Here is a 72089-nt window from a genome sequence, read left to right as displayed (position 1 = left end):
CTGGATCTTAATAAAAAACAGGAAATAAAATCCTTCATATTAAATCAATTCTTTAAAAAATAAGCATGTGAATGTCATATTTAAGATTAAAGGTATTTCTCTTTCCAGGAAAGGATCATAATAAGGTGGGCATGTGGCTATTTCAAAAACTGCACACATTTGGTAAAGAGCTTATAGAAAACAGTGTCAAATCCCATATTGAACCCAGCTGCTGGTACTTACTTTTTGATGTAAGGCTTACTTCCTGCAGATATACATCAAATTAAATTCTTCACTAAGCTCACAATGGTGTTTTCCCTTTAAGCAGAAAGGCAATACTTACCTGAATGAAATAATATATCTCTTTAATGGGTTTCTACAGTGAAGACACATTCTCCATTTAAAAATGTATGGTGACAGTAGGAACAGAGAGCAACTTGCCATCTATTAAACCAGTTTATTTTCTCTAAAATAGCTTTAATGAAGCCAGTTGGGATTTGTTACACCAATGATATATCTGGTGTCCTAAGAGCAATTTTGATAGGACTATTCCTCTACTGGGCCAATTTCCCAGAGTTCATACCACTGGTGATTTTAAGATTGCTCCTCTGAAGGGAAGCATGGAGTATTGTAATGACAGATGCACCTCAAAAATAAGGGTAAGGGACAAGAATAATGAGGCAAAGGAAATGGGCACATTAACACAGGTTACAGAGTTTTCCAGGCTTTGTTTGGAGGGCTTAAAACATGCAGTGTTTTCGACTGCAGGAAAGAATTCCCACTAGATACAAACCAGAAAGATTTTGCTTCTAATTTTGATTCAGTAACATCTGCAAGTATCTGCCTGAAGTGATAATACACTGTCTCCTATCAAGAAAACAAAGGATTGAGGAATGATGGAGCAGTCAACAAAGAGGTGCAATGTGTTATATGTTAAACTTCCTTACATTCTGTCAGCCTCCTTTGCCTTTTGGATATATTTATTGGTAGATAAAGGATTCTTAGTAGATGCCAAGAAAAAGTCGTAGGATTATTCAAATGCAAGTTAAAATACAGAGCAGAACTCACCAATCGTTGCATTAGTCACTGTACACTCTGTGGCCCTTAATCTAGACAAGAGCTCATTTCAGGGTCCAGATATTAATCTAAAATGGCCCAGTGGTGATTGGGAGGAAGCATGTAAGCAGTGTAACAAGGGGCAGGAATAAGCTCAACCACTCTAAGCTTCTTTTCCAAAATTCCAAGCAGATCACTAAAGGCTAAGGCTGCAGAAGGCACTGGACAAAGGTCCCTATAACACCATTTTAAAACATCATTGATTTGCAGAAAAGCAGCTTTGCAAGACAAAATGGAGAGACAAAACTGAAAACATCACATAACTAAAACACGTCACTGAGAATATCCCTATTTCACACCCAAAGTGTCTCCACAGTATTTGAGTCCCAAAGTTGAACTTGAAATCTCCAAATCTCACCAAAACAACCCAGTCTTCCCAGCTGAGGATAGACTCAAAACCACTCTCATTTGGAGACTGCCCCAGCTGTGCTGACAACCTTTGCTGGACAAAACTCAGGGGAGCAAAAAAGCCAGCCAGGTCTTTTACATGTTAGTTAACTTCACCGTTTCTAGAACTAACTTTTCCCGTAGTGCTGGCTTCCACTGGCAGTGAAAACAAATGCCAGCTGGGCACAGATCTGCATATGGAGCCAGGCAGATTTACAAGGGCCTGGGGGCTTTTTGTGGATGAGTGGTTCTTAGTATAACCCAGCATCTCTCCCTCCCTTCCCTGCACGAATTGCTTTGCTCAGACTACTGTATGCAGTTGTGTTTCTATAAAACACACAGCCACAGAGGAGGTTGAAATCTGGCAAAACTGAACATTGGCTTCACTGCACAATTTTCTTGGGTTGGTTTGATTGATAGAAGAGACTTCTCCCAGCCCTATGGGTGTTTGGCTGCTTTTCCTAGAGGATTTCTGATAAGACTTCTCCAGCCACTACTTATCTGCTACAGCCAGCCATTTTCCATCCTCACAGCTACTTTCTCTTGTATATTTACTTTCAGCAGACTGTCATGACTTCTACTATGCCAAAATACCTACTTTTTTAAAAAATTCTCTCTCTCTGTATATATGTATGGACTAATGCTAAAGCACCAGCCATTGCCTTCTCAAGGTGGTACACGCACAGCCAGCTCCCCACCTTCAGCCTAACTCACAGTGCTTTCTTCCAACCAAGACCCACTTGCTTGAGCTAATCCCATTTCATGTTTCCCAGATAGGCTGCTTGCCATGCACATGCCTGGGCAAAGGCAAAACTTAAGGCTTCTTGTTGCTCACAGGGGTGTAGGCAAAACTGAAGCCAGAGCCCCACAGGGCAGTATTAGGCAGAAGCATGATTAACGCAATAGTGCCAAGAAAAGCAAGCCCTGCGGAGCATCTGTGGTGATATTCACCCAGAAATAAGAAAAAGAAAAAAGCATCATTTAGAAAAGGATTGGGGAAAACTGAGCACAAAGAAAAGTCGGAGTCCTTCCTAAGCCACAGACACAATTCAAAATAGTGGAGGAGATGTAAAAATGTTTTAAAGCTTGACTGTACCAGAGTAGTACCCAGCAGCTCTGGCAAGTCTTACTCCTGTTGCCTTTTAGAGTCACTCATTTCCACCCTGCGCTTGCAGCTTTTGTGCCTATGACTGTTTCCTGAGCAAGAGAAACTTTAAACACATTATGAAGGTCTTCAGTACAACAAGACACTCATACCAATGGACCACACAGAAACCCAGTGGCAAACACCCCTTCCAGTACAACTCACAGCACAGCACGGGCATTGCGGAGTCCACGCACAAGAGGTTTCTTGGCAGGGACAGGACAGTTACAAATTGCTCAGATTGTTTCTCCATCACCACATTTAAGGGGGCAGACTGAAAAACTACATAACCGGCTGAAAAATCCCTTATAGCCTATTCTCCAGCATGTATGGGTAAGTCAGTTACTTATTTCAACTGATTTCAAACACAACGCAAATGCAAGGAGATCATTTTATTCAGAGACATGGTTTCCACAAGGAAAAGTAGGATTGTGTGCCACCAACATTACCTGGTACAGCTCCATGAGCTTGTGCAGAGCCACGAGCCCAGGAGAGCCGCATCCACCCACACACCAGGATTTGCTTGTGGGGCACCACATGTGAAGCTTCTCAGATCTGGAGTGGAACCGTGTGTGGAACTCTGCTTGTGCATCACAGGGCTTTACAGAAATGTTTTCCTTTGGCTCCAATGTATTCAATATGAGCTTGACATCCTGAAATTTCATGCTGCAATGAATCTAGACATACAGGGTAGAGCTTTTGACAGAAGAGCTGAGCCCAGAGTCACGCAAAGCTGGAACAGTCATGTAACGTGCAGATGCAAGATGCAGTGTTGGCTCTATACAACAAAGTACACAAAACAGGTATTATTTCTTCACCGCCCACCAGGCAGCACTCTGTATGTGGTGGTGCTTAGGCAACTTCAAAAGGCTTGGAACCACAGAAGAAATGATGAACCAAACACACACCCTGTTGGCCAAACACCCTCACCAATGCTACCACTGAACTGCTAATGAAGCCAAAAGGACATGGCCCTTTTAAAACACTGCAACTTTACAAATTGTTACCTGATCCTTATGAATTTGAAACAAATCCCACTCTATAAAAGAAAGCCAAATGAAGAAAATACAAAAAATTCTTCAACAGAATGCAGCCAGGCCAAACCAAGGGCATTTCCTATTAGTCACCTCATGCAGCTGTTCCTGGGTACCCCAGCACCTCCATGGCCTGGGGAACCTCCTCCTTGGGCACAGCAGGAGCAGCAAGAACTGAGGTTTGGCCATAACTGTCTCACTCTTCTTTCCCACAAGCCCATATAAAAGTAAAATAACAACAAAAAGACAAACATCCTTCCACATCCTTAATGATGATATGAAAGGGAAGACATAATGGTCTTCATAAAATAGTGAGCAACAAAAAAAAAAAAAAAACAAAAAAACAAAAAAAAAAAAGTCAGATGAACTGAACTTTTTTTTAATGTTCCAATACTTAATTATTAATTTGAATTGCTAACCCAAGTTATTTCAGAGCCATACAAGAATTTTCAAACATCAGCTGTTTTGAAGCAAAGTAAAACTCATGCAAAACTTTACCTCCTTTAAAAAAAAAAAGGGGACTTCATTAAGCAACACACTAAAGACATTTATTTTGGATCAGATTATCTTTCTAGGAAGAACATTCCATTAAATTATTTCAAGCCAATGCTGTTTTAAACCACAAAAACACTACTCCCTTATCAATCCTAGAAACCTGCTGTTACATGGGAAAGAATAGAAAATATGGAGAATTTTCATCTCTTTTATTAGAAAGGATCCCCCACTTAGCTGACCAGAAAATTGGATCAGTAATTTACAAGAAAAAAGTACTCACACCTGTATTAATGCTTCAACACATAGCTCTTAGTGTGCTTTCCAAATGCAGCAAAAGCAAACTCCAGGCCATGAATAATTTTTCTTTTTTCACCCATCCCCAAGAAACTAATAGGGAGAAAAGAGCACTGTTTTTAAGGCCCAAGACTCTTCCCATTTCCAGGATGTTTCACTAAAAAATTAATATGCTAAGCCAAATTTCCTTGTACCGTGACTGAAACCTGTTCTCAAAATATGAAGCATCTTCTTAGAATCTATTTTTTCTCTCTTATTGCAAGAGACCAGGTATGCCAGCTATTACTGATTAAAGGAGCTTTTAACCTGAGGGAAGAAGAGGAAACAATCCTGACTGATTTCTTGGATGGTGCAAATAGCCAAATGGTCTACTTTATCTGGAGAAACCTTTGAAATATATACATTTCTTTAAAAATCATCCTTCAAATGAACGTACTGAAAAGAATAATGCAGAGCATGTGAAAGGACAGATGAATTAGCACATTGACTTAAATTTGGCCTCTGGTTTTCTCTAAGAGGAATAAATCCCTTTATATGAGCCAGTTTTCACCGTAATCACAGAATTGTAACCCAGACTGGCCCCGAGATATTCTACACTGTGGTATTAGAAATACCTTGCATTACTTGCTATCATAGCAACATACAGAGTACTTGGCCTTCCTGCAAACTGAATTCAAGATAGTAACTTACTCAGACAATCCCACACCAGTGACTTCTGTTGTTTATTTTTTAATTAAAAAGTAGATTGAATTTTCAATGCTTTCTTTTACAGAGAAGAAGAAAAAGAGAGACTGCAGATAAGAGAGTGCAGCATAATTACAAAGTGTGGTAACTGCATTTGTAAAACATTTCAGGATCACTAAATGGAAAGCACTTTATTTTTTATAGTGAGTCATAGCATGAAACAATGGACTCTATTAAATGTAGAAAACACGTTTTCCTAGTCTGTTGTTCTCCCATTATCTTTATTTCCACAACTAATTCAGGTGAAAGCTATTAAGTGACCTATTTTCATCAGGATTTTACATCTTTTGGCAGGTGAGCAAACATAAGAAACATCTTTTTCTTACAAAAACCATGGGTTATCCCTAACTTCATTTTTACGTGTTTAAACTTCAGCAACAGTTCTACTTAAGGATGTCTATGATTTATCATGTTGCATCAAGAATCACAGCTATCCTCACAAATAGGCAGATAATGACAATATTTTTCTACGGTTACAGCTCCTGCAGAATCCCATTCAGAGAGACACTGGTGAACACACTGCGGGATGGAGCCACTCACTGCCTCAGACCACGTCCTTCTGACAGTCAATATTACATGGACAAGACAATATTTAAATTTCTGCTTGCCTCTCTAAATGTCTTCAAGCATTGGCACCCAAGAGGAGCTCTGCTGGATGCACACACTTGCAAAGGAAGGGAGCTTTGACAGCCCGATTCCAGGATCTGGGTGTACTTGCCCACTAGATGGTGCAATGGAATAAAAATAAGCGCCGGAAACTCCACTGCCTGATGTTTACTATCCTGGAAAAATCTGTTCCAAGGATTCTTGGTTCTCATTCTAGCTGATAAACATCACAAGTATTACATAACCATGCAGTTTTTTATACTGCCAATACTGAGTTATTTTGAAAATTCTGTCATTAAAATACATTAAATACTAATATTCCTTGTGTCATTCACAATAATAGTGTGAATAATAAAATAATATGTGTGAAATGTATATTTGCTTTGCAAAGTATCTCAGCAAGCATTTTATTGCATTGACAGTTACTACAAGAGGAAAATGGAGTCTTCAGCATCTGAAAGGTGAGGATGCATTTTATTTAACTGTTCTCTGACACTGCTAAATATGCTTTCCCTATGCATGCATACATTGGCTGGAAGCACAGGACTTGCATGAGTAACCACCTTAAAGCCGCACCCCTGACAACAAGCAAACTGAAAAGGAGTAGAAATCAGAAGGGGATAAACCTGGAGCTCAGATATGGCACTGTCATGCACTGTGAACTTGTCTCTCCCCACTCCAGTCTATTTAATTCACTGGTGTCATTTCTCAGACAAAGTACACTCATTAAACAGTTCTGAAATTACACTTTTCTTAATTCTGCACACGTGGCAAAGTCAGTGACTGGCTTCCCAGACGTGGCACCAGAGGGAAACATGCTCTGGCTTCAGGCTCGCTATCAGCACAATTCCCGGCAGCACCAGCTGTCTTTGCAGGAGCGTGGGAGCCGCTGCACACTGGACTGCCACACCACTTTACTTTCCCCAGTCTGATATCAAATTTCACATGCAAATCAAAGTAGTATCTTTCTGAACTGCAGCAGAAAGTCCAGAAAACACAAATTTCTGAAGTTGACAGCTGTAGCTTTTAATTAAAAACATCTTCCTCAATAACAGTCAGCACATGGCCATGAAAACCTTTCCACCTGTAGCTGCTTAGAGTTTACACTGTCATTGGTTCTGGTTGCACAAATTTCTTTAGAAGCTTCTTTTCAGGTTATTCTCTCATATCCACAAGCTTTTCTGAAAGAATACCTGGCAAGTATTACCCCGTCCTGATTTACTTCTGCTCTCCAGAAGCTGGAATTCATAAACTAGGGCAATAATGATCATTCTCAAAAGGTGACCTGGCTTTAAAGCCTGCTTTCCTTCCAGCTCGCTTTATCTCAGCTGCCTCATCCAAAATCCCACTTGTCACTAGAGGGCACTTCAAACCAAGCTGTCATTTCATATCAGGATAGTCTATAAACGTGGAAGGCTGTACCCAGCCTACAAGACAGTTGCTCTGGCTCCATGCAAGCCTACACAGCATATCTAACTTTTCTTATGTTAGACAAACACGAGCTTTAACAAAAAACTTTCCTATGTTTGGAGAGTAAAACTGAGTCCAGACCATGTCTTTCTGCCAAGTCTAAACCAAAGTTGTAGGGAGGATAAAATGGCTTGTTTTGTTTGACACAATTTGCACCAAAAAAAACCCCAAACCTTTACAGTCATTGCTGCTTAACCTACGCTAAGCAGTGCTTTGTCTATTTACTTTTAGCGTCTAAATTTCAGAGATTAAAAAACATGAATCAGATCTGAAAACAGTTTGAAATAAACCTTACTGAAAGGAAAGTCTAGAACCAGCCAAGTGCTACTGATCTGGTCATGTTAGGTAACCGATACCCTGATTTACCACAAGCTACTCACCAAAAACTGCCTTACTTCCTGACAACTCTTGGTCAACCAGTTTGGCCGCATAGATTTGATGTCATATTTGCCAAACCCTTTAAAAGCTTGGAGTACAAGTGCATAAATGCCCCACCCAAGGGGTGTCCCAGCCAAAAGCTAAAACTCCAGGAGAGCAAAGATAACTTTCAAAGTCAGAATAACATTTGACTTCTTGTTGCTACATAAACAACCAGTTAATTAAACAGACAGCAGGGTGGGTAGATAACCTGCCAGCCCTGCAGAAATGGGAGTGACCAGTTCCCCATGGTTTAGCAGCATGAATGGTAGGACCCATTAGGCTGGAAATGGAAAGAAGGCTGCTCTTACTTCTTGAGGGGGAGGAGAGGGAAAAAATATCTGGTTTTCTCTTGAAATTGATTTTCTAAGAAGAAGAAAGCACCTTAAGATGCTCAAATATGCACTTCAGTAGTAAGGAAAACTGTAAAATACACTGAAGTAAACTGTTGGTCTGAACACAGCTGTAAGGATGCCAGCTAGTATCACTGCTCCCTGACTGTTGATTTTGTAGGGGACACACTACATTATACAGTGCCTTCACATAGAACTGGGAAATGTTCAGCCAGTCATTGCTGCTTTTCAACACTGCAAATTTTGACAGAACTCATTTATGAGAAAAGAGGCAGAAAAGGAAACCACTGAAATTGCAGTGACAATTACTCTAAAGTTAATTATGAAGCACTCGGACCCATGTAAAGTGAGTTATACTCAGAATTATGTGCCTTTCTTTAGTAGAACATACTTGTTTCTTAACAGTGTATCACCGAAGTGTCACTGCTGATCAAAATGTCAGTAGGTGGCAAAACTCACAGGAAACCTGAGAGTATGTTCTGTGTTTTCTCCCTTAATCCAGAGAATCCTGTCCCCTAGAAGGGAAAACAACAAGCTGCTAGATTTTTAAAATATGCAAAACACATATGGTAGTTTTATCTCTAGAAATATTTTATACATTCTGTAAATCTGCTTTAAATAGGTATTAATGCTTACCAAATCAATTTGATTTCATTTTAAAGGCTCAAGCAACATAAACCACTTAAAATTCTTATCATACCACATTTTTAACATGTAAATAACTTCTTAAAATCCAATTTGTGTTTCTATATATGCTTTGTAGATGTACTGTTCATCCTCAAAAAATTTCAAAATTAGACTGGTCATTTTTATTCATTGGCCTCCAATGCCAGCAAAACTGGACTGAGCAAATAAATATGGAGATGTCCCAAGGGCTGGAGCATCTCTGCCATGGAGACAGACTGAGAGTTGGGGGTGTTCAGCCTGGAAAAGAGAGGGTTCCAGGGAGACCTTGGAGCCCCTTCCAGAGCCCTAAAGGGGCTCCAAGAGCACTGGAGAGGGACTTTGGAGAAGAATGTGGAGTGATGGGAAAAAGGGGAATGGCTTCAAACTGACAGAGCAGAGGTTTAGATTAGATGTTAGGATGAAATTCTTTTCTGTGAGGGTGGTGTGGGACTGAACAGGCTGCCCAGAGAAGCTGTGGCTGCCCTATCCCTGGAAGCGTCCAAGCCCAGGTGGGACACAGCTTGGAGCTACCTGGAATAGTGGAATGTACCCATGGCAGAGGTGTTGAAACTAGATGGTCTGTAAGATCCCTTCCAAACCAAACCGTTCTATGACTCTAAGAATAATCAACCCTGCAGAAGAATGGTCAATTGAAAATAGAAATCAAATCAAACTTTCAATGTCTTAGGTTTGTTTAGCTTGTCATTTGAAGAAAATCCACTCATTCAGTTGCCAACATATAACTTGATTGGCACTATGGGAATATTTGTTTTCTAAGACCACCTATCTTCTACAGCTATGTGATTTCATAAGGCTCAGGTTTAGTTGTTGTTTTCAAGGCAATTAAAACTTCAGTATCTGCAAAAATTTTAAAATGTGCATTGCAATAATTGAAGGCCTGGAAACAACTTACAAAAACTATACCCTAAGTTCCTTTAGGATATTCTAAATGATTGTTCAGTATCAAACTTACAGGGCCTATGCTTCCTAATACTACTTGGTTACACACAGGAGTAGATCTATATTAAAATTAGCTTCTACAAAACCTGCTGCTGCCTACACACCTTTCCTCAAATTCAAAACCAGTTTGATTCTATGCTTTCTGACAGTACCCCTCTAAGAGCTGCCTGATGAAAAGTAGGAAACAGTGAACAATCCCAGGCAAGGAGACAGCAGTCTGCTGCTCTGATAAGGCTTCATTACAATATGTAGCGGCATTTGGCAGCAGAAAATCTAATTCCAGTTCCAAATTAAGTCATTTTAACCAAAAGCCAAAAAAAAACCCTGAAAACATAGCACTCAGGGGAAGTTGTGAAATATTTTCAGTATAATATCAAAGAAATAAAATGTAACTTTGTGCAAAAGTTTGCCAGTTTGCAAACTGAAGGCTGTTGAAGTGACAACTAGAGCTGTGAATGGAGGCGAGTGCTCTCATGTCAGTGATAAAAGTTCAGCACTGGAAGTGAGCTAAGAGTGGCTGCAGTGGCTGCCAGGACTAGTATGTGCACAGAGGGTGTGGCTTCAGCTTCATCATACACAACTTCCACTGAAGATACTGAAACAGCACTGCACAGTCCTTGAGAGACTGGGCCAGCCTTGCAGAAATCCTTAAAACAATAAAAATACCTTGGGCCAACAAAAACATCACTGCATACATTTAAAACTTCAGAACACATCGGCTTCTTAGGCAAAGGCCATGAGCCAATTGTTAAGAATGGAGGAAACTGTAGTTTAAGAAAATACCAAATCCAACTCTACAAAATCAATTGCAAGTAACAGCATTTGGGCCTTCACTTGTCTTCATGAACAGGCATGTAATGAAGGGTTTTGGGGAGTGCCAGTTCCCCTCCTTCTTCTCTTTATTTCTGCAATGGTGTGCCTATGGTATTCCCAATTCCATCCTATGAGCCCAACCAGTGCAGTGAGAGTTAACTACTGCATGTTTTCAAATCATAGGTAGGGTGATTGCAAAATTACCTAATTATGGTTTTCTGTAATACAGAAGTATTCTGTATGTGCTTCTGAAGAACTAGTAAGATATATATATACACACACACACATATACACACACTTCTTTAAAATATGTATTAGCTGCCTCCTGAGCTGCAAATTTGCTTCTGAGAGTGAGAAGAAAGAAACACATTTGGAAGGTCCAATGCAGCTCACTTAACTGATTTTTGCTTTAGGCTGCACCTAAAGGCACAGGCTTGCCTAAACCGACACTCAAGTGAGTCTCATTCCTAGGAGCTCTGCAGCATTGGATATATGTTTCCATATAAGAGCAATTGTTTTGATGAAGACTTACAGAGAAATTCTGAAATCAACCTGAAAAAGACCCTAAGATTATTACCATCTCATGCTTATCCTTATCTTCATCCTGCCGAGAATTGGTTTTACAACAACCGAGTTTCTCCATTTTTCATAAAGTCAGGAAAATATTGCATTGGACACCACATAAAGAATTAATCAGACAAAGTGTGCATCAAAGATGGCCAGGTATCGCTAATCTGGTGGTCACTGAGCTACCTAAGTGCATAGTGAAAATTCCTGTAATTCATCTGTAAATACAATACCTTGCATTTCCTACTTAAAGTCTTACCCATTTCTAATATTTCAGCATTTGCAGTCATCCACAAATTTTCCTGTCCCACCACAAGAGGAAACTCACTGCAGCTTTTTCTGAACAACACAATATTCAAGTCTTTCAGGTTTTGCATCTATGTTAGTACTTAAAAAAAAAAATTAATAAACCAGCCAGATAGGGCTTTATTGAGGAACCCTAACCATGATTCTGCCACACACATCGATCACAGATTACCATGATTTTCCTGCAAAAGCTTTAGATCACACCCTAATCACTTCAAAGGAACTGGTTCTTTGAAGCTAACCATTTCTTATCTCAACAAAAAGAGAACAGAGATGAAAAATCTAAAATTTTGATCCAAATTTGAACCAGACCTTACTTGCAGTTCAAAACTGTCTAGCAAACTACTATCTTCAATTTCTGTTACTGGTTCTGGCTAACTCTATGAGAAAGAATATCAGGACAGACTACAGAAAATTACCTAATTATTTTTGAAGATCAAAAATATTGGCGCATTTCAAATAGGTATCCCAAATGTTTGTTCCCATACCTTTATATCAGGTATTCACCTGTCATTAGAGGAAAAAATATCCCAGTAGATGAACACTTCGCAAAAGATTAATCCTTTAAGCAAAGCCAAAACCACACCATGAGTGGCTTTGCAGATACATTTGTGATCTCATCATGGCTATTTAAGCTGAACCTGTAAATTACCAAGTCCTTAAATTTCGGAAGGAAATCAAGGAACAATAAAAATTGATTTAATCATATAAATAGTGGGAGTAGTAAAGGCTTCATGCGATATTTGACCTTCTGATAAACTGTGCTGCTAAATGATTCCTAGTTTCAGAGCAGTAATAGCATGGTTTGGTAACTAAGAGTTTGCTTCTATAATGTTTCCATGGGTAAAATATTTCACTCACTGCAGTCCAAAGTCAAACCTTTGGGAGAGGATTCAATAAGACTTAAAGGGATCAGCCCCATGCATGTTCTTTCAAACCTGCATCCATCCAAAGGATACAATGATTCCTCTGATGTGACCCAAGTATTCAAACTGATAAATCCCATTGACTTTATTCCTTTAAAATTTAACTAAATCCCTATGGTTAGTAGCTTTTTTACAACACTCCTCTCTTATATGTAGTGGTGGAGTATAGAGGTGTTTCACAGTCTCTTGCAAGACTGCTTCTATTATCTGTCTACTACAGGCTCTGTATCATCTTCTTGACATCAGAAAGAAAAATGCTGGCATTTTCTTGACAGGGGGCAGGGATTAGTGTAGGGGAAAAAAAAGAATAAAACTGAAAGAAAAAAAACCACTATCAAATACAAGTAAAGAAGCAACAGGACAGGAGAAATTGGGAATTCTATAATACCTGCCCAGAGGAAACAGGGCATAGGACTTGAGGATTTCTTTTCTCCTTCAGATTTATGGGAACAGTAGTTTGTATTTCACAGGAGGCCCAAAGCATTCCTTTCAAGTATAAAACAGCCCTTCCAAAAGGGAATAGTTTTCGAACAAAATGTGGTCCTACTATTGAGTGGAACACAACGGGTGACCTCTTAAACGAGCTGGACCCAGACTAGTTCTCCCATGCCCACAAATCCTTTCATAATCCTGCTGTGGAACAGAACTACTACAAATGTACATACTGCAACCTCAAGTCAGGATGAATTTCAGGACAGAAAATCTCCCACTAGCCAGAACAAGCAGCATTGAAGCCAAACTTCTTCCTTGTTCTCAAATTATTTTGTAATCGATCTATTTCAGCATTTTTTGCACATAGATTCTATGCCACCACTTTCTCCAGCTGCCTTTGAGAGCCAAACCTTAGTAGATTTCAACAGGGACTCTCAAAAGAAAATGTATTTGTCCCTGATAGAAGCAGCAGATGCATCTTAAAAATATCCCCTAAAGATTTCAAAATACTTTATTCTCTTCTAAAGGTCAATAAAAGGAAACTGGGGACAATAGGGTCTTCAGCCTCTTAAAACTTCCTTCTAGAACTTGACCAGATCTGCCAGTTTGATACTTTATTTATTTGAGGGGTTTTTAAACACTTTGAAACATGTCATTAGTGAAAGTCCTAGAAGATGTGCAAAGAAAATGAGTTAATATAGGAAAAAAATGAAACCTGTACAGTTAACCTTCAATCAAACACTGAAAAAGCTCAGCTTCATTATGTCAATTGAGGGATTACAGCATTGACATGTGCACACATCAAATTTTATTCCCCAAGTTGAATGACTAATATTGAATCTTACATATGTTGTGAAGAAAAAGTTATGCTATGCTTTGATGTCTCTCTTTGTTATAATAAATCCCTGAATTCATTTAGATGACCTTGATTTCTTTAATCATAAAAAGAAGGCAAAGTTCCAGCCTGTTCTTCTCGTTTAGCCTCAGTACATCACAGTTTAACATGATGTCATTTCAGTTTAGAATTCTCAGAATACCAAAAAAATTTCATTTACTAATTCAAGAATGCCCTGACCAGTCATTTTATGGTAGGATTCAATTAGGCAATGCTCCACAGGAAGACCAGCTTAAGGACTATTTTACAGTAGCATTTTCTTCCCTCTTCAAGACATCTCTCCCATGTGGATGCACAGTTTTAAGAACTGGCAGGAAGCCAACTCCTTTTCTCTTCCCTTCAGAATAAAGCTGACATGTCAAACATTAATGAAGCTTTCAGCACAGTTCAGGTAATTAAGGATAAAGCACAAGCCTGACAAAGAGAGGAAGGGAAGCTCAGCATTGACATCCTGCCTATGTGTGGGAGCAGAGAGCTGTGGATGTTTGCCACAGTAGGAGAAACACACCAAGAGCTCCACCAGATCTGTTAAGTGTTATGAGCTCAGCCATGTGGAGCCAACTCAACCTGAAGAAGCATCCCCTTATGGCACTTCTGCCCAAGTGAACAAGTGTTGCAATGCTTCTTGACTGTCTCTAAGCTTTAAATGCTGCTCCCTCTCTTCCCCTTGCTCACCAGAGCCACTTGTCCATACAGAACCTCCCAGTGAGTTGACATAGCACATGGGGGGTTTTGTTTGGTTGTTTTCTTGATGGGGGGGTCAGGTGTCTCACATGGAGACAAGGGGCCAGGTGTCTCACATGGAGACAATTTGAAGAATGAGGTGTTCACATTGCAAATCCTGATCCTGGTAAGAAGTTACATCTTTAGGACAAGCAAGTCTAAGTACTCTTTTACACCATACCATGGTGCCTGACCACCTTCATACTTAAAATCAAAAGCCTCCCCAAAACTCTGCTGTTTTTCTAGTCAGCCTGTTTACAGTTATTGGTGAAGCCTGAAGATAAGAGTAGGAGAGTGAGAGCAGGCTACTCATAGAAGGATTTCCCTGCCATGTTTGGGGCTGAGATTGTGCCCACCAGCAGGGTCTGTTCCATCCTGCTGCCCTCCCAGATCTACATGCAGTAGTGCCACTGTCTCAGGGAGACCAAGTCTTATAGCTACTTACTAATTACACATATGATTAAACACTTAAAACGAAACATCCAAACCAGCACTTAGTTCAAGATCCATGAACATTTCTACATCTGTAGCCAGATGGCAATCTGAAAACTAGGAGAGCTGCTCCTACTGAAGTTAATCCAGCCCCAAAGCAATACTGCACCACAGTTACCAGGAGTTACAACTGGAGCTACTAAGGCACTTTAAAAATGAGCCTTTGGTTTTTCACACTCATTCTTTCATGTTTGTGAATCACTCTGGAGTTGACTGCAGATATCTGACCTTAGGAAGGGCACTTGAGAGCATTTACGATGTGTTAAATAACACTGTACAGACCTGCCAAGCCATAGACTTTCTGTGCTGTGCTAGCAGGAAACTCCACGGCAAATAGTAAAGTCCTAGCACTATTTCTTCCTCTCATTCAGCACTTACCTGCCTGCCTGCATTTGGTATCAAGAGGCTTTTGGAACAGAAACCAACCACCATGACAAGAGCAAAGCAGAAACTGCTGCCATTCAGCATTTCAAGCCCATTTTACTTAGCTTTTATTTTTTCATTTTAAAACAAGTTCACACAAAGGCTTTTTGCTTTTAAAGAGAAAATAAATACACAGAAAGGCTGTTTGAAGGTCACAGGAAAATACCCCACAGAAAAAAACTGTGGACAGTACATATTTACTCAAACAAGTCTGTAGCTATATAAGGTCTTTCAGCTTGGGATTTCAAAGTACTGGTTCCCATGGTGAGCATTGCACTCTGCAGTGTTTCTTCAACAGCAATGCCCTTTGAGCTGCCCAGTTTATAGCATGAAATACCTTAAGTTTAAAATGTCCTTCTATCTGCTTCAAAATTTTTTTGAAACAGAGGCACACAAGCTGTATCTACTGCTGGAAGTAATAACATTCCAGCACAGAGCCCTCTAAATTTTGACTTCCATTACAATCACTATGACAAATATTTTCCTCTGTTGTAGTAAAATATTTAAAGATAGCTTGTCTTTAAAATCAGGGATACATATAAAATAATTCTTCAGATAAACTCAATCCCTCTACCCCACTCTAGTTTTACACCACAAAAAGTCCCATCTGACTTGAATTGTCTGCTGGGCTGAAATAAACTCCAGAAGCCCAAGAACAGGTCTAAATCACAAGATCTGGACTGGACATTAAGCAGAGCCAAAGTTTAGGGTGTCCATTACAGGACCCCAAACCATCAGGCACTAACCTAAATTTCAGAAAAAAAAAAAAAAAAAAATTGAGGTTGTACTGGCGAATTACTGAAAATACACAGGTACTGTAAGACATCTCAATTCCTCTATCCCCTTCACACATGAACAGCCATGGCAATGTGCCATTTAATTTTCCTCTCACTTTTTTTGCTGCTGTCAATAATACAAACCTTTAACACTTGCCCACTTTGCAGGGTACCCTACATTGCTCTGCACCTTTGGCAAGCGTGGGCGGTTTATTTCGCTCGACATTTGTCACACATCGCCCAAAGGCTGCTTCCCACCAGGACATTCCTTCCGAATGAAATACTGTCTTATGCCTCCCATCACAAACTGCAGAGCACAACTGCAGGGCAGAGATGCTGTCACCTCAAGCTGCAGCTGGTGCAAGGCCAGGAGCTGTTCCACAGGCTGTGGCACAGGGATGGCCTGCATTAACCAGAGCCTGGAGGATGCCTACATGTTACCAACTCAGAAGGGTTTAAATTTCAGATGAACTATTAGAGTCAAATTTAATTATGGCCTTCCCTTCCTCTGATTGTGTATTTGGGCAGCTACATCTAGGGCTTAGGTTCACTCGCTGAGACTTCCTTCATGGATATGGCCATGTGACAAATTAATCTCTTTTTTTTCTACCACTCCCCATTTTTCCTTTTTGAATATACAATCTTTCTTTAAAAAAAAATTTAAAAATCTACTAGACCTGCCAGGGCACATCCTGGCCACTTAAAGTCCTCTAACATGCAGATCAGTAATAAAACCGCAGTATAAGACCCAACAGCAGAGTGATTTATGTGCAAATCTAAATGGATTCACACGGAAAAAGCAAAAATGCTAAGGTACCATATGGATAATAGAAGTTGCACAGATTATTATGTAAAATCTGAATAAGCAAGTATCAGCAGCTCAGCAACAGCAATAAAAGAAGATGCAAAAAAATCCCAGCGGTCATGTTATGTGCTCTGATGTACTAAAAGTGGGTTAACTTTCCCAAACTGGGAAAAGGCCACAATTAACCTTCTAAAATAAATTTTAGAAGTTTAAATATAGACAAGCATCATAGGAGAGTTGGTTGAGGATTTTTCTTACTTTTGTTTCTGTAAAGAATGATTGGCAGCATTATTTCTCATGTGATTTTAGTGGACTTTTGATTAATACCTTCAGAAAAATAATGCAGGGATACAGTAGATTTATGCTTCCAAGCTTAACAATTTTGTTTGGAGAATTGTACTCTAAGCTTTTTTGAGAGGCAAAAGGGCCAATATATGCCAGAGAACCTGCGCTATTTGTTAACTGAAAATAAACGTCCACATAATGAATCTGTAAATTAAACACAGGAGAAAAAAAAATCCCCAGCAGTTACTGAGTTTTAGATGAAGATGTCTGTAACCCCTCTGGGCTGGAGCATACCAGGAGTGCTCAGGTATAAAATAGAGCTGTATCAATCACATAAGCTGTTTGTAGTTCCAGGTACACTTTCAGCCCTCGATGCCCTTGTATTGTGGGGTGGGGGATGACGTGATAACAATAACACACAGGTGAAAAATCTCACCAAACCATCAAACCTACTGACTGACTCCACAGCTACAAGACTGAATCTTTTATTGCCTCAAGATAAAAGAACTTTATTTAGACTCAGAAAACTGTTTGCAACTGTTTGTCAACTTTCAGACCCTGGAAAACTCCCACTCTGGAATTCTCTCTCTCTCCACTGAGTTTCATAACTTCAGGCAAAACAATTTTAAATGAACAAGCAGCACATCACATTCTAATCCTCTTACTGTGAATTGCATCTACACAGAGAACACCCCTGAAGTCACTGACAGTTAAACTAAGCAAGCTTAGCAGAGATAAATACTCATTCACTGTAAATTGCAAATGTAATAGTAACATAATAATTTCCAATACCATTTTTAAGACAATGCCAGGAGTACTCTCAAGACCGTCTGGTTTTCCAACTGAGCTGGCACAAAATACTCATTTCAGCTTCACGACTATAGACATAGAGTTACTGACAGTGGTTTAGGCAAAGCTGGCTTCACAAGTGAGCATATCTTCCCTTAACACAATAAAACTGAAAATAGAGGCAGGAATTCTCTTTGTTTTGCTTACCCAGCAATGTCCAGTTAGTTTTGGGAATTTAGTCCCTTACAGTTATGGACAAATACACATTACATTTATGCTTCCCAAAATCCTGAAGTAATTTATTATGTTCTCTCAACAGAAATCTGAGTCTGGAAAGCCAAACTGGCTCCTAAAGGCCCAACAGACTGAAGGCAGAGGAGTCTATGTTAAGGCTTGAAGCAGTTAGAAAAATAAATTTTAAAATTCCTTTTTCATAATATCTTTCATATTGCCCACATAAGCAGCCTAACACAGATATTCTTCATAATTAGAAAGCAACCCAAATAAACCACTTAGAGGAAATGAGGAATTGTTGCTAATCAAAGCACATGGCCTGCTTTGACTAAAGTCTGAACTTCTTTGAGATTACATCAATCCCCACTACAAGATACAATTTTTAAACAGGAACAAAATACTTAAGACATTATATTTTATTAGGAAACATTTTATCCCACACATTTGTTTTCTTTTCTTCTCAAATGTTGAGACGGCCAGATACACTGTCTGCAGTACCAGGGTCTCCTGGCAGAACTTTAATACATAAGAATAATAATCACCCCAGGCTCAATTACAAATGCATTTTAAAAAAATAAATTCCACAGTCATGATTTATCCTTACCCAGACATACACACCTCAAAAGACTCAATTAAACTAATGAAAAATGCCCTGCACATTTTCAAGTTGCCATGTCAGAAGTTTGGTTTTATTTTCTGGAGTTTGTTTAAGGTCACCAAATGGTCAGATCAGTTTATCACCAAGACATCCCAAAAGTACATAGGCATAGAATTGCATAGTTAATTCTCTCTTCTCATGTATGTCAGCTTTATTTATGACATACAAGGTATGTATGGTACAAAACACACACAAACCTTACCCATAAAATATTTGCTGCTTTTTGAGAGAAACAGAATATTGCTATCAAGTTCCTTTGAGTCTCAAACACAGTTTGTTATTCAAATAGCCTGATAGTATTAACTATCATTGACCTATAAAACTTATTACATCCCATTTAATGAAAGATGTCTAGTTACTTAATTTCTGTGTTTCCTACACACACTTAAAACTTTCAAACAATATAAACTAGTACAAGGCTTCTGATTTCAGTGAAGGTATGTTAGGTAGCTTCATCTTCATAGCAATTTTCATTAAGTGATATTAACAATAATTATTCCCAAATAAAAACAAATATTTATTCAATAAGCAACTGAACAGGCCTAAATACATATTTAAAGCAGAAAATGAGAATATTTCTATTTAAAACTAAATTTTATACCAAGAGATTTGTAAGAGCGTTTTGTTTTCTAGCGGAAGAAAGTAAAGAGAATAAAGCCCCTCTGAAAAATTCTGTATTACTCACATGCTCTTTGAAACACACAGGAAATACCCATTATTGAGTAAAACTTACTTTGTAGCCGATAATGCCTTAAACAAAGATGCAGATGCACTCGAGCACTCATAAAGACTAACTTCTCCTAAGTAAAAGCAACCTTCAGGGAGTGAGGGAAAAGAAACCTTTGATCCCTTTGAAATACAGATTATCACTTAGATTTTCAGCTGCTGCAAATCTAGGTAGCACAAGTGATTTCAATTCCCATTGACTTTAAAGAGTTCATTTTGAATTACACCAGCTGAAGACATTCCTGTAGATATATTTACTTATGGAGACCTAATGCAGCAAATCATTTAGGGAACGATGGGCCTGTCTGAGAGGACTGCACAGCTGTAAGTCAGAAGCCTCTCAACCACTACAGGAAAGGCCAGGAACTCCAGTCATTTATGCAGTTCAGTTCCTGGTCACGTTTGCTTTGCACATATCAGCTTGCTTAAAATCAATGCTTTGTTGCACTGTAAGAATTGTTCCATTTCTCCAGAGAACTACGTAGCAAAAAAAGGCATGGAAATTTTAAGTACATCTCATCCCCCATACTGAAGGCTAAGGACGCACTGTAGACACCACAACAGAATGTTCTAGGAGATACAGAGCCTCTGTATTGCTTCTGGGAAGTTGCCTGGTCCAGTTTCATGCACCTTGCCAAAATTCATTGCTAGGAATGCAGCTGCCCTAGGCTTCCTATGATAGAAGTGACTCTAAAAGTGTTTGGTTTGCTCCATCAAATGGCCCTGCTATCCCTTACTCTGAAAATAATTTTCTTGTTTTCTTAAGTGAAGCTCAAAACACCTAGATGATTTTTATGTTTATATGAAACCCTACAAATAAAACTAACACAAAAGATGCTTTGTTACTTTTCAATAAACAAGACATCTGAGGCTGAGTGATCCGTTCTGCCTGCAATTATCCTGATATAAATGAAGAAGTTGGGGTATTTGTATGACATGACTAAATGTTAGCCTTGATCTGATCAGATGTAACTGAAAACAGAATTTGGCCTACAGCTACAGTGTTCAAGTTTAAAACCTAGCTTTATCCTCCCAGGCAGTCTGCACTGCACAGACAAATGCAGTAACATGTAGATTTGGCAAACAATGTACTGCTGGAGAGGGAAACGTCCCAGAGCAGCCCGCAATAACAAGTTGTCACTGTTCAGGCTAATAAGAACAAGCACTTAACAAAGTTGACATGGAGAACTAGACTGATCTTTACATGGTAGCAGGTGACAGCAACGACAGAGACATTTACGGAATTTGGAACAGTACATGGAACAAGGGGACCGCTGTTCCTGCCACTGTGAGAGTGCCTTAGGCTGTACACAGAAGCATCAGGCTTTAATCTCCTCCATATTGCTCAGAACTGAGACCATAACCAGTATTAGATAAAGAGGTATTTTCAAATTTATTTATATTCTGGATGGCAGAGAAACACATGCCATCATTCGAAGCCTTAGAAATCAGATGTACTGGGGGTTTTGTGCATGTGTCACCAAGCATTAAAGAAAAGTATCTCTCATTAATTTGCTAAAAGCTATGCTAGGCAGTTATAAAACAACTTTATAATCATCTGTTTGTGGTGACTGCTCCTTTTCTCTTTGATGTTGCATCCCAGATAGTACCCGACAGCACAATACCTAGTGGGATCATCACTCTGCTGCATACCTAGAGTTCATCTGCTTGCTCTTCTCTCACAACCAGCAAGCCAAGTCTTAGTTTCACCCATTTCTTATGCATGCTTTCCATGAATTTCACTGATCTTATACAGCAGAACAGAAGAGTCAGAAAATCTTTCTTACCACAGAAGACCTGAAAAGACCATCACTCCTTAATGTCTGAATGAGAAGTTGAAAAAGGATAAGGATGAGAATGAGGGATGGGGGAGGAATGTTTTGTTCATGGTTAGACAAGCACAAATGGAATGGCTAGAGGTTATAAATGTTTGCATTTTTTACAGGGTGCTTAAAGGCATTTTGAAGAGAAATGCAGACAAAAAACACATGCTTTGAGGAGCTCAAAATCCAAACATTCAATTTTGGGCAACTGTTCAGGATACTGTTGGACTGTCCTTTGCATTTTGCTGGAATAAAAAGATTCTTCTTAACAACTGCTAGTATGTCCAAAAATTAGGAGTTGTCCTCTTGTGTTGCCCCTCTGACCTGAGCTAGTGAGTGCAGCAGAGTTGGATATAGATGTTGTACAATGCTCTCCCTCAGTGTCTGAGGAAGCCACACAGAAATCTGGAAATCTCAGAGTTCCCTCTGAAAGGCTGACCCTGTAAGCCAGCCTGAGGGGCCTAGTTAGTGCAGAATGCTTCTCTTGCACCAATACAGTATGGGATACCTGTCCTCTCAGGTCTGCTTCTGATTTACTGATTCATACAACAGCAAATGATCTTCATCTAAAAAGACTAGTGTGGTGGGCTTCTGCTAAGTCTGAGAAACTGAATCTCTCTCCAGAGTGATGTCACTGCCAATTACATTCTCTGGGACATACATTAAAAAGTTCCTGAATTCATGCCAACAGGCATTTCCTGTTTCTCAACCCTGGTATTCACATTTCTTCTTGGAGCAAATGTTAAGTGTAGAGGGTGCCTTTAGCTTAAGAACATAAGAAAGGCTGTAACGGTTCAAAGAAAATGTCACATCTATCTCTGTTGGGGCTGTCCCTGCAGGTCAGGAATGCATGTCTAGAGAACATAAGAGACAATAAGCCCATATCATGATTTTTTCCATGTATAAATTTTACAAGCTTCTAAGAGTCAGTGGTTCAGGGGCCACCAGAGCTGGAGGATGCCTTTAGACCACTTAGACAGCAATGGATTGATCTCTGAACACAATAAGTTTAGTATTAACTCAACAGGCTTAGTACTAGGGTTAGGAACAGGTATGTATGTACATGACTGTATGCATATTAATTAACATTATTATACATTTATTATACATTTAACATGTATAATATTAATTAACATTTTCTCCCTAATCTGTGGGCTGCAAACACCATCTGCAGAGGCTGTATTTCACTCCTTGATGCAAGTAAACAACAGACAGTTACACAGCCCATCTTGACATTGTTACTTTGAGGTTGTTCATAATCTTTCTTGCTCAAGAGTTCACAGACCTGTAGCAGAAGGGTTTTCATCACCACATGCTCTTAATGGGCAACTCAAGCACCTGAGAAAACAGAGCCTACTTGGCAGTTCTAATGAGCCATCACTCTCAGATATTCTCATGGCTCAGTGATGTGGTATTGAGCACACTCACTGTGCACACCCAGAGGAAGCACAAAGTACCAACAGAGCATTTGGGTCACAAGAGAGCTTACAAAACTGAGGGATAGCACTAGCTGCTCTCCAGATGTGTTTCCTTTACTGTGTACACCATCTGTATAGATTCCCATAAGTATTTCTACTGTCAGTTTAAGGGGAGTAAAGGCCATGTTTGTCTTGGATTAATTTTACGTTTGGAACAAGGAGACAAAATTGCAATTTCCTACTTTCACTCTATTTCCCTGTGTCACAATCCCATGCCCACTTACCAAGTCTGACAACACTTAGCACGGTTCCTTTCTCCTGACACTTCAGCAAGGGAACTTTTCAGAAGAAAACCTGACACAGGTACCTCCAGAGTGGAAGCATTAATGCTGTTCACTTAAACACTATCCAGGTGATGTCTTCTGCACAAGTGCCTGAAAGTCACTCACAGCTGGCTGTAGCAAACTTTGATAGATCTTAGTATCCTTTCAGACATTTGTGATGCCTTCATTAGCACTTGCTGCCTGCAGAGAGAAAACCATCTGGCACTGGTAGATACAGAAGACAAAACAGATGACAATGCCAAATCTTTAGAATGTCTCTATTTCTGCCATTAGTTTAGATGATCTCTGAGTAAATACAAGCCTGGAAAATATATACTAACTGTAACTTTAGCCAATTATGTTGTAAGAGAACAGAGATAACCTTTTTTACTTGCCAACTTCACCCGAGTGTTGAAAGTATTTAGATGAATTTAACATTCTTGAATTATTTGGGCTCCTTATTCTTATAAATATTTATACTCAGCATGAATCTAAGAGAGTGTCTCCATCTAAAAATAGCATTCTGATTTGCAGCTTTGCAAACATGAGATGTGAAGTCAGAGCATCACAAACTAAATACAGCAAGTGTGTGTAATTATCCTCATTAAAACACTTTGAGTGGAAAATTTTCATTACCCTGGGATATAAGAGAAAGCAGGGCAGACATCTCCTGGATCCTGGTTGCAACAAACTTTTATGAAGCCCATGCAATCCCATATTTCTAGTAATTTGCTCAGGTTTTCAGGGACTTGCTTCCAGCCCTGAAGCTAGGACCTGTCTATGCAGAGCTGAGGCAGATGCATGGCCACTTCCTGAGTAAATCCCTGGAAAATTACTCCATGGGTTTCTAGGATGCTAGTGGAGAAACTCTGGTCTGGACTTCCAAGTGTAAGAGTTGGAATTTGAAAAATCCTATGCTAAAGCTCTAAGCAGGACATTTAAAGCCCTGGTGTTCCAATACTTCATTGTTTTAAAAGCAATTTGCTTGACTACAAGCTGAGTATTTGTTGTTTCCACTCAATGGATTCTGCCTACAAGTGGGATCTGGAAGCAGAAGTATAAATGAAAACTTCACCATTCCATAATTGCCATCTGTCTGATATTTGCAGATGCCTTCAGGAGAATGGACATTTTATTCTCATTCTCCTACTGTCCAGTTTAGTTTTAAGCCTAAACCCTCAGCACATATTTTCTTTCCGGCCCATTTAGGCTTTTTCCTCTTCCCCTCCAAACACCTTCACAATGTTTCCCCGTGAACCCAGGATGTTTCTGCCCTACTGAACGAGAGGGACCACAATCCTTTTCACTTCTTCTCTGAATGAAAGCACAGCAGGAGGAACTCCTCTGGTAATGTTTATGCAGCTGTGAAACCCTTCTAGAGGAAGTAGCAGAATTGCTAACACCTGAGTCATTTTATCACCATACCCTAAGTACTGCAGAATCTATGTCCTCCACTACCAGAGTAGAGCTGATCCTGCATTGTAAAGAACTCCAAACTCATACTCCCTTGTTTGAAGAATGTAAAATAAAATAAATTTTTTTTTAAAAATAGGAGTTGTGCATCAATTCTTCTTACTAGGCGATAAATGCTTTGTTAAGCTTCTGATTCTTGTCCTTTTCCAATCCGTGTTGCATGGAAATGTGCTGTTTATCTCTCCTCTTGATAAGGTGACTGTGCAGTAGATTGACACTCTGGAGTACACATACTTAAGGAATGTCTCAGGATAATTAAGTGACTGCAGTTTAACAGCTTTAATCCTACAGCACACTTCCCCTTTAAGTACTTAGTTATAAACCTATTCTTCTTGGTAAACTACTCCATTTTCAGGATGTCAGACCAGTGTTTAATACTTTTACTCATTTCACTGGCACGTGTCTGTATCCACAGGAAACAAGGCATATACAGTGGAAGCAACCATAGTCCTAATACATGTTTACTGTAGTGCTTCTGCTGTACCATAACGCTTTGGCATGGAGCAGAAGTAGAGATAAAAGATGGCAGATAAGGAATCCAATCCACATGGCTCTACAATGCCTCTTCCCTAACATTTTCTCATGTTCTCACCCATTCTCCACACATGCATGACAGTAATCCAGAGGAGGGTGCACTTACTGACTAGTCAACCTTTGAAAGTGTTACTGGTCCTGTTACTGGATTGCTAGCACTGCAGTGGCACATTTTAATGATCTCTACATTAAATCTTTTTAATTCATTTCATGTTGCTGTGAATGCAAAAAGTTTATATTATGTCTGGGGTTTTTTTCAGGTTGAATCTTCAGAGTAAGAAACATCACCCCATTCTGCACTTGCTGAACCAATTCAGGCTCCAAACAGTTAAGCTCTTATAGAAAAAAAAAAAAAAAAAAGGGCATTTTTGCTTCTGGGCTTACTCACTATAGTTGAAACTGAAAACAGAAAGGCCAGAATACCACAATAAAGGCTGCTCTTACCGTATTTTTGAACTGACTAGAAGAGACAGGAAGATCAAGAAATCCTGTGAGAGATAATAAAAGACAAGCACTCGAAAACTGAATTGTGATGTGGCCACCAGAAATACCACTCCGAGAAACAAAAATACTTGCAAGTGTATCCCTAGAGGAGGCACTGCCAAGCCCTGGCTCAGCAGCTTTGCTGTTTTTTTAAGACAGATTATGCAAGAATCTTCTGTGAGCACATGGAAGGGAAAAGCAGCAGTGGATTTTGTCAAGCGTCAAGCTATCATGAAAATCTACGAATTACCATATTAGATTAGGCTATGCCTCCTATCAAATTCCTCTTAGTAGTCATTAGCCCCAGATGCTCCAGAAGAAACAGACAGTTCTAGCATATCATATCACCCAGGAGACCTTCCAGCCCTGTTTCTCATAGTCAATGTTTGGATAAAGCGCTGAAGCATCAGATGAGGACTGCCTCTCTCTGTGCTCCAAAGAGCTCCGAGGAAATGCATGTAATTTGGCCCCTAACTGGTAGGTCTCTGGATCTTTTCAGAGTAGTTCAGGGTTAGCTCTAGTCCAAAGAACATTTCATTCGTAAATGTTTTCAATAAAGCAGTGGAAGCCACCCACACCCTGCTGGGCAAGTATGGGTTTGTGTTTCTGAGATCTTGAACGATTTCAGAAAAAAATTATGTACACCAGAGTCCTTTTAAATGTCATATCAGGCAGTAAGTGACATTTGGCATGGTGAACTAATTAAGTTTTTAATAAAAAGGAGTTATCCAACTAGATTCTTTCTATGAACACACAACAGTAGCCCCAGCTCAAATGTTTATGCAGGATAAGTACACAGCCCAATTTTTTCCCTATTACCTTTTAAGAGGCAGCAAGGCAGCCTCAGGCAGGCCTCTGTCTCCTTGGGAACATCACTAGGGAGCTGTACCACTTCAGACTCCTCAATAGGAAAGCATTTCAAAACCAACCACACACTTTAATTACTGGCAATTAGAAATTCCTGGGTTTGTGTATTTACAGCTGAAAAATGTTAATGTGTGCCAGTTGTGTCAGAAAGTTTGATTAAGCTCTTTAAACTGAATTTGAAAAACTTAAAACACTCCAAAAACTCTGATCAGAGTATCTTGGGGGGCTTTCCAAAGTGACATGTAGAAATCAGAACTGCTTTAATAGTCTCCTCACTGGTCCCAGTGGACCACAGCTTGCCTTCCAAAGACACACACCCAACATACTTGGCAGGAGAGATTTCTATCTGGCAGTTTCACAAAGACTAAGCAGCATCTTAATCATATCTAGGATCATCAGTCTGAACGGCAAACTGGAGTTACAACTGAGGTTCCAAAGACTATATGTGAGTGGGGTTTCATACGAGCAGCTATGAAATGAGATAAAGGTGAGTAAAATCCATGCATTCCACTGTAGGGGTTAGCTGCTTTTTCAGCATACAGCAGAGCTGTGTTTGTAGTTTTCTTAGAAACTTAAAAGATTGCAATAAACAGCAACAATAAGAGAGTGATGTTAGACCAAGTTCACAGGTTAACTACAAAGAGAACAAAAGGTACTTTCTCCTGGCCTAACAGAGATGATATTTCCATAGACACATAAGGCTGACGATGAATTCCTGCTACAGAGCTCTCCATGTGTCATAAAATATGAGCAGTAAAATAAAGTCAAAGAATTGAAAAGACAAAAGCCTCTATGCATCATTAATGAATGATGAGGGTAGAAAGGCAGAAGATAACCCTCCATGCATATAATGATGTCTTTGACCGGTGCTGCTTCTCTATGCCTGCACGTTTAATAAGATGTGTTAGAATTAAAAATTTAAAAATCAAGTCCATGTGCTCCATAAAATATGAGGAAAGAAGCAACTCCAGCCTAAGTTAAGATCTTAGCATTGTACATCCTATTTAAGAAGGAGATGTGTTGATTTATGCAAATACTCATAAATGAAGCATGACAGTATTCTAATTCTGATAACAAACCAAGTCATACAGTCAGTAATCTCATGTCTCATCAAAGGAAGAATTTTGATACCTAGCAAAGAGTTGAAAGTCCACAGGAAACCATCTGTTATTGTATCAAGTAACCTTTCTTCAGCTGCTTTATACCCAAAGTTGCTACAGACCCCAGGCTGACCAGTGGGGTTCTGTATTTTTTCCTGAATAACATGCATTAGTGAGAGGACACTAGGAGTTCATGTTTTTCTCGTGACACTGTCCATTGCAAAAGAACTGAACACACTATTTAATGAGAGCAAACCTACATTCTCCAGACCTCTCAGTAGGACAGGTACTTTCTAGTGGAGAAATGAAAGTTCTACATGACAACCTTTTTTTTTTTTTCACATCTTTAGGAAGTGTCCTTATGCTGGGCTCTCTATTACACTGGAATGTAACCTAATGCTATCCAATCCAACATGCTTTTACCTGAAGTCAAAGCTGTATTTCAAACTTTTTCCAGGATTATTGACATAACAGGATTAATAAGTGTTGAACTCAATAATCTTAAAGGTTTTTTCCAACACAAATGAGTCCATGCTTCTATGATCCATTATGTTCCCAAAGGCATCCTCAGCCAAACATACACAAAAGAGTTTTCCAGTTATAAATATTTAAGGAGCTTCTGAAAACTAAGCCTTAAAAGGGAGATGTCAAAGACCTGGAGGGGTGGCAGTGATGATGGGGTGGAGCTGAAGTCCTGGAGAAGAGGCACATCATATAACAGGCAACAGAGGAAGATCATGTAACAGCTTTTAAAAAGAAAGACCCACAGGCCATCATGATATCTCCATACCTTTTTTTCTACATACCATTTTTTTCTACAAACACCATTAACAACTCTCCTTGCTCCCCACAAACTTTGTTTGAAGTTAAAAGTAAGGAAAATGTGCTTTAACGAACCATTAGTGTCTCTCAATATCTTCCAGGCTAAGTCTACTCAATTTATGAGGCAAGAGATTTTCTTTTCTCCTTTTTTTTTTCTTTCTTTTTCCATGCTGTCAGCTGTGCAAATGCAACCTGGAATCAGAAGTCTGATGCTCAGGGCTCAAATACCATCACCAATAATAAAAACCAGTAACAGATTTACCTGAGAGTGATGCTGTTAATATGCCAGACAGAGCAGAAAACCAGCTCACTTTCCCACAACTACACTGTCTCTTAATTGCTAGCAATAATAAAAGCTCAGTTCTGTTAAGTAAGCAGATATGTCAGACATATGGGGAGCAGGTCTAGGGGGCAAGTGCCATTGTTTTATAGTCATTTCCCTCACTGTAATGGCATTTAAGAAGAAGTTATTTGCAGCATGTAAAGTAGAAGATGTGCATGTGGGCATTGTGTGAGAGACAGATGGACTAAGAAAAGCATCTGGCTTCTATACAATAGAAATATTAAACCTTAAAGCAAGCAAAGATCTTTAAAGTAAGGAACCCTATCTTGTTCCCAGCAAAGTGAAGGACCAACATTCTACAAGGGCTACAAGAGGAAGAATCCACCATCAAAACTTCCAGGGGTAAAACACTAGCTATTTGTTTTTTATTGCACTTGAAAAGTTCTTGGTCAAAACACATAGGTTGTAAAGAACTCATAACTTTAAGGTTCTTAGGCAATTTTCCTTAGGATCTAGAGATTCCAGTCTGCAGCATAATGAGAAGAAAATTAGTGTTATATTCTATGCAACAAGATTGTAAATGATTCATTCTCATGACTCTCAACTGTCAGAAGAGACCTGCAGGGGCTGGGAGAGAGAGAAGTATCCTGAGTTATGTGATAAAAAGTTTCTGCCCATGCTTCAGGAGAGTACATTACACATCTTCTAAATATACGTTGCTGCACAGCTCTCCCAATGAGAAGCAAGTAACAGACTTCACATTTATGATATGCCTGTAGGTGGGAAACAACTTTTCCACACAGACCTGCCTATTCTCACTTTTATTATAGCAGTGTCCTAACCCTGGATAAATTGACTTGGCCAGCTCAAACTTTTTGTTTGGTGGAAGGGAAAAGCAGAATGAATGCAGTAAACTTTAAATCCAAGTCTTGGTGTCATGGGAGACAAAAAGGCAAACTTCTAATAAAAGGATCTTGGAGAATGGTGAGCAAGAGCTGTACTGAAATCATATTTTTAAATTATTTTTATCCAGTTGAATGACAGAGCTTGTCATTTCTATGTAGTATAAATGACTGAATACTTCATATGAGCAATAATACTATGGCAGACTGAGAAAAGCCATGATTTGATTCTTAGCTCTGCTACCAATTCATGCAGATAAATCATTCAAAGTCTTTGTGCTTTGACTTTCCCATCTGAGAAAGGAGATATTCAGCTTAGTTCACAGAAGTGTTGAAATGTTGATCATTTTTATGCACACAGCAATGTGAACTCATTGGGTGAAAGGTGCTTTGGAAGTATTAAATATTCTTCTTGCTATTATGCCTGCTTTCCTCTTTATACTGTTTATGAGTAGTGCTATTCTTTTCACTGAACTTCAGCCCATTAGAATTTGACAGTATAGAATTTACAGTCTTTGCAATGATAAATGAATTTAATTTTCTTCAACAAAATACATTCCAATCCAGCATTTAAGCATAAGACTAATTTCTTTTGTTTCACATGACTATTGAGTAAAAACAAGTGCTCAAGTGCTCTGTCACATTGAGGCCATAGGCGTTTTTGCAAGAATAAGCAGCAATTGGCAGTTGAAGTCTGTGATTTGAAAAAAGTTCTCTTCCAAATCTTGGAGAAACTATCAATAGCTTGGTTGCTATCCCACCAAAATCAATGTGGTATCGATACACACAGGTTAAAAAAACTCAAACAAATAAGAAAAAAATATATTCATTTCCCATCATAGACTCAATTCTTCCTCTAGAACTTCAATATTCCCTGTTACACCTTGTTCTGACTTTGGAGGGGAAAGCAACACTAATTGCAAGTCTAAGAAGTTTGAGGGAACAGGAATATTCTTCCCTTCACCTTCATCACAGGGACCAGGTTTTCTTCTGCAGTTTTATCAATTGTGGTGCATTTCCTGCATCTACAAGAATCTAATATACCAACAACGTCTCTGGCCATTTCTGCTGTCTTCCTGTTTTACTCATCACTAGTAATTATATTTCTTATATAGTCAGGAAATTGATCCAGGACTTAAGGAGGTTTGTGCAGCCTGTGAGCTACAACTCATGAATTCCTCTGGAGTACACACAGTGTATCCATGCATATTTCATTGATTCTGATCTGAATGTTCACCTTAATAACAAACAACTGCTATAAATCAGTTCTCATGCTATCTGCAATAAACCAGAATGTAACATAAACTGAACTCACTTAGACTGGTTTTCCTGAGATGGTGCATTAGGTCAGAGACTCACTGTGAGAGGGCTGCAGTTTGTAATCTGCAATGTTACAGGTTATTGGGATTTCATCAGACTTCAAAGGCAGAGGATTATCTTCCCTTCTGCATATGGTATCAGGGAAGTTCCTGGAATGATCTCGCCAGCTTTACTGTAAACACAGACCTGATGAACTTCAGTGAAACAAATGAAAATGGAAGTTTCTGTGCAAAGGAGGTAATGTACTTATGAAACAGCCTGGCACATAGTAAGATTGAATTAACAATCAACATACTTGCAAATATTTCTTAAAATGGTGAATTCTGAGTGGCAAATCTAGGGCTTTTCTGTCTGGAGCAGAAAACTGGAAGAGGGAATGTATAAAAATCTCCAGTGGACATGCAATGCAAATCCTAATAAAGCTGAGACACCTGAAGAGCACTCCTTCCCTGAAACTTAGGTATTATTAAGCAAAAATTAATTTCTGCCAAGAGGAAAGGTATTGGATCTGTTCTTGTAGAAATCTATTTAAGATTAACTTGCACTTGGCAGCAGCAAATGCTGAGTGTTACTATGGTCAAAAAAGGGGTGCCAGAGAGGTAGGACTGGATCTTGGACCGAGAGTGTACAAAGGCTTCTTTTCTTAATTTATGAGATCTCTGAATTAAACAAATAAGAAATCACATATTTAATTCCCCAAAGAAGGCTAAATGTCCTACCTCCCCATTAGGGAACTCAGAGGGTTGGGGGTTTTAAGGCTACAGATTTCTGCTCTGTGAATTACCTGAGAAAGATTTGTAGACTGCAGGTACAAGCATCAGAGTGGACAAACTCTCAATAAAAGCAGCATTCAGAATGAAAGCACTGTTCTGGGTAAAACATCATCTCAGGTAACATGAGGACTGACATTCCCAAAGCTACTAAGGAGATCAAGCAGGAAAACCCAATTAGCTACAAGTGTGAGGTTGTAAGGTTCCAAAAACTCTCAATGTGAAGAGCTGAAAGCAACTTGATGCATTTTAAAGTATGTCTCTTCCTGGAATAGGAAGATGACTCCATCACAGATGGTAATGCTAAAAAAAATACAATAAGGTAAACTTAGTAATACTGTACAGGTGCTGCAGCTCCACAGAAGATGCCATGTTTTCAGTAATGCCTGTTAATCCATCATTTTACACAGAAGTTCCCCCTGCTTATCTTGCTATCATCAGAAAAACATGTATTGATCTGCTTATGATCATAATTCCCAATTCAAATCTTTGTCTATTACATCACAGCAGATTGGGAAGGCAGGGAGGCTAGGAAGTACAGAGATAAAATCAAAATAAATTTTCATTTAAATTTCAGAGTAAAACCTTAAGCACTTTATTCTTTGAGACAGAGAAAAAAATATATGATCCAGATTTTGTGTGCAGCAGCACTCATATTTTTTAATATCATCTTGAAATCAGGAATAAAACCCAGTATAAACTTGTGCAAATGGCCCTAGAATCAGTCTTCCTGACAGGAAAATGTAGATGTGCTGCATGGTCCATCAGGCTGCCTCTGGAAGTAGCTTAGCCATTTATTTGCCCTGTATTAACAACGGTCAAGTATGAAAGAAATTAAGGGCTCATAAAAAGCATAGGAAGAGTAATAAAAACATTGAAAAACAAAAAGTTGGCATTTAATCCCTTTAGGGAAACATTCTCCCTGCCCATTAAAATGCTGCCTTTATTCAGTCATTCCCATTAACAAGAAACTCAGCCTGCTGGAGGACAGGCAGGTGGTGCCTCTCCTTCAGGTTTCCAGCTCATGGAAGTTTCCCTTTGAACTCAACACCACTGCAGAAGCTCTGCGGGCCTATAGGCTTTCCTCACTTCTCCCCTTTGGGATTCCCATGGAGCCCTTAGATTTTTCTCCTTTTTGGCATCTTTGAGGTTGTGATTCTGTTCCTGAGATCTCTGTGATGAACCGATAACCTGGTATGACTTGTTAAAGGAAAAGAAGCTGACCTCAATACCTAATTATACCAGCAGGGAAGTCATGAGTCTGAGTCCCTGAACAGCCTTGCTCCAGCAGCTCCTGCCCCACGAGCAGTGCCAGGAACAGTCTCGTCAGGTCTGCTATAGACCCTGAGCATCCTTCTGCATACTGCAGATGGAAAATCAGCCAAAGCTTTTCTAGCATGATGCCACAAAATACTGCTCAACCAGAGAAGAGTCTGCAATTCTATGACATTTACTTTGGTTTAGCATTCTGAAAGCTGAGCCTCCGCTCCCCTAATGATGGTTAGATCTGCAGAAACAGCCCAGTGCTATTAAGACTCACATATAAATATATCTGCCAGCCAAACAGCCTTAAATAATCCAATATGAGTAACACTTTGCTGTAGCAAATTGACAATAAAAACAAAAGAAAAAAACTTCAAATAAAAATCCCCCATGATTGTGCCCAGGAGTTCCATTTTAACAGTTCACAAATTGTAGTTTTAGCAGTTGGTTAAAGTACTACATGAAAAGTTAGTAATATAAAACAAATGAACTTTTTGCAATATTACCAAGAGCAACCACTGAAGAAATCCTTTCCTCCTTTCCAGGAAAGTTATTTTCTATGTATAAGATATATTCCTATTTTTATGTTTATAACTAAGAAATTATTGCTACTGTAAAGATAGTAACTATAGATGGCTGAATTATATCCAATATTTAGCAAAGACATTTTTAATCATATTTTCCTACTGTTAAACCATTTCTGTAGCTACTAAATAAGACATTTCTGATTTTTTAACAGCTTGCAGTGACTAATTTATTCAAATGCAATTTTTTCGATTATTCATCTCCCTCTCATGGCAATCTTTTGAAATATCTTGACATGACTTATTGACCAGTTTCCCTTAGCGCTATTAAATAGTAAATTTTGTTTAATTTATTAGCTTTTGTATATGTAACAGATAGTTATTCTTGTTGGTTGGTTTTGTTTGTTTGTTGGTTTCTGATGGTAAAATCATAGATTGGCCTCCATACATGTTGCGGTGAGCCACGGCTCCCGCCAGGGTGTGCTGGACCCCATGGGACCAAAGGTCCAATGGTTGAACACCCCAGGGGCCCAGGAACCATGAAATGGCTGCCCGCCTTGACATGGCCGCCCTCAGGCAGCCCTCAGGCAGTTTGGCGGGAAAAGCCGTTGGCCCTGGCGGGAAAGACGTGCCAGCTTGCGTGTCTGCAATGGCCGCCACCCTCTCCTCCCCTGGTTATGTCATTGCTTTTTAATTGGCCCTGGTTCTCCCTCCCTGCCTACCCCGTCTCCCATTGGTCTTGCTGTACATTTCCCTGCCTCAGTTCCTCCCCTTTGCCATGTCCCTGTTGGTTACTTCTGTGTGCTCTGCCTCTGTCAGGGGCTCCATGGGGCTTTTTTGGAGTTCTCCTTCGGCCCTCAATAAAACTGCTTCTGTTTCCCGGAAAAGGCTCCCTCACCTCCTCCTTCTCCCCAGCACCTTGGTAATGGTGGTTGAAGCGAGCCTCACCACAGTTCTCACCCAGCCTCCCACTCCTTTGTCGAAGAGTGTCCTTTGCTGCAGCAGCTGACAAAGACTTGCCCAGAGCTCCACCTCAGAGCTAGCCCCTCGGGGAGCGTCTGCGGCACATACACACACAACAGGGAAACCTGGCAACCTCAGGCAATCAACTAATCCCACAGAAAAGAAGACCCATCCCTTAGTACAACAGATGAGATAATAAAATTTAAAATACAACTCAAAATTGTAAAATCAAAGCCACAAATATCTTCTGTTTACTCTCAGTAAGCAGAGTAACCAGCAAGACCATGAAATCCATTCCAAGAATGCCATGGAAGTCATTGCAGTAGTGGGATAGCAGTATAAGTATCCTAGGAAAATGTTTTGTAAGAAATTTAGGTGAACCCAGTTAGACAGTAAGGCGAAATAAAGTGAAATAAATTCAACTGTCATAAGAAAATCAGGCTCCCTGGCACATTTAATCTACAGCAATGATTCTGCTACATATTTGCTTAAGTTCAGTTATCCCAACATGGGAAAGATGTGTATTCAATCAATGAACCAGGCTGAACTCTTCAAAATTCCATTAACTTCTCCTGCATTGTCCAAGTGAAAGCACTGCCTCAGTTTCCCTTTATGTGAAGTAAGAATCCTCCTACTGCCTTGACAAAAGTCCTGGAGTGAGTACCTGAACCATGCACAGCATTTTTACACACCACCTCTACAAATAATAAATAAGCATCACACAGAATTGTGTCCTTTTTTTTCCTTATCAATACAGACATTTAAAATACATGAGAATTCTAGAGGAGGAAATGGGGGTAGGAGAGGGAATCAAATCTACAGGCCTCTTGACCTTACCATTTTTTCAGTCTATAACAACAGGGACCTCTCTGTTTCAAAGAAAAAAAAAAGCCCATTCTGTTCTGAATCTCCTGTGATGGAATTTGCATTCAGCATCCATCACCAGTGGTCAGAGGAAATCACTGTCTCCATCGAAGATTGTGCACTTTAAATCCTCTGCTAGTTCAACTGCTATATATTTGATTTTAATTAAAGTTCTGTCATGAATTATAAAAGACCATATCTTCAAAGTCATTAATTAAGGCCCCTTGGTGTCTGAATACCAACACTATAATGACAAGTGAGGTGTACAGTGACTAGCAACAAGCGGCTGCCCAGCAGCAGCAGCAAAGCAAGCAGAACTATTATTCTGACATATTCAGGATTGCACTTGCCCATTGTTACAGCGAAGAGATCTCCCATGAATACAAACAGAACAGCAGTGGGGAATAGTCAGGCTTTGGTGTGGCACTATTTGTAAGTAATGTGCCTCTTCATAGAATTTGAGAAATGGGTCATTCAGTGCAGTATTCCTTAGGGTCTGTCTGAAATCTGAACAGCAGAAATGCCATAGCTCTGTTCTATGGGCTTAGGAGCTGATCATGCCATCACATCAGTTTAGCTCTTGCTCTTACTATGGGGGTAGGGGTGGCTACCTGGCTAGAAAAGGGCTTGGTCCCATCATCTTTACTCACATTTTACACTGCAAGGTGCCTCATGGAGCTCAACAGGCCCATTCACAACATATGGCACAAGGCAACACCGATGTGGATGGCAGGATCAGTTCCCAATGCTACTGAGGATCATGCTGAGTTTACCAAGCTTAACCAAATACAGCAGCATCAGGACTTCTTCTGAACTACCAGTATGTGGAAGCACCAGTATGGAACCACCAGCATGTTAGTTCTGCACATTGTATCCACAAGGTCCAGTTCATTATCGAATTTTAAAAAATTCATTTCTAATTTAATAGCAAGCTAACAAATCATATCCATGTGTCAGCAGAACTTCACATCCTTAGAACCTAACTTCCTAAAACAGAAAGGATGAGAGAAACAAAAGGAAAAATATAATTGCTACCTTAAATGCTGAAAATCACATCTGGTACCAACTGTTGACCCTTTGTACATTGTCCCACTCTCACCCCTCCGTGCACACACACACACACATACTGATTTCCAACAGTTTAAAGACTCCCTCATGTGGTGGTCAGATATGGTGAATTTGATCACTGAAGCCTGAGCCAGCTGCTGAGCAGACAGAGAGCACATCCAGATAATAAATGATGTGGATGTTTAAAGCTTACGTTCTGTTAGGATCAACCCTTCAACATACAGGGCTTAGATGAGCTCACCTGCCAGCAATATAAATGAGTTCTTGCTGAAGTTATTAATCCTTTTAAACTCAGTGGGGACTGCTGTGACTAACGATTGCTTCCTAGAGACAACCTTACTAAAACAGATAAACTGCTAGTGTCATGCCTTCCTCTGTTCCTACAGGGGCACACATCTTCAGCCAGCTGCAGCAGGCACTCACTATTTCTGTTACAGGCACTGAAAGGCAGGTACTTGGAGCTCAGTGACTTGCCAGTGTCAAACCCCAGAAACAATGTAGTCCCTTAGTATTTCACTACTGTTACTCATATAGATGGTCCATCTTCAGCACAGGTACCACTAAGAAAAAGCAGTGAGTGAATGATTCCTACACACCTCAAGCTCAGGGGGGCCTCAGCCTGGCAACACACTAGTGGCCTTGCTACTTTCTACCACAGTGCCCTACAAGTCAGACATGTGGCAAAAGGCATCAAAATCTTGTTTTTAGCATTGTCCAGTCCCATGCTTTCTTCTGTAAGCTCTTTGGTTTCCTGGTACTTACAAACTTTTCTTCCCCAGACAAGAAGAAAGAAGGCTCTGGAATGCTGATCCGGGAGAAATTGCAAAATGGGATCTCTGAAAAGAGAATGAGTCACAAGGCAACCCTGGAAAACCAAAAACTAGCCAAGGTCTGGCTAAACTAGACCTTTGGATAGTTTCATTGGCACCTTTCCTGAAGTTCAGGCAAACTTTTCCATCACCAAGCTTTGGGTTTTCCAGTTCTGTTTGAAACACTCTGAGAACACCATATTAGCTCTACGAACTTTAATTGGTTCTTTCTTTTCCACAAATCCTGCTAAAATCAATGCAAGTCCATCTGCATTAATCGAACTTGTTTTGCTTCCTAAACCAGATGCTATAAACTGACAGCACATGACCTAGAAAACACATAAGAGGTTATATACACATACTGAAATAGTTTACTTGCAGACACACATCCCACTGTACCCAGTTAGAACCAGCTGAGTTGGTAATCAGAGAATCAGCTGTTTTCTTAAGACCTTAATTGTCCTGATGATTATTTACTTCTTCAGCCTAGCAACAGGTTTCAATTTAAAACATGAAACCCCACCAGGAATAAATCCATCATCCTCCCATGGCCTGTGCTCAGGACACTCTGCCTAACATACTCCTCTGGAACCACAAGGAAATCATCAGCTTTTGATAAAATTTTGGAATTAGTGACAATAGGAATTGCTACAGTACATTTCTGGAGGGATGACTACTCTGTGAGCAAATTACCCAGGACACCATTTGAAGTCTAATCTTGAAACTGCTGAGTGCTTCTGAATCATTTCAAAAATCATTTTCTGAAACAGAAAAATCCTTTGATAAAAACAGCATGTTAATGCCTGCCAGTGTTTCTCTTACCACAGCCAGATCTACTGAGATATGTAGCTTACAGCTCAAAAGACATCATGATTCCCTGTTTCTGTTATTATTGAAGTATGCCCTCAAAAGAGGCATTTGCCCTCTCAGACTGTGTGGTGTCTGCCATACAGTAACTATTAATGCATGAAAGTAGACATTTAAAAAGTAAATTTGGTATCTTACTCACAAAGTAGATAGTTTAAAATTTTCAATATGGAGTTGTTCTGACCTGAAACAAACTCAGTAACTATAGAGGAGCTTTTTATGATTAAGGAGAGATAAAGCAATGTGTATATCATATAAATACCTAATATAGAAATTATACGCAACAGGGAAATTAATTTTTCCACAAATACATAAGGCAATAATAGGAGATATAACTGTTCATTTTCTGTAGCTAATCCAGAGGTAGCATCTGTTTACATAGACAAAATATCTTATGGAGGATTATGGTAAGAGAAAGGAAAGCTAGGTTATCGCTTCAGCTCTTCCATAAAGTTGGTAGATGGCCTTGGATTTTCTTCTCAGCAGGGCCTTTTCTTCTTTCCCTTCATTTTGTATTGCCTCTTTCCTTAATGTTTAACTTCTAGGGAGTCTACCCATAATGAATTATTTTATTATTTAATCTAGTTAATTACTGTCAGAGGTAATCTCGTCAGGGTATGGAGGGCTGAGGAATGTTTATGCACTAAACACTAACACCAGTTAATCTGTCAATGTCAGAATAAGTCACTTCAGATGCTTCAGAGTCTGTCTCCCCGATTTAACCTTACCTAGTCAGAGATAAGAAAACACATCATAATGTCTTCAAACTCAGCAAGAGTGGTAGGATGACGGGGTAATTTGGGCTGTAACTGACCTCAAGAGTCATTTAGCCCAACCTCTGAGTCAAAGCAGAGGCCAGCCAGCAGCCAAATGTCCCTACTGCCAGGACTGAGCACCACCGCATTCCCAGCCTGTAAAAGCAGCACCTCTGTAGTACACTAAGAACAGGATGATGGCATAGAGCTTAAAGACAAATATAAGGATATAAGAAACATTTTACCCCAAATTTAGTCTCAGTACAATAGGACTTCTACTCTCACAAAGTGTCATCAGCATTTATTTTGCTTTGCCAATCTGAAAGAGGGTAGCTCAGCCAGGATCTCTGATGTCATGTGCTAATGAAAGAGAATGCTTTTCACTGACTGCTCAGAAACTCAATCTATTGGTTGAGTACCCAGTACCCATAAATCCAATATTCCATTATGTATTATGTTTCCTAATTGAACATAACTTGCTTAACTGCTCACTCACTGAAGTAGTACCAGCAAAAATGCAAACAATGGTGAGAAACAATGCTTCATTGCAGGTCTGCGTGGTTTCTGTTGCTTTGCCAGTTTCTTTTACAAAGTGTATTTAGAAGGTGACCTCAACCTACTCTCACTGCCAGCAAAGATAAGAAACAAAATACAGTGAGATTTTCAAACTGCACAGACCTCACAGTCCATTCAAAAGTTTCCTCAACCATTTCTGATCCAATATTCATTAGGACAGAGGGAGAACAGAGCATTCATTAGTTTTCAATGAGGTGTATGAGTGCAACTGAATGTGCCAGGACACATTTGGCTTTAAACGGCTTCACCACAGTACCCTTCTAAATGAAAGCTGCTAAGCTGTCATAAATTACATTAAAATTCTTATGAAAATGACGTGGTTCTCATGACTTAAGATTTATGTCAGCCCTTGACCTAACATGGAGCACAGAGATAACTGCAGAATTTGCAACACGATACCTAATATTTTTACTTGCTTAATTAAGGAGACCTAAGACTAACTTGGCACACATAGTGAAGGCTTAGCCTTTGTTCTCTTACAGTGTCACATGGCCAGATACAAATATGAGCTGTCATCACAAACAAAGCAGAAGAGTCATTCCCCACAACCAAGTACTGGGCAGTGGAAAACCTGGATCATATTTCCAGAACTGCTGTTTATTACGGCAACACTTTAAATGACCGTGGATTTTTGCTGATGGGGAAATACTACAAAAGAATGTGTCATTTCAAAGTTGAACCATTAGGGGAAAGTTGTTCACTCTAACTCAAGTCACATTGGATTTGTTCCTGAAAGGATGAGCAGGGATAAATACAAAACCACTTGCTGACAAAGACAGCTCCATTCATGCACAAAGTTCCCGTAACTCCTCTTTCTCTCCTGAGCGTCAAGTGACGTTTCCCATGGCTGATTCACCCAGCAGCCCTGCATATAGTTGCTGTGTTGGGCTCTCATTCAAAGTATATGGGCAGCACAAGCCCCTGCAAATGCTTTCTCCCTGAGCCCCTCAGCCCCCACTTTGAAATCCTTGCCTTTATGTAAGACTGTTCTCTTCATGGATGATGGGGTGCAGTTAGCAAAATAGCTTGATATTAACATAAATCAAACAACTGTCAATATTAACTATTTGCAATCAATTATCAAATATCATCAGTAAACTCCAAACACCTGCAAAGTACCTTCTTTTCATTAACAGCCCTATTTGTTAACAGGGGTCATATCTGGAAAACTTCTCATTTAGCATTCATTGGAAAGCCGTGGCAATCTTTATGGTGACATACAGGTCAGAGGAACTTTCATAGCTGGACTTGTGTTTAGTAGAAACTGTAGACCCTTGGCTGGCCAGAACACAGTTTGCAATCATGCAGAATTACCAGCCTTCCATCTTGAAATGTGATGAGCAAAACCCCTAGATTACGGATATTCAGCTAAAATACTATCCCTTGTAGTAGCACCTCAAAGCTGGCAGTATTATGAATGACACAATAAATGGACTGTCCATGACAATGGCCATGAAATTTATTTAAAATTTCAGATTAAGGCAGCTGCACCAGGTGGTCAAAACCCCCTTACAAGCAAACACTGAATTTTGTACAATTTCCCTGACATCAGTTATTAAAGTTAATTTCTACTGCTGAATTTGCCTAATTATATTTTACCCTGTAGGGGTAAGGTGATACGCTGTGTCTGTTGGTGGCAAAGCCTCAAGCTGGGTCTGAACCCAAGGAGCCACAATAATCTTACTGAGAGTTCTGCAGGTTGTGCAGAGAGCAGGGAGGGAGTGAGGCTCACACAGAGCACGCTGAGCCCTGAGTACAGACCCACACTCTGTGTAGTCTCAGCAGGAGGGGGACAAGAAGCCTCACTCAGCTGCACTGCCCTGTGCAGGGTCCATAATCAAAATGTTTGCTGCAAGGCACTGTTTGGAAGTATAACCACATATGACTAAAGCATACCATTATGTCTGTGACATAAAAATAGGCTAAAAAATAGTAAAAATTCCTAGCCAGGAAAATAATGTTTAGTAGTTTCTTTCTCTTTCTTTCTTTTTTTTTTTTTTTTAATAAATGTGGGACATTTTGTCTTCAAGATTAAGTCAGGTTTTGTTTTTTCCTCCTCTCTGGCATAAATAAATGCTTTCATATATACAAATGAGGAGAAAATGTGGCCTCTTTCAGCAATAATAACTATCTGCCTGTTGCTACCTTAAAATCACAGCAATCACATCTGGTAACTGCCCTTTTCTCATGTTTCCACTAGTTTTCAGACTTCCTCTTGTGGTAGCTTGAGACTGCGCATCTGGATGTTTCAAACATACAAAGGAATTGCTAGAGCAAGCAAAAGGGAAAACGGTGCTGAGAGTTAAGATGTGCAGATAAGCAACTGGTGCACTTTGCAGCTAAAGTAAGGGAGAGGCAGTGGGCAAAAGCTTTTTCCAAAGAGGAGAGTGCAAGTTTAGGCAGAATGAAGACTCACATTGGCTGTGGCTTCGTTTTTAAAGTACTATTCATCCAAGTATATCTTTTTAACAAAACTTTAGCCGCACCGTCACCAATCATTAAGTTTCCTGGAGACAGCACTCCCAAAACAGACAAAGAACTAGCAGTGGTAAGTGTTGGTTTCATCTTTGCTTCAGATTTATATTGTTGTTTCATAAGCAGATGTTTCTTTCTTGTTTCAGCTGAGGCTAAGGAATGACTGTAGCATTCTTTCCCTAGAGTCTCTGGAAGTGCTAGCTAGCTAGCAAAGGTATCAGCTTTCAAAAGTTAAAACTGGAGCCAAGTAATGTTTCCTCTCTTAAAATTTTTAAAGCCAGCAAAGAAAGTCAGTTTTTTGTTTTTTTTTTTTCCTTAGGTCTCAAGATACAAAATATTTTTAGTAAATCATCACAACTATAATCATACCATTGCAATGGTAAGAGGGAAGAAGGGCAAATAAGAGACATGTAATTCTTTTTACTTAAATCAAGTAGAAGTGAGGGCAGTCGAGACTCCCTTAATGCATGCATCACAGCTTTTAGAAGTGTGTTTTCCAGATTGTTTACCATGCGTTGCATAAACACAGCTTTAAGGGACACTACAACTGAAAGCTGGCTCAAATTTCAGAAGCCATTGTGACTAGTTTTGACTTTGGAAAACAATCTCATCAAAGGTTTAAGGACTTTTTTTTCCCAAATCCAATCTGGAACAAAAAAAAAGGAGTTTGGATTTCTGTGATATGAGCAAATTATAGCTATAACTCTACAGCATTTTATTCTAACCTTTTTTTAGCTCCATGGACCTTCATAAAAGTGACATTATGTGGAAGTCCATTTAAAGGGAGATTGAGATGGATTATCCTTATTTAGCATGTAAATTATAGACATTTCTCTTCTTCAGCAGTAAATCCATTTTAAGGAGGATTGAGATAAATTACTCTTATTTTAGGACATAGAGATTTGAAAGTTGGTCACTTCTCTTTAGGAGTGTGTATGCATCTTGGGAAAGCTTCCCAGGTTAAAGAAGGTCTGGGGGAGGGTAGAGAAAGAATTTCCAGTTGGGAGCTGTGTTGGAAAGTTTAGGAAAAACAGACAAACTGACCCAAAAAGGGCATTCCTCAGTCGTTAACAAAACAAATTCACCCACAGTTTTGCCCTAACAGCACAGTAGCCAAGGGCTGGGGGCAGGGGAAGTGCATTTGGGAGAGGAGAGAGGGGTCCCACGTGTCTAACAGCCATTTAACCACTCTTAGAGAATCTATTTTCTTAGACACAAGCCAGGCTTTTATTTAATAACTGCAATCCACATCTCCCCTCATCTCTGTTTCTTTCAAACAACCTATTTATTATGTGCACTCAGAGGAAAATTACAAGCTGGTTTAACACTGCACCACTTCTTTGTCTTTCTTGGGGTATTCTTGGGCAATGCTTACTGGCTGCATTTCCTCACACCTTCCATCAGAACAGCCCCAACACTCAGCATCAGAACACAAATTGCTATGTTGCAGCTGGACCCTGTTTCATTAATGGGCTGGATCAAAATTCCAGATCACCACAGCTCCCTGCTGACTCTGGGGAAACTGCATTTCACAGCCTAGGCCAAGATGTGGTTTGCATAGATATTACATTTCTTCAAGATTCTCTCCTCATAGAACAGCTGATCATGGTCATTTGTCATCTTCAATAAAATCTCCATTTTAGGAAAAACTGAAAGGGGTTAGCTTTTTATTTAGAATCCTATCAAGTAAAATTCTTTATCATGCCACAGATTATATTTTTGGTTGTATAGCTTGCTCCCAAGCCTAAAATGGCAAGAGCAGCAGCCTGTTTCTTCAGTAAACTTCAGTCCTGATATACAGTCTATATTATACCATGGTACATCATTGGGGGATGCAAGCAGAGGCATAAGAAAATCCATCGAACTACATGAAAGTGAAAATCAGGGTAAGAACCAAATTGGCTTGTTTGATTATGTTCTTAATGCATTTCACATCATTTCCACCAGGCCCCATTAACTGTGTGTAGACAGCAGCTCAGTGGAAGCTAAGATGAAACCACTCTGTGTTCCTTATTTGCCAGTGCCACAGTCTCCACTGGAGAAATACCACATCAGAAGTACATTACAAAAATCACAAAAACTAGCCACAGTCTGTGCTTAATCATGATGAATGGAGGACCTTCTGAAGGAAATGGTGTAACATCTTGATTAAATCCTTTTCTGAGTAAGCCCTGAACCATTTCCTATGCTGGGCAGATGAGGTTAGCCTGGACTTTGTGAGGAGAGTGGTGAAATCTAGGCTTGACCAACAGCAGGCATCAAATATCCTCTGCTTTATATTCCTGATGTTGTGGTAATATCCCCAGTCTCCTGGGTGTATTTCAGCAATTAATTAGACACATGAAACAAGGTTTCTCTTGGGAATACTTGCTGGCACAAGAACTTAAATGTGCAGTCATTTTGTCAGGCTTCTTGTAATCCTTTGAAATAGTTCTCCCTGAGATTCCTCGTGTATTTTTGGCAAATATACCTTTACCTTATTCAGGTGTTTTCCTATCTTGGACTTGTAGTTAATATTTGGGACACAATACCTAAAGGGTTTTCCTTCCTCGGCTGCAGATTGTTTTTACCAGAAAAATCAGTAACTTGCAACCTTCCTGTCTCACAGCACCATTGGCATCTCTCAGCTCTGTGCAGTGCCAAGCACCCATTTGGGTGCAGTTTGGGAGTAGCTGCCATTTCACATGGCCATAGCTTTTCTTTCACAGAGAGGCATAAAATACTGTAAACTCATCCTTAAGAGAAGGGGAAGAGACTTTAGTGGGTATTATTTTAGGTAGGAGATGAAAATAATGGGATTTGTGCCATCTTTTGGATCTCTTATGATCACTCTTTTTTAATGAGAAAGAACTTTTGTGAATTGCCACCATGGCCGTATCAGAAACATCAGTCTGACCATAATGTGCTGGAGCATTCAGTGGAGTTTTAAGTATGCAAATATTGATTGGCTGCAGTGTCCAAGTAACTGAAATGTTACCAAATACTTTCTTCCTCAGTTCTTTGAAATGTTTGGCTCAAAAGCAAACACATACAACATTCAAACAACTCTGTGTGGTTTGAATAAAGAATGGGGTTTTTCTTTGCAATCAATGTGGTCTCATTTGTGGGGTTGCTTTGATTTCTTGAGAAGTTTCTCAATAATCCAGATTCTTCCAACACCAATTACACAAAGTCTAAAACTGTAAGCAGATTTATACATCATAAAGAAAACAAAAAAAGACAAACCCATTTTTACTTTGTAGTTCTACATTGAAGCTCTATGCTCTAATAACTAAAAGCAATTTATTAAGTAAAGGTGATAGCTAATAGTGGAAATGACTGTTTAATTTTAGCAACATCATGTGATCAAGGATGCTTTGTGTCAATTAAGGAGATTCTGCTGGTCCCTCACTTACTAATAATAGTAATTTTGAAAACTTAAAAATTACAAGTAGAAAGTTAACATGGAATTGCAGTATTTATTTATTTATAATGATTAACTATTTATTTTATGAATTTTAAATTCTTTGTTCTGTGCTTTTTTCCCCAAGCAATACCTGAATAAATACTATGGGTGCCCAAAAGACAGTTGCAATTTATTTGTCCTGAAAGATACTCTGAAGAAAATGCAGAAATTTTTTGGGCTGCCTGAAACAGGAGATTTGGATCAAAACACTATTGAGACAATGAAGAAACCCCGCTGTGGTAACCCTGATGTAGCCAATTACAACTTCTTTGCAAGAAAGCCAAAATGGGAAAAGAATCATATAACATACAGGTACTGACTGGCACTGACTGGTAATGCTGGGTTCTGTTCATATATAACCATAGCACTTCCAAGACCCAAAGGCTAGACAAGACTCCTTGAATTAGAATCCCCTGGTGTTTGGATAACTACCAGATGCTTTAACAAATACCTCTGTGATTTCAAACTGTAATATATCAGGAAGAATCGTCTCAACATCAACTTTCTGGTTGTAACTAAAGAGATTTTGGTTTTACTCTTTGATCTGCAGCAAGCATCCTAAGGGAGTTGGAGCAGGAGTATCTCACCTGCCCACCTGCTCCAGGAGGATCACAGTATTTATTGATTGCAGAGACCAAACTCCTCTTCATCCTGCAGTCCTAAAAAGGAGATGATTAAATAAATTTTAAAATCAAGCAATTGTATTTCAGCTATATACAAATACAAGTTATAACAAGCCTACTGCAATAAGTTTGGCATGTTCTAATTTCATATTCTTCTGAGGAGTTAGGGACCAATACAGCTCTCATTGTAGTAAAAAACTCATTACTTTAGGTGGTCCATGAACAATCATTTACCACCAATGAGAAAAAACAGCAGATTTGTCTTAGCTGCTTGACTTAGTCTGCTGTTCCCTCACAAGTTTGGACTCCAAGTGTTCGTTGGGCTGTGACTAACGTAATAAACACTGAAAAAAACCGTGGCAGCTCTTGCAGCCCCTACTTGCTGATGTGCTCCCTCTGATTCTTCCTCTTTCTCCTTAGGCACAAAGTAGTTTCCCTCACTATGCACAGTCACAGCAGCAAAGAATTGGAAACTTGTCTTTAGTCTTTACATGGAAGATAAGCTATAATATAAGGCAGCAAGAAGTCCAATTAAAATATATGAAGAAGAAAGCAACACACTAGAGAGTTTGTCCCTTTCTCAGGTCAGGCCTACAGCATTATCTTACATGCTTTTTCTTCCTATTTCCCTGTGTATCCTATTGCCAATGTATCCCACACACAGGTAAAGGATCAGCATTCCACAAGGATGAAACAATATACAGTTAGAGACACAGGTGAGGGAGAAGGGCTGCTTTTCTGCTCTTATTGAAGGGCAAAACAATCCACACTTGAAACTTCCAGAATGTTACTGAGCTCCTTTTCTGGTCTCAGTGCTAATGCAAAACTCAAAATGTTTTGTGCAAGGCCCACTGCCATCCAGGATTTACAGCCTCTGGATTTATAATTTTCTTCTTGCTGCTGCATCAATTCCAAAAGAAAATAAACAGTAAGTGCAACATCTAAACACATCTCTGAATCAAAGGAAGTTGTTTAGATCTCATGTGCAGCAGTGTTACCTCTTAGCTGGTTTCACTGCTGGGTCTACTCAGCATGTTGAGCAGTAAACAACTAATACAGGGAGGATGTTTGTGTGTTACTTAACTGTTGCTTTTACCTCTAAGGATTATAGGCTATACCCCAGATTTGGATCCTGAGACAGTAGATGATGCCTTTGCCCGAGCCTTTCAAGTCTGGAGTGATGTCACACCGCTGAGATTTAACCGAATAAATGATGGAGAAGCAGACATTATGATTAATTTTGGCCGATGGGGTATATTTTTCTATTTTTACTTATGTTTTTGGTTTTGTTCCTTTCATTAATCCTCAGTATTAGAATGATCCACTCTCATGAGCCTTTCTGGCAAACCTTGTCCTAGTTCACACTTGGCTCATACAAGCTAAGATCTAATTTCACTAAGGCTTTCTTTTACATGAGAGAGAGAGGGAAGTATTTATACAATATCCTTACACTATATATATCTTTCCAAAAGAGAATTGCTAGGGGCAACATTTTATTTTTAAATTTACAAATCAGAAATAGAACTGAGACATATTGGTATAGATCTTCAGATGATGTGAGCTGGCTTCCTGCCACAGAAGAGAATGGAATGGCATCATACCACTTATTTATAGCTTTGTATGCTGTTTTCCAGTGATAGTGGTGAGAGTTCTAACATACTGGAGCTTAAAAATGGATTTGTGCCTTCCAATTTTGACTCCATAGCTGGTTTCCATTCTTTAGCATGGCAGAATGCAAGCTTTCAATGCATTCTTTAGCCTTGAAGAAATTAAAAATATGGATCATGAGCAGAACTATGGTTTGGGTGCAGCTGATGATGGGTGACTTGATTCATTTTCATTGTTCATGCCTTCTCAATTAATTTTGGTTTCCCCTGAAAAAATATTTATGGCTTTTCAGTGTAAACATGGGGGGTTTTTAACTTCTGGGCAGTCACAGAATTTTTAATACCAATGAAGATATTTGTGCAGCCAATTACTTGGGAGGTAGACTTTGGAAGTGAACAGTTCAAAGAATAACTGAACTCTTTGTAAAAGCCTTCATTTCAAGGTGGTTTTCATTGCTTTAGCTACTGATGAGTTGACCTCAAAAGCTGAAGAGATTCTGTACACTCAGGACTTCAGATCCTCATCCAGGCTGGCTCGGTTTGCAGAAAAAAAAAAAAAAAAGTCTTACAAAAGCAGAAGTGTTTCTGCTGGTTTTAGTACTTGCTGACTATAGCCAGCTCAGATACTGTGGGCAAAGAGCTGCTTCCATATTCAGTCATTCCTATCACTTTACTGCATGTCAGATTCACAGGGGCTGAGACAGCTGTGAGGTTTCTTCATTTTTAACCTTTCTCTTAAGCAAAGGATCTACTTTGAAATAAACGGGAGTAAAACACCTGATATATGTCAAAATCTTTTCCTTGACAACTGACACACTAGTCTCCTGAAGGGAATGAACTGAACTAGTATTAAGAGTGACACCAGCCTGAAATCAGTGTAGCAGAGGAGAGAATCAGGCCTGTGTATTTAGGGCTTCCGTTAAATGGCAAGACATCAGACCAAAAGACCAGGAATGATGCAACTGGAGATGCTGGCAGCCAGCTTTGATGCACAGGTCAGTGTGGTGGGAGAGCTATGAATACCAGGGCTATGCCCGTGCCAGCCTGCCTTACCCACAAGTGGTGTACTTCCAAGAAAAGCCTACAGTGTATTAACGTGAGAGCTGCTTAACCTGCTGCTGCCCTGTGAGCTGCCTGACTCTCAGAGTGCTTCAAGTGGAGGAGGGATACTCTCCTTCAGGGCTCACAGAAGCAAGAGCAAGCTGGCTTTCCAGTGCTCACTGCTGACACCCAGCTTTGCTTTCCTGCTGGGGTGGTGAGTATCCTGCACAAAGTAAAGAGCACAGCAGTGTGAGGTGCAGCAGAAAAGAGCAGCCTGCAAAGTGGAATCTGCCTTTACTTTCCAATCTCTGTGTTGGAGAGTGACACAAATTACCTGAAAATATCCCTCATCTACAATGTTTACTTTACAATTCCCTATCAGCTTTCATTGAGAAATAGCACTGTGTATACAGTCATACATCACATGTACAATTCTTCACTGTTCTTCACAATTTTTGCTTTCTTTCCACAATACTTATGAGATACAAAATACCATGTTGTGACAACTGCAGTACTGACACTTAATGTTCTTTGTAAGAACTGGCTGCTTCTTTTCTGGTTCAACCTTTCCAGCACAACCCAAACCAATAAATTCACTCAGTAGACTATTCTGCTGCTGTCTTGGATGGGAAAGTACACATGATAATCATCATTCATGTACAGACTCTGCCTGAGGTCATTAGAAACTGCTCTTTTTTGTCTGCTCGCTCCTGCAGAACATGGTGATGGATACCCCTTTGATGGCAAAGACGGTCTCCTGGCTCATGCCTTTGCACCGGGGCCAGGAATTGGAGGAGACTCCCATTTTGATGATGATGAGCTGTGGACTCTTGGAGAGGGACAAGGTACCAGACTTTTTCATGTTTCAGAACATATGGCCTGCTGGCTGCTCTGTTTTAATGCTGTTTCCGGCACTGCATTAAATTCTTTCACTGACTGACAGTAAATATTAGGAGGTGAAAATTCATTTATGCAATTTAAAATGTTTTCTACAACATGTTTATGTAATTCCTAATGAAATGTTACACAGGATTTCCCTTTCTGTTCCTCCACTATTACCCCATGAAAAACTGAATTAACAGTAGGCCTGATGCTGCATAACCTTCAGGAATTCTGTGAAAGTACAAAGCAATGCTTCAGTTCTCAGGGATTCAAACTACAATACCTTTAAGTTTATTTTCAAGAGGCAGACTGGTCAGTGTTTTTCTGTTCACATGATGATTAAGATGATTTAAGCTGCAGCTCCAGTTGCTAAAAGTAGAATCATCCACTTAAATAGGTTTTTAAATACTCATAGTACCTTATAAACATGTGGAATAGAAATCACACATGCTGATGACCAAAAAAAAAATTAACATCAAACAATAGATTAAGAACATCTTCAAGAATCTTTCACAGGCACTTTGCCATACCCTTAGAAGAAAAGATCTAGATAATATCACCTGAACTAGGCAAAAAAGGCCTAGTAGTTTGTAACCTGCTTTTTCTGCTTGAACTTTGCCACAATCATACATACTGATTATCATCTTGTCCTGTAAAATAATTTGGAACACTTAAAATAAGAATACAAACTCACATTTGTGTTTCATTTCAAATTCTAGCTTTCTCATCTGTCCTTCCATCAAAAAAAAGAATTGAACTTTAAAACCAAAATAGTCATCTTCCTTCTGTTGGGCTTTCTTTCACCTTCAGAAGAAGCACTAACTGGTAACTGTACTAACTGGACTGGTTCCCTGCCTCAGAGGCAGGAGGAAACTGTTTTCCCTATAAGTGAAAATACTGCACAAGCAACCAGTTAGTTATTGCCATTAAAAGAAATGCAATGGATAAGTGACTTATCTATGCATTAAAATATATTCCAGCACCAATACTGTATTCATAAGACTACATGTGACAAACTGAAATAAACCCCAGGATCTGAGTTGTGTCTGTGTTCCTACCCTGTCCCCCCATGCCACAGCAGATGTCACACACGTCCCACTGGAAACAGCAAAGTGGTTTATGAGGCACAAGGCATGTTCAGCTCATGTTCAGCTGCTGCCTGGAACCTTTGAAACTATACTGAATATTTTAGACCATATTACTAAAGAAACTAAATTACTAAATGTATTAACAGCATGTTTATAACTTTGCCTTGCCATAGTAACAACATATATATTTTTCTGGGCTGATTCTAACACTTCACCATGAGTAATATCCATGTAATTCTTTTAAAATTACCAGTTTATATTTCAGCTATGATCATCTTGCCAATAGAGAGACCAGCAGTATATTGAATTTCAAAATGGAAATTCAGACTGCATTTCTATATCAGTATCTTCCAGGAAAATAAGATGTCCAGAAACTGTATTTTTTGTATCAGTTGGTGGCTAGTTTCACCACTGCATTTGTTCTCTTTGTAGTGGTCAGAGTGAAGTATGGAAATGCAGATGGTGAATACTGCAAATTTCCCTTCTGGTTCAATGGCAAGGAATACAACAGCTGCACAGATGCAGGACGCAGCGATGGATTCCTCTGGTGTTCCACAACCAAAGACTTTGATGCAGATGGGAAATATGGCTTTTGTCCCCATGAGTGTAAGTAGACCAATGTTTCTAGTGATTCTTTTTCCTGGCAGACTGTTCCCTTCTTCTTTGCTCATCCACTTCTTGTGTTTTTCCCACTTCCTTTCATTTTAGATAAAGGAATGAATGTCTTTCAGAAATCGTAACACACCAGTATCTGTACTAAATTATTAGAGGGTCTAGGAAAGCTAAGACTGTACTTTAATTCTACCTTTCTGGAAGATGACCAGAACTCTCTGTTTCACAAGGATTTTATTTTATATTTGGAAACATTCATTTACAGATTAGACAACGAGTATAATGCTTCGTGTAGCCATAACTTTTTAAAATTATACACAAGATAATTTTTATTATTATCTTTCAAATGAATTTATAACAGTATGTTTCCTTTAAAAACAACAGGAACACATATTTCTGTGCTTGAAAATTTTGATGAGTCTTTACATCTTGAGGATATAACGTTTCAGACTATTTATTGGTATGAGTGTTAATTTCATCTCCTGTACATCACACAGTAGGAAACCTTTAGAAGAAGCAATTAAGTATAATTGGCTGTAGCCTACTGAGGTAATTTATCAGCAGTGAGAAGAGTAGAGAAGGTAAGGTGCTTTCAGCCACTTGTTCCACGTCCTGTTTGCCAGTTCCTGGCACATATATTAACAGACATTCCCAGTACTGCAGTTTCCCACACTCATTTATTTCCCTTTGTACATAACTGACTATTAGCTTTGGGCAGCAGGGAGTGTTTCATCACTCTTTTTACCTTTCATATCAAGCACTGGGTCAGTAAAAGTCCTGCCTACTACTCCTGGGTCATTAACAAAAATAAGAGAGTTTTGAAAGAGAACAAACCAGAAAGAAATGGTGCTTTTTTCATATTCATGCTAATCCTGCTTGAAACAATAGTACTGAACTTATTTATAATGTTATGGCTACATGCAGTCAGTACAAGGAAAGAGAATGCAGATTGCTGAAAGAAGATCAGTGATGCTTAAGCCTCAAGCTACCAAAATATGTTCAGGGGTTTGCCAGCCCAAGAATGCACAAGTAGAGCCCAACATGTCCCAGCACACAAGTACTGTCACACATGTACACGTATTCATATGTACATGTCTGAAAAGAAATGCATTTTTCAAAAGTTTGCAGGTATGTGTACATAGAAAAAGTTCAAAATAGGATTCTCTGGAATCCTATTGTAGCCAAACACTAAATGAATTCCTGCTTGACAAGTTTTGGGGTTTTTTCAAGCTCATTTGCAAGACTATACAGTTTCAAATACAAGATTACAGATTTTCTGCCTCAGGATGGTAGTGGTTTCCAAAGATAATCTGTTGTGGAACATATCAGTCTTGAGCCCTAATGCAGTAAAAAGTTATTCTTTAATTTCCAAACCCCTAATTGCCTGGTATAGATCACATATAGAGCTGGGATCTACCCTGGTGACAGCTATTAATACAATTACAGAGGATGAACAAGCAGGAGTATGAACTTTACACAGATTACAATTAATTTTTTAAAAATTTATTGTTAGTGGTATGACTTTCAGAATATTTACTTCAGCAGTAAGTGCTTCAGCAGTAAGTGTGCACATGCACATAACTGCACAATCTTTTTGGGGGGGAAATTTTGACATCTCCTTTATTTCCCACCTTTCCCCAAATCTCCTCTTCCTTGAATTAATTCTTTCAGCCACAAAAGAGAAAAATTTGGCTCATTTCTTTAAAATACTGCAAGCACTCAGATGCAGTCAGAATGAAGCCATGATTATAGGCAGCTGGAGAAATGGAGATCCACATACCCTACCCTGACTGATACACCCTTGTAAGATCCTAAAGTCATGCAAGGCTGAAAATGTAAGCAGTGGAGCACTGTCAGGGAGAGTTGGTTCTGAAAGTGATATTCCTGGAAATGCCAGTGTCAAGGTTTCTGAAATGGAACAGAAGGGTTTCAGCCTTTTGTTTCTGATGTAATTGTTTTGCAAGATCCATGAACAGTTATGCACAGATGTTTCTTATTAAATGCAGAGTGGCATTGTTCACTCATTATTCCAAGGCAACATTTGCTAAACCCCAGCTAATAAATTCAGATAGGGTAGGATTTACATCAGAGAGTCTGTGTTGGCGGCAACATTCCTGGTTGTTGGCCTTTGTTTCGCTCATGTTTAACTCACTGAAGTTAGTTTCAATTCTTCTCATTATAGAGCCACAGTGCATATATGGAAACATGTCTAAAGCTATGGTGCTGCACCAGGCTTTTCATAAGTTAGTCCCAGATCTGTACCCTAGTTTTGTAAACTGATTGAACTATTGTTTGTCAAAGCTGGAGGTAAAGCAGAAAGTTATCTACCTACTACACAAATCTTACACAGGTGTGCTGAACTTCTCCTTTGCCATATGGGATCAAGGGATCTTGGTATCTCTCATTTCCAAACTCTCTGACATTACAGGCAGTTTAGGCTCCTAACATTGGTCCTCCTGTATATAACAATCTGTTCTCTGCCTGTACCTCCCTCACACTGGTCACAGTTCTTGTAGGCTGCTGCCTGACTGCTCTCCCAGGCAGAGAACCCTCCTGAAGCTGCACCTACCTCCACCTTGGATCTGTGCCACAGGGGTTTAGCAGTGTTCCAGCCTGAGGTTTCCTGACATCACAACTGGTTAATTTTTCTAGGAAGAGCTAAAAGTGAAGTTCACATATTAGTAATGTCCAATCTGAATCTGCTCTCACTTCAGTGTGTCCTTACCAGTAAATTGCTGAGCTTACCATGATACAGAACAAGGCCCTTTAAGATCCCCTTACAAGTAAATTTGGCTTTTCTTTTGGGGAAACTGCCCCAGTCTCTAACTTTCATTTACATTAACGCAATTTTATAGTTAAGGGGGGAGAGGGGGGAATTGAAAACTTAATAAACCATTGTTGTTACCATCACATGATGTAGCCTCAAGCAAAATGAAAAACTGCATTCTGACTGTGGCTCAGAAAGGCAGCATGCAAAGTAAGAGACTGACTTTCCATATGGTTTTTGCAACTTAGCCACATGTAAGCCAATATAAAAAAGGCTATTAAAATGCAGAGTCTGCCAGACCTAGAGCTGGAAGCAGCTCATGGTGAGTGAGTCATCTAAACAACTCAGTTTAACTATGCTCTCCAATTCTATCACTACTTTTTTTAAAAAATAAAGTCCTTCTCCAATCACAATAGCCACAGCCCTAGTTAATGCACCTTTCCTATCTTAGTACAGTATCTGAGACAAAACCCAACATTTGCAGCTGAGTCTTTCTGGGAAGCACAGGGTGTGTTGCAGACAGGGCCCCTGTGTGGCTGTTTCCATGTCCAGGATGTAGAAGGATAGAATCACTCTCTCAGGCAGATCAGAAGTTCAGCAAACTTGTGTGTGTGAGCCAGGCCTGCAAAGCTCCAAATCCTCTCATTAGTGGGACTGGAACTTCTTTAACTTACTGGTTCATGTCCCTGATGCTGTGGCCAATTACTGGTTTAAGTTTAAAAGGCAAAATGGAGCATCTGTGTCACAATACTCCATTGTTAGAACCTTTTCCCAGTCACCCTTAAGCCAGAAGAGGTCTGGGGGGTTTATTTCAGTGCTACTGTAAAAAGAAGCTCACACATAAACAATGCCTCTTCCCACTGATGGATCAGACTAAGCAAAGGCAAACCCCCTCAAATCCTACACATAGACTGAGGCTGTAATGGCTGTTTAGTCATCAAAACCAACAGCAAAGTTAGAACTAACCTGCCAAGCCTTCCCACATACACATTTGGGTTTTAGCTGCAGCTTTAAACTGCATGAGAGAGAGGGAGGGAAAAGGTGCCCTTGGGCATCTTAAAAAAGGCCAAATCATGGATGCTTTACGCTGAGAATTCTAACAGATAAATCATTCTGCAGTGCTGTTCTTAAATCTCATGGGGAATTAGCATATGAATGCATGAAGGATTTTTTATTTCTGTTCAGTGCAAGGCCTAGAGCAGTTTGTTGCCTTCAGTTTCCTCTCACCAGCACATTGCACAACACAGACATTGTCCTACCAGAGAGGATTTCCAGTGATAGAGCAGCCAGGAGAAGACACAGTCAGATTCACAAGATGTTTGATACTCCAAGCCACCTGCATTTTCATGGAATTTAATTTGAACATACATTTTTTAAATATAAGCATGTGAGATTGTATCTGTCTTCCTCTAGATATTCCAGTAAGTTTAGCAAAATCCTAAAACCATCCAGAACTCTTGAGTCATTTTAATCTGTATCATTTTAATCCTTCATCAACAAGAAAGATACCTGGTTCTCAGGGTTGAGCCATGGGACCTTGTTTGTGCATATGAACAGACAAAAAATACTCTCCATCCCCTCCCCTCCCTCAGAAGATCAATACACAACCTTCAGGAACACTGACGAAGCAAAAGACAGAAGTCTCCAATGTTCAGCCTTGTTAGAGCAGTCATATTTGTCCTCTCTTGCTTATCTATTGAGTGGCTGAGCAGGGATTCTCAGAGATGAGAAGCAAGCATAGAGGAGGAACCTACAGGTTATTATCCAACTTTACTGTATGCCAGCATTTTAGAGAAACTCTGCCCGAAGCTGCCATTCTAGCTACTACCATCTCTGACACAAGGTAAATGAATCAGCACTGAGCTAAGGAACGAGTGCCTTTCTCAGAACCCTCTTTCTAAATGTTGTTTTAAGAAGGAATAGCAAGTTTGTGTTATGCATTTCTGTTAAGATCAATCAACCATTCCCTTCTATACACTTGTGAGACTGTAAAAGCCCTGGTCTCTCTTGCCAAAGCATTTCAATGCTGGTGTAAAACAGAGGTTCTGAGTGTGAAGTGCATCACACCTGCTGGGTGTCTAATGTCTGTCCAGACCCGGGCACATTCCCACAGGCACACTGTGGTTCCTTGTTGATACTGAGCCTTGTGTTCTGACATTTTCCCCTCTCATTCTCCCTACAGCTCTTTTTACAATGGGTGGCAACGGTGATGGGCAGCCATGCAAATTTCCCTTCAAATTCCAAGGCCAGTCCTATGACCAGTGCACAACAGAAGGCAGGACAGATGGATACCGATGGTGTGGAACCACTGAAGACTACGACAGAGATAAGAAATATGGATTCTGTCCAGAGACTGGTACGAGGAATGTTGCTTGCATAACACAGTCTAATTGGTCATTGTTTTAACAAGTCTTCTTTGGCACACTTTCACCAGAGCACACAAAAGTTGAGGAGTTAGACACAATTTCAACAGAGGTGGCCAAGGATGTAACTGGAACAGGAGCAATCTGTATAAACAAGGTGGTGTGTCACAGCACAGGTTTGTCAGGAATACACAAATGGCATTGAACATACAAATACATGGCTACCACTGCAGGATAATTACAAGCAGATTACGATTTGTTAATGGCCTTGGAAGAGAAGTCTCATGTGACAGAAGAAAGTATGAATAATATTTTAGCTTAATACCATTTACACTTGTAAAAAGAAATCCTGTTTAGTATGTTAAGCTTGTGTTAATAGATCTTTTCAGCAATTCAAAAGAAATAAGTGAAATGGTTTAGCCACAAAAATAGATTTCAGCTTTCTTCACAATTTTTTATACTTTTTAACTTGAATTTTACTACATAAAGGAACAAAAATTAATTTAGAGCCCTGAATAGCTTGGCAGGTGTTCATTCTTAGGATTCATGCTACAGCCATAAGCATAGAGACTAAGTTAACCATGGCAGTTCTAAAATCTCTGGCTTTTAACAGAGCCAAGGGGAAGCTACATTCAAACCGACATGCATCCTGCTTTTTGATTTTTTGGGGGTCTTTTGAAAGTGGCCCAACCATTAGCAATACAGCTTTGAGGTACTGGTATTCGGCTTTCTGTTACTTTTGATTACCAGGTGTAACCCTTCCATTTCACATTATAGATGTCAAAAAAAAAAAAAAAAAGGTATCAAATTCATTATACCCTGCTACATGGTTAGGAAGAGAAAATTCTAAAGATCATTTAACAGACAAAAGAACCAATATATGTAGAATCAATGTAGTCAAAGTCTTAGGTAACACAGTCGCTATCACTGGAACAAAGAAATACATGTAGTTTAAGCTTTCTTTCAGCATAAAATGCTATTAATAAATAATAATGAATGAGAAATAAATACTAATAAATAATTAGGGACACAACCAGATTTGCCTCTGTATTGCTCTCATGTACCTTCCCAGAAGACAGACCATAATTTGAAAGGAACTGTCATTGTCAGGTAGCAGTATAAATGAATTTAAATGACTTTTATATTATTTTCCTATTCTGTTCATGATACCTACTTTAAACTGTTATTTTAAATGCAGTTACAGTCTCTTCCCTCTAAAAATCCTTGTACCTGCACATACAAATGTTCTTATATATTACTGCCATATAGTACATAGATGAGAACATGGGAAAATTTTTCAAGTTTTTGCAGAACTACTGGTTAAAAAAAAAGTTTTCTACATATAATATATCCTTTTCTTTAGAAAATGTTTTAAATCATATGATTTTAAACTGTACCCTGCCGTCAGGGTATATAAAGCTTATTCTTGAGTGAGACACCTACCAGCCAGGTGGGTATTCGATAGATCTTTAACCTTTCTAACACTAACCATACCTTCCAACGAAATACTTTAAAACACTTTAAAATAACACCAGGAGTGAGCATTAAAAGATACTTGCTGGACAATCACCTTCCACAAAACACTGTTAAACTGCTGCTTTCCCACAGCTGTGAACATGAGTCCAGGGCTCCCTCTCACCCCCACAAAACTATTGGCAAGTTCATTGCAATGGCAATGTCTAGACTTCTTCCTTTTTAATTCTATCAGACAATTTTCAAATATTACTTTTAATCTTACTCTTCATATTCCTAGAAGCATTGCAGTATTTCTGCTTCCTTCCTGGCTTTAGTGTGTAGTTTAGGAGAAGAAGCAAAAGGGATCCCCTTCTCACTGTGTTTGTCATTTTCCACAGCTATGTCAACAGTTGGTGGAAATTCTGAGGGAGCTCCTTGTGTATTCCCCTTCATCTTCCTCGGGAATAAATACGAGTCGTGCACAAGTGCAGGGCGCAACGATGGCAAGCTCTGGTGCGCCTCCACCAGCAGCTACGACGACGACCGCAAGTGGGGCTTTTGTCCCGATCAAGGTAACGCCCCTTGTCAGGGCAACACAAGGGTGACGGGGCAGTGCCCACACCGATGGCATCACATGTGCAATGATGTCATTCTCATCATTCCTGCTGGTTACAGCACTTCTCCCCAGCCTGAAATCTGAGCAAAGTCCCTACACTGAAATGTGAGACTACAGCTAGAGTCACTCCCGGAGCTCATCTGTCTGAAATATTCCGATTTCCTAAAGTTATAATGATGCATGATCCTTTTAAAATACAAAACCATGAAATAAATTAATAAATAAATAGATGTTTTTCTTCCCACCAGTGTTTCTTTCCAAAACTAAAAGCCACAAGTACTATAGGATTTCACTAGTATGCAATAAATTGTACACTGATACAAATTAGGAACAAACACTAAATGAAAAAAATTAATACATTTGTGACTGATATTGCAAAGGATGAAAAACATGTTTAAAAATGAGTGAGACAGTATAAAGTCTATGTGGTGAATATTGCTATTTAAAATTATTTTGGTTAATATTTGTCCATCTTTTAACATGGGCAAAAGGCTTTCTAAATATTTACAAATAAATGCTAGATTTGGGGGGGGGGGGGGGGGGGGGTATTTTAGGAAGAAAAAAACCTGCCAAATTTCAGGAACTGTTCAGGCATAATTGATGATATGTTATCCTATGATAAAAGGTTATTTTTAACCTAACAATATTTGGTACACCAGTACCAATTCAGAGTCTGTTCTCAGAGACACGGATTTACAGACCTGTTTATCACTTACAAGCCTTTTTGTGGTGAAAAGGAAGATTTGATATCTAGATTGCAAGTTTAATTCTGTACCTAAAAGGGATGTCCAATGTTATTTGCTACACTTCCTTTTCTCACACAAGTATTAACACTGGGACAGAGACAGCAGCAAAAATCACCTACAAAAGAGGCTTTTAGAATCTCTCCAGTGAAATGTCATTACTGGCAATAGGTGTGATGTTCACCATTGGAGGCTGTAAATATTAATCATTATTATTTATTGTGAATAACCTGTCTGGTACAATTCTATTTAAATGCAAGCAGCTAACACTGTCTTACTATGCTATTTAGGGTACAGTCTCTTCCTGGTTGCTGCCCATGAATTTGGTCATGCTATGGGATTAGAGCACTCTGAGGACCCCGGAGCTCTCATGGCCCCTATCTACACCTACACCAAGAACTTTCGACTTTCTCAGGATGATATTAAAGGGATCCAGGAGCTATATGGTAAAGTCCTCCCCCATCAGCAGAACTCACCAGGAAAGCAAGCAACACAGGTTGAAATCTGGGACTCAGAATTTGCAGTAAATTACAAACTGCACAATCCCACCAATGCCAGAAACATCCTCTGCTCCTTTCTCCCTGCTTTCTTCATATTACCAGGCCTTCTACTTCAATTAAATATCACAACTTAAGGATGAGGGGTCACTAAAGTTACTGAATGAAAAGGAGCATCAAAGCACACCATAAGCACACCTTTAGGTGAAAATTTTTAGTGCTTTTACGGGACAATGAAATGCCATGTTTGTCTCTAGCTTGAAATACCTGATGTGCGTGGGTTTGGATGTTACTTTCTACAACACTCTGAGCTTTCCAGATTGTGACCCCTGGCAAAAGGGGAAGGACATTGTTTCCTGTGTCCCAGATTGGAAACAGTTCACATTGCCTTCCCACAGTTCAGGCTGTACCACCACAATAATATTTGCAGCAAGTGTGGGAGCTAAAACTTCAATGTAAATGTATTTGGCAGTCTCCTAGAGAAAAAGTCGATTTAAGTATTTTTATGTAGTTACATCTTTAACATTTGTTATTTTCTCCACAGACAGTCTTAGTGAAATACATAAGTAGTATCATGATTAAAATTCCTTTCATGCACACATTTTCTACCTTGCAGAGGCACAAGTATACTACAGTCAATTAAGTAGACATTCCCATATTCCATTTCTCTTTCTGTGCTTTTCATTTTTCTACTGAGAGATCTTTTTAACTCTGACTATATTCTACAGTATTCCACACCTTAGAAATTTTAATAAGAATATATCAAAATTATTATCACATGAGACAAAAATCTGATTTGAATCTTCATTATTCCTTGTACTGCTTTAATTAAGAATGGGAATTGAGACATGGTCAAGGTTTGTAAGTGAGTTTTCTGAGCTCATACTGTGTATCTTTGATAAGAGCTCAGAACTTAACCCAGTTTTCTTAAAGCATGCTTCAAGATCTGAGACAAAACTATCTTTCTTTCTTTTTAACTGATATAACCCTTTACAAACTGTTTTCTATGTAAAACAAGTATTCAAAAAAACCTTGTTTTCTCCCATTATTATTATTATCACAAATCAGCTACACTCCATTTTTTTTCTCATACAGTAAATTACCCCAGTGTCTGAGAAAAAAATAGCAAATGCCTCAAGACAAGCAGCAGCCAAATAATAAAACCAAATAAAATAAACCAGATGGCAAAGTGCATGTTCTGAAAAGTACAATTTGATTCTTGGTGAGGGCAGAAAGATCATACAAATGGCTCAAAATGCATCTTTGTAACTTGCCAAATACTGGCACTTCTTTAAGAAAGAGAAATCCACTTTGACATCTTTCTCAGCAGCGCTGCAGATAATTCTGAGTACAAGGACTTTGAAATTTATTTAACTTCTTTTTAGAAGGCAGCAAAATAAGAATTGTGATGTTCACTTCTGAACCCAGTATAGTCACTTCTAATTATCTCTCAGGTTAAACAGGCAGCTCAGCCCAGCCAGACACACACAGGCACCATGTTTCCAATAAGACCACACAGAGGATTAAGGCACGACTGGAAGTCAAGGCTTCCTCAGCTGTGCTCAACCACCCTCCTTCTGAAGCAATTTTATTATCAGTTTTTCCTACTTCAAGAACTACTCCAAATGATTCCCTTTTAGAACCCATGGCAGCTCATGTTCTCCATGTAACCTGTGCAGTATTTCATTTCAGTGTAACAGAATATCTCTGTTCACCATCACAGAGGTGTCACCCGATGTGGAACCTGGACCAGGGCCAGGACCAGGCCCACGTCCGACCCTTGGACCTGTCACCCCAGAGCTCTGCAAGCATGAGATTGTATTTGATGGAGTCGCACAAATTAGAGGAGAAACGTTTTTCTTCAAAGATAGGTAAGTGAGATAAATTGCTTACTAAGAGAGCCTGAAGTGAAGGAATCTGTGAGGCCTATTCACCAAAATCTAGAAATTTATCATCAGGCACAACATCCAGCCTTTGTTTTGTGTGTTCAGAAATGGCAAAGTGCCCTAATCAACTCCTAAGGGAAATAGTTTAATTCAGGTTGAGTCCAAAGTCATTAAATAACAGCACTATGTGACTCATGGCTGCTGTAATAACACATCAAGGGCACTGGTGATTGGGATAGGTTACATGTGTGCAAAGCCTCTAAGACAGAAGGCACCAAAGGCATTATTTGTGCAAAAGCAGAGACATTCCTATTAAAATGAGGTGGCTGCACCGCTGCAGCTCCCACTGCCTTTGCCAGGGCCAGTATTACCCAGCCACTCAGCAATGAAGAGCCTCTCCTACGGACTATGGGACTTGGCAGCACCATTGTGAGAGACACTAAAGCTCCTTTTTTCCCTGTCATAAATCAATGCCAAATTTGGAATCATTTATCCTGTTACCCTGAACATTCTCCCAACACCACTGAAGATATGGGTCTGCACACATTCAATGAGTGTGCCTAAATCAAACACTGTCTCCTATCATATAAAAACATATACAAGAATCTAAAGCTAATGGAAGTATTGCAACTCAGCTGTTCATTGCTCCTTGCCAGTTGTCAGTAGAAATTTAAAAGGAAGCAGGAACCAGCAAACAAGCTCCCCTCACAAAATAGCAATTTAAAAATTATTGGTATCTCCTGGTGATATACCTGAGTCCAGCCATCTACTCCAGCTTCAAATTTTCAGCTAGATATATGAAGTTTTATCAATATGCTGCATGGTTTAACTCTACTCACCAGCTTTTAGTAACAAAAAAACATGGTCAGGTGATTTTAAAGGGTAAATACAATAATTTCTTCAGTGCATTTCCTTCTAGATCCAATCGATATGATATCCAGAATAATGGTTCTTTAGGTTTGAAGTTGGACTTAATCTTTATCACAGGCTTTGTGTTTTAGCAATGCAGAAATGGAATTTAAACCTTCTGATTGTAAGAACGTTATTATTCCCTATTTATATTCCAGCTGCTTGTGGCAAAAAGGGTTCATTTCATCTGGTCTGTGGGGATACCTCTGATACCTTTTGTACTCTTCTTCTTGGCCCTGTCAGCAGCAGGCTAAGATTCCAGTGATCCCTACTGGCAAGGAACAGTCATTCCTTGGCCACCAAACAGCCCCACAGTAACCAGAGATCAGCCTCACAAAGCCACACAGGGCTGGCCCCATGAACCCAGAACAAGTTTGTCAAAACCAGTGCCCAGTTTTGCTAATTTAGTCCTCAGAGAGCTGAAGTAGTCACCTGAGCTCAGCACCTTCAGAGGAAAAACATTCTCACAGCAGTAAAACCCCTACCAAGTTCCACACTATTCCCAGCTACTGCTCCTCTTCTGCTCACTTGTGGGCCTTGGTTTTCAGCCAGATCTCCACCTTGCTTCTGCTCTTCTAAACTAGTAGTCACACAAAGTAACAATGTAAAATCTACTCCTAAACCAGCAGAGTGATCCAGTATTCTGTATAATCCAAACAAAATAGAAGTATTTTGCATTTAGATACAGTTGGACTAAGAACTATGCAAATACCAAAACAATCTGTTCAGACTGGCTCAGCCTTTATCTAGCATGCAGCAAAAGCAGACAACTGTTGAATTGTTTTGCTCTGGAATGGCTTTGCCTGTCAGTCTTGCAGCTTTCCAAGTATCAAGCAAACAGCATTGTGACTCACTTTTGGCATTCAAGAAACCACTGTCTATCATGTGTCGTGTGACTTTTATGATTCATGAAAATGACCATAGAATCCAACTGTCACATGGTACAGGCAAAGAGTAAACAGCAAAAAGGAGGTCAGATATGATTACTTCTTTCAAAAAAAAAAAAAAAAGTATTTTTCCTTCCCCCTCAAATCAAGGAAAGGAAATTACTGGGAAAAGGGAATTACTGAAGGTGCTGTTAGCCATAGAGAACAGTTGAGCTTTTCCACTGGGCACAGAATGCCCAAGAACAGCATTTCCACAGATGGTTTTGTTCTGACAGTGAGCAAAAGTTCACACTTTGAAATTTATCAGGACACTAAAAAAGACCCACTGATTTGGGTCCTTTCGATAACTGCATATAATAATAATCATTGTCATGGCAAATATTGATTATGTTAAAAGATGATGTAAAATAACTACTGTAAATAATTATTAAAACCCTCTAGAAATGTAATATTAAGATTTAATAGGGATGAGTTAAAACATTTTATTGTGTTCAAACTGAAATGAGAAAGCCAAATAATTAATTTCACCATTTCCTCAGTAAGATGTGTAGAAATAAAAATACCTTCTACCCAATTCAAAAACAAAATAAAATTCAGCTTTGAAAAAGTTTCCCTTTCCAAAAGAAAACCTCACCAATTTAACAAGTCCCTTGAAATGTGTGGTTTATTAAAAACCTGGTGTTAAGTCTCTGTTGGCCCTGGAAAGTTTGAAATTCATGCAGATAGCAATTACTGGAGCTGATTCAGCCATAAATCAGGTTCAAACTTGACTGAGAATTCTGTAACCCGGGTTTTTAAAGGAACTACTTTTATGAATGCAGTGTTATAAGGACTTTCTATATGAATTTCTATTCCATATCATATTGGATCTGCTTTTCTGTCTAAAAAGAGATGCATGAAACAAATGGTATTACCTATTACAGCATTTCATATGTATTTTAACACTTTCAAGAGCAGTAATTAGCCAAATGGCTTATTCTTTGCCTCTTTTTTGTAAATGAAAATTATGAGTCATGCTCAGAGATATTTTTGTACGTGTTATATATATATGCATCTATGTATCCACAACAAGGATACGATAATATATTATTATCTTCGTTATTGATAAAAATACAGGAATTTGTTAAATTAATTTAGGACTGCTCTTCCAAATTTTAGGCAAAACAAAAATGCAGTTTAAGATCCTGGGCTTCTCAAAGGTAGAAGTGTTATAGGCAGGAATGGGCAATGACAATTTATACTCTGCAAAAAATAAAATGCCAGTAGCACCTTGAGCTTCAGAAACATATTAATGGTAAAAGCAGTTTGACCTCAGAATTTAATGACTAGAGCTTGGTGCAAGAGCAATTCCACCAGCCTGCTGATTTTTCATTTTATGACCATATTAAAACTTTTGTTCTGTTGGGGAAAAAAGTTCTTAATTCTGTGGAGGAGGAAATAGCAGTGCTATTTTTAATACCAAAAGCCCTCAGCACAAAGCTCTGCCATTTAAAGATAATTAGAGCTTTTTAAGGCTTAAATCAAATGATCATCCTACTTATACATAAAATAGCCAATAAATTACCCTTTGCATTTCTCTAATGAACGTTTTTAGTGCTAGCAGTTTCTTTTACAGCCAAACTCACTTCCAAGCACTGTGATATACTGCTATTAAATTTGAACTTTAAGTCACTACAATAGTAATTGCAAGAGCGGTTCATGGAATACAAAACTCTGCTTGTGTCAAATGCTCGTCCATCTGCTCCATACACAGCAGCAGGAGGGCTCTAACAGTTTAAATGCTGTGTAAATGAGTTTATTTGTATACTCAAAGCACAGGATAAATTTTTCCCTGATGCAAAAAACAACAGGAAGCAATCAGTGCAACAATTTCACCAGCAGTCCAGCATGCAGCTTATGGTGCAGCTCCTCTAGCAACATGCCTCTAAATAAATGAGTTTGCTTTTCAGTCAGTGAAGAGAAGAGTTCCAAGTGTGTGTTGCTGCTAATTTGTGTGTGCGCATGTGTGTGTGTGTGCGTGCTCATACGGCCTGTGCCAGAAGTGATGAGAAACAGATGTGCTGCTGAATTAGTTCATTGTAGATCTTGTACAATTTTCTGTTCTGCTCAGATTCATGTGGAGGACTGTAAACCCCCGAGGAAAACCCACAGGTCCTCTTCTTGTTGCTACATTCTGGCCTGATCTGCCAGAGAAAATTGATGCTGTCTATGAGGCCCCTCAGGACGAGAAAGCTGTATTTTTTTCAGGTATTGGTTTTAAAGGCTATATTTTTTTTACAGGTATGGGTTTTAAGTTTCAAAGTGTAAGTATCCATTTGCATAATGTTGCATTCAAGCTCACTTTCCTCTGAGTTGTACCTGGGACAGGGAACAGCCTAAGAGCCAGCAGAGCCAACAGGTAGGGTGAGACATCTCCCTATTCCCATGCTGAGGATTTTAGGACAAAGGCTGGATCTGAAAGACTCTAAACAGCATTCAGCCTCCAGTACAACAAAAGGAGAGCTGTAACCACCTAGAAAGAGACACTCAACAATAAGCAAAACCAAACAAGAATCGTTATTTAAAATGCAACGCAACAACAGTGGGAGCTCTCTTTCCTCAGTCGCTGCTCTGTTTTTCTTCTATTTCTTTCCATCTTAAGCTATTATCTCAGCACATGTTGCTTGAGAGGACTACTTTTTTCTTTTTCCTCATGCCTTTCCTTGTCTCCTTCTCTTTTGCCAAAGACTGACTTCCACTTTGGCTTCCAAGCATCTTCCTTGGTGGCTCATCAGGCAGAGGATACAGGCAGCCATGCAAGCTGCCTCCATGGGAGAGGAGGAGGACAGGAAGCTCTACTCTGTCTGTCACACATATGGTTCAGCTGCAGTGGCCAAATGAGCAGAGCTGTGAGACTGTTTTCAACATGAAGAACTGAGCCAGCAAAAATGAGGCTCCAATATCTACTAAAAACATGACTAAACATCTCCAGTCATGTAAAAACCATATGGCAAAAGCTGCTGTACATTTCTATACAGGAGAGAAAAAAGTAATGATAATCTATTCCACATGGCTCAGAGGCCATTTGCTTTAGTTTACATCGAGGGGGGAAAAAACTTAAAGAATTCAGGCAAACCAAAACACTTCAAATATTGCATATATTATATACAATTGTATCACATCTAAACCTCTCCCTTTCTTTATAAATTCCAGGAAAACGTAGCTAACCTGCTTTTTAAAAAAATAAATAACTATCAAAAAACAAAGATTGGTTCTGAAATAACACAATTGTCTTAAAATACTTACTAGTTAGTCCCACACTTTGCTCCTGAATGGTGAATCAATAACTTCCAAGAATCTCAAATGCTGCACTTTATACTTTTCTCACATTAATACTTTACTTACTTTCTTTCCCACTAGCACAGAATCAAAGAAATGTCCTTTCATGAACAAATCTTTCCATGGCTTTCAGTGAATCCAATGAGGGTATTTACTAAGCAAATTATGATTCCATGTAAAGAGCACAGAGCACTATTACATAGTCCACTAGTACATATCTGGGGAGACACTAGAAAATGTTGTGCGACAAAGGACAACAGGAACTCTGAGCAAAAACTTCCTATTAATCACTCAATAAAATTGGTCAACAAAACAAATAAAGGGCGAACATGAGCTTCTGCATTTGAACATCAGGTGCCCCTGCCCAGTTTTAGACAATTTTCATCATACAAAAAATTTCCTGTATAAACTACTTGTTTTAGCATAACCCAAATTTACCCACAACAGTGTCTGCCTCAAAGTAAGTCAGCTAAGAAGGTAGGAAGCAAGAGAAAAGAGATGATCTCTTTTTTTGAGGCAAGGAGCACTTCAATAGCAAAAGCAGTGGTAATCACAGTCCACTTGCATTGTAATCTAGTGCTTCACAGATGGCAAAATACTAGAAAGACCAGTGGTACAGTTAGTGCAATAAAAAGTCACATGACAAAGCAAAAAAGAAGAAATACCCTTTTGTTAGGGATTAATAAACAGTGTTTGTTTGCTTTGTTTTCTCCCCTACTTAGGAAACGAGTACTGGGTTTATTCAGCCAGCAACTTGGACAGAGGCTATCCAAAGAAACTCACCAGCCTGGGACTGCCCCCTGATGTGCAGCGTGTCGATGCAGCTTTTAACTGGGGCAGAAACAAGAGGACATACATTTTTGCTGGAGACAGATACTGGAAGTAAGATGCACTGAGTGGTGGTGGGATGCTGTTAGCCGAGCTGTCTCTAGGGCTGAAAGCACGCTGAGCTTCAGGAGGCAGGGACCAAACACAGGGGGTCATCCTCTGGGAATGTAAAACAAGGGCTGCCAGGACACTGCTGACAGCAGCAGGAAACTAGCACGTATCTCAGAAAACAGCCTCAAAAACAGCAATGGAAGAGGTCTGGGAGTTTGTGTCAGGCTGGCCACCACTAACAACTCATCCCTCTGCCCCCATGCACCAGCACCTGCCCCACATCAGTCCCTGGCTTTTAAGAGGGGCAAGTTGTCCATACTGTCAGCTCACAAATACTGAGGGAAAACTGCAAGGAATTCCTTATAAATGCACTGATTTCCAATCACTTGAATCCAAAGACTGACCAGATTGCCTAAGAAATTCTTTCACTAAGCCATCAGGTTTAGAGGCACTGGATTTAAAGGAAACAGCAGTGTGACTACCAAAGCATGCTGGGGATGACTGTAAATCCTTTCAGTAGCTGATCTACCATCACTTACACCTTTGCTCGACTAATATAGTTGGCACTGAGGAAATCTGAACAAACCACAAGTTTATCTGTAGGTACTTTGAGAAAAATCTTAGCTTCAATTCATTTTGAAAGTCTCTCAATCCTTTTCATGTTTACAGTGAAACCCAGGTGACCTGCTACCATGCTCTTATCTTCCTAGACTAAGAAAGTATGCCCTTAAAATGTCTCAAGGCTATTACTGTGGTAGAAATAAATATCCCACATTACACCTGAAGAGTATACTAATTGTATAGTTGTATTTAATAGAATTTCATTATCATAATTGCCAGGAAGATCTGGCACAAAAGACCATCTTAGAAAGCAGAGGAGGAACTTTGTGAGTTACCTCTGTGCTATCAAAATGGCATCAGAACAAAGGAAAGGCACTGACTCCTGCAGTCACTGTCAGACGCCTGTTCCAGGAACAGGACTTTACTTGAGGAATGCAGACATTACACAACAGGCTGAAAGTGGACCCATTCATTAACTGACAACTTAGAGGAAAGTTAAACATCAGAAATAACCACCAGAAATCTAAAAGATTCTCCAACCTGTAAGGGTTCCTTCTGAGAGATGTTCAATATAAGATATCAAAAGAGGTCTCAGATTAATTGAGTCAATTTTATGTGAACATTAATTTCATGTTATGATTAAACTGAATTACTTTCTTTATTATATCCTAACGACTGTGGATTCCTGTAAGTAAATAAAATACCCTTTCACAATTGCCACTTGATCATAACTTGCAATTACTTTAAGGACAGTAATCTTCTCGATTATCTAAAGAAAAAAAGAGCTAAAAACCTAAAGAATGATATTAATTCTTTAATGTCTTATTGTGAAGACCATTTAAACATTTACAAGTAGTAGTTCTAATACAGCTATCTGCAACACTTCAGACTCCTACTAAAACCCACAGGCTATGAGTTAAAAAGCTGCTGGTCTCCTCTGTACCAGCTATTGTTTTGATTAACTGTTCTACAGGGCCTCCAAGTAATTCATCACTCTAATCACAGACAGTATTTCTATAGAAGTACCTTATCAAGTGCAGTCACTGCAGAATGCATAATTTATTAAGGAAACAAAATAGGATTAAGTGATTTCTATCTGTGTAAAGAAGAAAGCAAGCAGTTGACAAATATTTCAGAAAGGAAAAAATGCAACTCCATCGAACAGACGCTATAACCCTTAAGTATGTGGCTGTTACATTTTATACAAGGACTCTGTCAATGGAATCAAAGTAGTTACATACCATAGTCCTTCCTGTGCCATTATCACACTTACTTTAAATGCATTTTTTGGAAGCCTTCTCTCTCCTTCATTCCAGCCACAAGCTATTTTAGTGTTATTATAACAAGACTGTTGAGCATAGCAAAGTTTTGTGAGGGAGGGGAAAAGGAGCTGGCTCAGATTCCACAGCTGAAGTTTTAAAGCTACCCAGCAAGGTACTAGATTTTCTTTAAATAGCCCAGAAAAAAAATAGTAAGGAATTTAAATGAATCATTTAAATTGCTTTTGACCAACCTACTGCTAGTTAGTACTGGTGTAACTTTGGATATAATCCAAGTAGTTCCATAGAGCAATGAGGGAAAGGCAACCTGAGATCCCTATGGACAAGGACAAATAGAAAATGGGAACATAATTGCTTTTCTCCCTCCAGTACTAATCAAAGACAACCTCTCTGAAGTCTCCTGCTCCTGAAGAGGTGCTTGAGCACCTGAAGGGTCATTGGTTCAAACTATATCCCATGTCACTGCTGCTCAGTACGCCTCCACTCCTCCTGCTCAGAACCGATTCCCATCCAAATTACATTTCTGGAAAGAATTTTCCTTAGAAATTGTATTTTCAATTCAGCAATAATTGCATTTTCAAAGGAAAGATGTAAAATTTCACAGGATTTAAAAGGAATCAGGAATAATTATAATGAAATAGAAATCATGTTACAATCTCAGTTATTATATTTCTGTTTGTTTTATATAGTCACAATTGCTGAGGACTCTCTGAAAAATTATATTACAATTTAAGATTAAATGCAGATTTGTAATGTAGAGATATAATTTCCTTCAGGTACAATGAAGAAAAGAAGAAAATGGAGCTTGCCTCCCCTAAATTCATTGCTGACTCTTGGAATGGTGTTCCAGATAACCTCGATGCTGTTCTGGGCCTTGGGGACAGTGGTAAGCTGTAATTCTCATTTAAGGCACTAACAAGTTCTCTTATTTGTTTGCTGCAAAGCTTGTTGGAGACTAGTTTCTTGTGGTCCATGAGTAGGAGCCAAATGGAGCCACCCAATGCCTGATGCACAGGCATCAGGATGTCCTAACCCCAGGATGCATGACTGAGCCAGTCCTTGTGACTTGGACATTTCCCAGCTCCTTGATCCTCCCCAGGTTCCTCCACACCAGCACACAGTCCCAGCACCATTTCAGCACCATCCTGCTCTAGCACAACCAGAACTCAAGTATGACAATCTCCCTCATCACAGGCATGAATGGGTTTTATGTCACAATTTTTCTTAACTTCCTATCAACTCCAGCTGAGATCCTGGCCCATGGTTTTAAAAGGCCTTAAATTTTGCACAGATATGCACTAAAGTCTGAAAGCAACACTGGTGTCACATGAGTCTTGACTCAGTCACGTTTTCAACATCTATTTTGCCAGCAAACATTTCATCCCAGAAAATTCTGGCTCACAAAATATTAACCTTATTAAGGCTCAATTTAACATCTTCTACAGGAAGGGAATTTTAATTTTTAATAATACAAATACACATGAATATTTTGGGAAAAAAGTCATCCGGTTCATTAAGCTTCATGAAATCACAAAGACAAAAAAATCTTTGATCAAGAATTATGTGCTCCATAATCTGAGCGTGCTTTTTAAATTTATTTTAACAGGATATACCTACTTTTTCAAAGATCAGTACTATCTACAAATGGAAGACAAGAGTTTGAAGATTGTTAAAATTGGCAAGATAAGTTCTGACTGGTTGGGTTGCTGAACCATATGAGATATTAATAACCAAATATTTACTTTTTTGTTATATGCCTTATCTGTAATTAGAAATAGATCTGAATGCTAATTACTGGACCAGTCTGGTACTGGCACCAAAACACTAAGTACCAGTACTGTACACATCAGATAATTTAAGAGTGTTTGCCTCCTCAGTATACAAAAGATGTTTACGTATATATTCTGGTACAATTTTCCCATTGTCATGCTAGTCAGGTAGTGCTATGAACAGAACAGCCATCATTCTTTATTCCCTTGGTGCTTAAACAAAGCAATGGAACCTTTGGAGACTGGATCATGCCCCTCTGTTATTCACATACCAGATAGGCTCAAGTGAGATGTACCAGCAGTGCACTTTGATTTTTATTTTTTTTAAATACAACTCTGTTATAAATGGATGGTTTGTCTTGATGTTTTTCACCCTCTTATGAGTTTGATCATTACTTCCATTTATTTACATATTAATACAGAAAGACTGTCAAAGGCACAGGTTGCCTCAGGATCTGCTTTGTGTTGATGCATGATAGAATCATGGCAAAAAACTGTGTTAAAGTATTGTTTTAAAGTACTTTTTATTTTAATACCTTAGTTAAATATAGCAATTTGCTTCATGCACTTTGTTACTACTATATAACTTGTTTATATGGATGGAAACGACTCAGATTTTTGAAGACAATGCATTATACATAAAAGTCAAGTACTGTTTAACATGGGGGTTTTTTCTGTTCTTTATAATATTGGAGGGTTTGTTCAATTAGGCTTTTTGCTTATGCATTGGGCAACAGAAAATGTTCTTTTCACAATCTGATAGAATGTTTCTCATTAAAAAATAAACCAGAAAAGAATGTCCCACACATGAAGTGCCAACAATACCAATAAAATCAAATTACACTGTCAACACTACTCATGGCCAGGCTTCCTTGTATCACTTGAAATTATAAATTCAGTAGCATGTTTCAGTGCAGTACCTGTCAAAAGAAAAAACATTACCCCAGTATATAAGTGCATAGGGGGTTTATTTAGAAACCTAGGTTATTTTCTCTGTTGGTTCTAAGGTGCAACTGCAGCAATTTAATTAAAGAGATGATACGGCTCCACGTCTGTGCAAAGCC

The 72089-nt window shown here is 39.2% G+C and overlaps 1 protein-coding gene across 1 annotated transcript; it reads left to right on the top strand.

Moving 5' to 3' along the window:
- The first annotated feature begins 41536 nt into the window (after window positions 1-41536).
- Window positions 41537-71685, top strand: MMP2 (matrix metallopeptidase 2). Its single transcript, XM_069026735.1, has 13 exons — window positions 41537-41870; window positions 45328-45554; window positions 46969-47117; window positions 49230-49358; window positions 50916-51089; window positions 56045-56218; window positions 58079-58252; window positions 59330-59485; window positions 61260-61407; window positions 65329-65465; window positions 67259-67418; window positions 70033-70142; window positions 70863-71685. The coding sequence occupies exons 1-13, from the start codon at window positions 41727-41729 to the stop codon at window positions 70964-70966; spliced, it is 1986 nt and encodes a 661-aa protein (XP_068882836.1). The 5' UTR covers window positions 41537-41726; the 3' UTR covers window positions 70967-71685.
- The last annotated feature ends 404 nt before the right edge of the window (window positions 71686-72089 follow it).

This window comes from Aphelocoma coerulescens, chromosome 11 (genome assembly GCF_041296385.1).
Source record: "Aphelocoma coerulescens isolate FSJ_1873_10779 chromosome 11, UR_Acoe_1.0, whole genome shotgun sequence".
Classification (NCBI taxonomy): Eukaryota; Metazoa; Chordata; class Aves; order Passeriformes; family Corvidae; genus Aphelocoma; species Aphelocoma coerulescens.
The sequence above is the reverse complement of the archived record's forward strand: the minus strand, read 5'-3'. Positions and strand labels throughout refer to the sequence as shown.

What these genes read in the sequence shown, in the direction of transcription:
- MMP2 (XM_069026735.1), top strand. Translation starts at nt 41,727, where the DNA reads ATGAAGACTCACATTGGCTGTGGCTTCGTTTTTAAAGTACTATTCATC. An exon ending in GACTCTTGGAGAGGGACAAG is followed by an intron (nt 49,359 to 50,915) that starts GTACCAGACTTT and finishes TTCTCTTTGTAG; the next exon opens with TGGTCAGAGTGAAGTATGGA. An exon ending in AGGGATCCAGGAGCTATATG is followed by an intron (nt 59,486 to 61,259) that starts GTAAAGTCCTCC and finishes TCACCATCACAG; the next exon opens with AGGTGTCACCCGATGTGGAA.